Source organism: Mytilus trossulus, chromosome 14, assembly GCF_036588685.1.
Source record: "Mytilus trossulus isolate FHL-02 chromosome 14, PNRI_Mtr1.1.1.hap1, whole genome shotgun sequence".
In the NCBI taxonomy this organism is placed as follows: Eukaryota; Metazoa; Mollusca; class Bivalvia; order Mytilida; family Mytilidae; genus Mytilus; species Mytilus trossulus.
The window spans coordinates 9252442-9324530 of NC_086386.1; the positions used below are offsets into that span (position 1 = coordinate 9252442).

General features: G+C 32.3%; 1 protein-coding gene across 1 annotated transcript; it reads right to left on the reverse strand.

The window, feature by feature from the left end:
* Positions 1-15871: 15871 nt before the first annotated feature.
* LOC134697458 (MAM and LDL-receptor class A domain-containing protein 1-like) lies at positions 15872-46867 on the reverse strand. The gene is made up of 19 exons (XM_063559737.1): positions 46792-46867; positions 44893-45013; positions 43716-43788; positions 42712-42903; positions 38920-39046; positions 38266-38382; positions 37597-37706; positions 36991-37109; positions 36515-36660; positions 30252-30365; positions 27731-27822; positions 26578-26728; positions 25345-25529; positions 23860-23941; positions 21397-22302; positions 20892-20977; positions 19045-19174; positions 18012-18196; positions 15872-16147 (listed from the first exon to the last, which is right to left on the reverse strand). The coding sequence occupies exons 4-19, from the start codon at positions 42889-42891 to the stop codon at positions 16061-16063; spliced, it is 2817 nt and encodes a 938-aa protein (XP_063415807.1). The 5' UTR covers positions 42892-42903; positions 43716-43788; positions 44893-45013; positions 46792-46867; the 3' UTR covers positions 15872-16060.
* Between the last annotated feature and the right edge of the window lie 25222 nt (positions 46868-72089).

The window sequence follows — 72089 nt, forward strand, 5'->3', positions numbered from 1 at the left end:
TGAATTTCATATTACGTTTCCCTCAGTTTTAGTTTTTTACCCCGATTTTGTTTTTTGTCCATAGATTTACGAGTTTTTAACAGCGGTATACTACTGTTGCCTTTATTCATTTACTGGGATGAAAAAGTTTATGAAATATTTCTTTACATTTTCATGAAATTACATTATTATTTCTTGTGGATTCATTATTATTCGTTAAATACCAGTTTTCATGGATTTAATCGGTACAGGTAAACCACGAAATTAAATATTCAAATGAATGACAAGTTTTCTAAAGGCTTATGTGCACACTTCGGAAAAAAATACCAACTTAAATATCCTCGAACATACCAGTTATCCTCTATCAACGAAAATTGGTATCCACGAAAATAAATGAATTTACAGTACTTGTAACTATGTTTTTGTTTTGTGTTATTTTTGATATGTATAGTATTGAATAAACATGACACAGCAAATAGGCACCTGTATTTACATAAGCGTGATATGGTTAGTAGTTATACTATCAAGAAACAATCTTAATTAATAAACAGATTGCAACATATTCAGATGAATGCGACGAGGGCTAAAGATACTGATGATTAAGACTAAAGTGATAAGGTGCCATCTTTAACCTGATGTATTATTTTGAAGGCCGAACGGTTTAAGTACATGGTTTTTAAAGCTTTTACTTGGAACTGGGATCTTTCGTCATTCAAATCAAAACACAAAATGCCCAATCCAAGCAATACCTGTTACTGTTGATTTGATCTATAATTTTAGGAAATTGACAAAATCCTCGGTCGGTCAAATCGTTACATGTTTACTTTTTGGTCCCTAACGATAAATTGTCTCATTGGCAATCATTCAAATGTTTAGTTCATCCTTGAAATCACTAGCAATCGGAGAACAGAAGCAAAAAAGCAGAATATTTGATGAATTAGGATTAATTCCACTATATTATTGTCTGATATACAATCAAACTGTATTTCTTCTATTCGTGAAGCAAATGAAAAGTAAATTCAAATGAGGGCAGCGGTATCAAATCTCACAACTAAAAAAACTAGACAAATCAAGCAATGTATGTATTACCTGCTCACACTGAGTCAACTTGTTACAGTTTTCTGATAATATCTCAAAAATGCTTTCACAAAGCAAGGAATTTTGGTGAACTGTTATACCTATTAATATGAGGTCACTTTTAATTTTTATAAATTTAAAATTTTACGTTTTCGAGTTAATGGGGTTTATTAATTAAAAAGGGGGGATTTTCCAGTTTTGAGACATTAATACAAATATGTTTTCGGCAGTTCGCATGAAACTTTGCTGAAATGTTTATATCTATTGTTGTAAACTCCCTTGATTTTTATTAATTTTAGATTTTATGTTATTGAGTTAAGGGATTTAATCATTAGAAAAAGGTGATGTTTTCTAGTTTTCAAAAATAACTCAAAAATGCTTTCAGCAGTTCTCATGAAACGTTGGTGTAGTTTTTATATATATTGACTGAAGCGCCCTTTGTTGCTAATAAAAAAAATGACATAAAGAGTTTCAATATTCTGACTTTTTATAAATGACCATTTAATGAGGTGTGAACTTTTCTTAATAAGACTATCAGGCAAAGTGGTATATACGGTAGAAAAATCAAAAGCACCAATTATAAGCATGCAATTTATCAAGTACTTCGAACGAATTTTGACACTCTAAAAGCAATTTATTTCACTATTTTCAAAGGCCTTATTTGAACAGTTTTTGATTGTACCAAGTGTACTAGTAAGTAGAATACATAGTTTAGTAGGGAAACAATGGCTTGAAACAAAATAAATATTTGTTTGTAATGAGTTATGTGCCGCTTTGGACCCAAGTACATGGTTGGAACTTTCATTGTACAATGCATTTGGTTCTGCTTTGAAAAGAATCACAGAGCTGAGTCTATGTACCATATTATATAAAAGGTTAAGTGGTTGTTAGGACCTAATCATTGAGATCCTTGTCAGATATTCCTGGCCATATGTTTTCCTTTTTCTCATTTTAAGAATTGTTTTAATTCAATATGTTCGAACGGGAAACAAGGAACATTGTTCTCATACAAAAAATTAAGATAGTTCCAAATACACATTCACAAAAATAAAAATAGAATTTATTACAAAGGATAATCATAAGATATACTTGAATTGTCCTGGACCTCATTTCTGTGATGGATATATCGTTAATGAAATCATTCTCTGAATACGAGACAAACATATAAGTAGTGGTAGACCCTAATGTCCAATGATCTTCAATTTATACCGAATATTGACTGTCCAAAAAAAAAATGCTAGCATTCCAATTTTCAAGTACAGTTAACAGCAAATACATTATCACAATAACAGATAACAAAAAAAACTTAAAGACCAATAACAGCTAACAAAGAATAAGACAATTAAGAAATAATTCATGGGGGGCTTGAATATATCGTGATTTTACCACGGGTTGGCCCTTTATGACAAATATTTTACCCTGAGCGATAGCGAGGGTTAAATATCGGCATACAGGGACAATCCGTGGTAAAATATAGATATATTCAAGCCCCCATGAATTATTTCGATTCTAATAGGACAAAAACGGCAATTCTTTTGGATCAAAGCGCTCTAGGTGGAGGCTGATATTTGCCGTTCCCATAAATAAACGCACCATTCAATTCGCGTAAATGAATGGAACAAACTGAATAAGTGACATGCTTAAACTGTTTACAATAATATATTTAGATAGTTTTGGATGAATTTAATGATAATTTACCATGTTTACTCAAATGTCTTATATGTTTAAAAAAAATTGGCTTATATCACATTTTAGAATCGTTTGTTTACGTTTTCTTCTTGTGATGAATTTCGGTTTCACAAGCGTGTATATATTTTCCCGTAAAATGCTTATATTCTGACGTCGTTGTTCTATGACGTCGGGTAGCTCATTCGTTAAAATACATATGACGTGGGAGTACAATAGGAACAGCCAATGCAATATATTCATATTTTACCACGGGTGTGTACTCAAAGCGTTCGAAGGACGTCGTGTTAGAATAACAGCTAACAGCAAATATATTTTCAAAATAACAGATAACAAACAATTAAATTGCCCCATAACAACATAACAGTTAAACCCCTTGCCCCCCTCGTACATATCTCAAATACCTTTACAAAATATAATATTCTAAAAATACATACAAAAACAACAGAGTTAATGTTCCTTAAATTTCTTTTCTCAATTAAACGGTATTGCTTAAAGCGGAACACTCTTTATATGTTTATAATCTTATACAAGTTTAACAATGATAGTCTCCATCAATATTCTACTCATCAAAGTGATATACAGAATGTCAAGTCAACGAGTCAATTAAAACAAGACAAATTGCATACCACAGAAACTAAGAGCAGTACAATATGTTAGCTATATATTTACGTTTGAATACTCAAACTGTGTCAGGTCCGAACTGATGGGTTACCCTATCCCTTATAGACCATCATGCCACATGACCGACGCATCTTTTTACTTTTAAGACTTTATATATTTTCTTTGTTTCTTTCCATATGTATACTGTGTGACAAATTGAATATTAAATTTTAAATTTGTTTTTCGTAAATATAAAAAAGCTTATTGCAACTTTGAAAAAAGTTACTTATATTGATTTCCGACAAAAATGAGATAATTCCTCTGTAATTTTTCCATTTGAAAAACACTCTTATTTAATGTCAAAACCTAGAACAAATTCTTGATTGGATATTATTCTCTGGTAAGACTGTATCTATTTAAAAGTTAACACACTTGATCTATTTGGATATTTGAAGAGATTCTTTTAACATTATCATTGATTATGAAGTTCAGAAATCGGGCAAAAATCTTTTGTTTTCTATTTTCTCTTTTGACAAATTGCTGGTAAAAATATTTCTTATCAAGTTTACCCCCAGCCTGGCTGCCACAAGAGTTTTAACATTAAAAAGTAAACTCTTGTTGTATCCTATGTGTTTTTATCTCTCACTGAGAGTTCTGTACAGAGTTGTGGTTCTTGAATTTTTAAGATCCAACTTATAGGTTTCTTTTGATACATAGTACTTAAGTCATATATATTTACTACACAACAGGATTTAATATTGATTTATGAACTATCAGCACAGTTTTACACTATAATATCACATAATAATGATATACTTACAATGAGAAAAAATAATAACAACACTATAGGAAGTAAAACGTATACCAGTTGTTTACTATATAAACAGATTAGTAAACTACCATGTTGGTTAGGTCCGGAGTGATGGGTTACCCAATCAAATTCTTAATAGACCATCACACAATTAGACCGGCTAATGTTTTTGAGGATTTCAAGACAACCAATCTTAAAGACCATTCAAAGAGCATTTAAAATCTCAATAAACACAGCATGATACATATATGGCTTTTTTTGCAAATTTTAAAATAAATAGAGAATATTTAGCCTGAATCAAATATAACCAAGTTTGTTTGGATTGAATTTTGATTAATCATTAATATAAATGATTACAATTGTCTGTAAACTATTTATCAAATTAATGATCTTGTGTCTGTTTCAATAAAGATTGATTGTAATTCATGAACAATTCAGCATACTTACGATAAATCTTAGATGAGTCCTATTTTAACCATTTTCCGTCATTCCTAATAATTTAGTCATAAAAAGGGAAGAAACAGAGGAGTCATTGCAATTTCAAAACAATTAGCTGCATGTCAAAATTGATAAGAGGTGAAAATGACCATTGACATTGATATCAGTAATGCGAATTCCTTTTACCAGAATCGCTACAAATTTGACAATCTATCCCCCAATTTCATGTAAACTCCATCCTACTTGAATCATAAGGAATATCAATATATATCCCACAATGCAATGTTATATCTATCCTATCTGCATCACAAGATATACCAATGTCTAATCCACAGCTTCAATACCCATAAAAAAAACCATCTTTAATTAACATGTTCCCAATCCTCCAATCATTATATATTAACAAGAAACCAACTTCCTGTCTGAAATGAAATGCTCGGCTTAATGCAGTTTATTTTTGCACCTATTCAAATGGAAAATGTTAACATTATCTAATTTCTTAACCACTTTTCTTGAGCCTATATTTTTGACTACAAAAGGCAACCTATTGTGTACACAATATCAAGGATTTTAGGTCTGGATTAGGTGGTACATAATTTGTCATTACCATTAGCTAAGGAAGATACTCCTACTCTATGGTTCCAATTGCCACAACTCAAGTCAATGAACAGTTAACTGCTTTAAATAAACAAAAAATATATTAATTACAAAATATAAAAACAGCATTTCAATATCAATAAGTTGGTCAATAGGACATACACGTGACCTACGGTTTTTATACTTTACAGCAACACAGTAGATAAACTCATCATAGATACCAGGACTAAATTTAATATATACGCCAGACGCGCGTTGCGTCTACTAAAGACTCATCAGTGACGCTCGAATCCAAAAAAAAAGTTAGAAATGCCAAATAGAGTACGAAGTTGAAGAGCATTGAGAACCAAAATTCCGAAAAGTTTTGCCAAATACACCTAAGTTAATCTATGCCTGAGGAAGAAAAGCCTTAGTATTTCAAAAAAATCAAAAATTTGTAAACAGTAAATTTATAAATATAACCATATCAATGACAATTCATGTCAGCACAAAAGGTGCTGACTACTGGGTTTGTGATACCCTCGGGGAAATAAATCTCCACCAGCATGTTGTACTAGAATCCCGAAATCCTGTAATTAGATTGATTGATTTTTAAGTCTGATCACAAAAACAATACTCAGTTTTTGATGACCCATGACTAAAGACCATATCCAGCTGTTGAACAAAAGGTACTGTCATGCTTCACATTAGTGTTTTTCCTGCTTATCAGTTTCAGCTTGGAATTTAGATTGATATATATTTTTCATTTTATGTTACTTGTAGTTTTCTTAATAGTTTACATCAAGATTTCAGGAAAAACATTAAATTGTTTTATTATTCTTCTGCAGAAAAAAAGATATATAGATTGTTTGGTGTCCATGGCGAGCAGAACATACTTGCATGTTTTGAATTATGTGTCTATTGATTGTCAATATTTAGAATTTTAGGTGACTGTCAACAAACTGAGAGGTTAAGCTAGCTATAAAACCAGATTTAACCCGCTATTAAGACAATGTCTGTACCAAATGCAAGCCAAACATTTGAAATTGGAAATGTGTCAAAGAGACAACAACCCGACCATAGAACAGACAACAGCTCAAGGTCACCAACACAACTTTTGTTTTGAATTCTTTTATGTAAAAAATTTATTTTTATGCTGTTTTACCATGGAAAACGTGCGACTTTTTGCGAATATCCCTGGTCAATGGCCTTTGTTTAAATGCAGCCTCATGTTTTTGTTTTTAATTTTACATTATATTCCAGAGCTGTCTATGTCATTTCATACGGTGTAATTGTAATTAGTTCATTATTAAAGGACGTACGGCGACATTTTTTTTTCAGACCTTCCTCATTCGTCGATGTTTAGGCAGTTATATACCATAATATCTTTATCATCCTATTTTATAATTGACAACAGCTGGTATATCTATTTTTTCTTGTAACCATGCTTGACCTTGATTTCCCGATCGGGTAAACAATAACGTTTCCTCACCGGTACTGTCTGTCATGTTAATTTGTAGTGTTCCTATATCTTTTAAATAATAACTGCTCATATGATACCAGAAAGTCAAACATCGCTCGACCTCTATCGTGCAAAAAAGTAAAAAAAAATTCATTGAGAGTTGTATTGATTCAAATGAATAAAAAATAAATTATATCCTATCTGTTTAATTCTTAAGATTCTTCGAAATATAAAACATAAACACACAGATATTTGTTGAATTTCATTTTATTAGAATAATTATAGCAATCGTATAAAGAGTCGTCAATATTTATCTTAATAAATAGATAACAGGATTGAAATTTTAAACCACAGACGCGCGATTTGTCTTTAAACGACTCATCATTGAAACTCCATCTAATAAAAGTTATGAAGGTAACATGAGTACAAAGTTGAAGAGCATTTAGAATAGAAGTAACACTATTCATTCTCTTTTTGATAACATAACCACCATTACAAAAGACAATGTTTAAATTCCTTGTCAGTTTTTGAATTGCAACGAGAATTATCTGAATACCTGAAGTCTGTCCAAACTTATCCTTCTAAATATTTTGTTATTTCAAATGAGGATAATTTCACCACAACTTTTAGGTGCTCTATGGAAGAAGAAAAAAACATTTAACTTACTTTAAGACAGATACAAATGCAACACTGTCTATAAAAAGATCACCAGAGAAATTTTTGCTCTGATTTTAGATTTTAGATGATTTGATTTAAAACTTTTAAACATTGTCCATAACAAATTTTTAGAGGTTTTCACATGCCTTAGTTTATTTTAGATTTTGCTCTTTGAATGTCATTTTAATCATATAGCCCTGGTCTTCAATTGTTTTGTTTCTTATTTATTTGCTTTCATAAAATTCATGAAATTAATGATGTTTCGTTTTCATTTTAGTTAATACCATCTATTTGATTTTTTTTTCGTTTTTCCTTGACTCAGGTATTTAACAAGTATTATTACTGTAAACTAATAATCAAATAAAAGAAAAAGAAATCAAAGTATTAACCCTTGTCGTGCGGGGGCCGTAATATTACGGCCGTACCCAGAATACCGTTATTTTGGCATCAATGGCGCTCCATACATTTTGAGGTCATCGTAATACCATTTATTTCGTAGTGTATGCACGTTTCCTCAATCTGAAACTATTCATGTCATGTTTTTCACTTTAAATATTCATTTTGAGCTCAAATACGAACTTCAAAATTTGATATCGGACAAAATTGGTTTTTTTGGAGGGGTGGGCTTACCTTCAAGGTCTGAATCACGGAGTTCAGAGGACTGAAACCTTGACAAATACCGTTAAGCTAAAGGGCACATAACGACTGGTCGTGTCTATTATCAAAATACGCCGAGGAAACGACTACTTCCGGTTGCAAGTCCAATTAAAGTTCAAAATTGGAAAAATTCCGAAATTTGGTGAATTTTGGTGCAAATGACCTTCTTTACACTGATGAACCCAGATCAGTTTCACTCCGACCTAATAACTGTTGTGATAAAAGTGTTCACTGGTGTCCACGCTACATGTAAACTACAGATGGATGCATCTATTAGCATCTCTCGGACTTACAGGTCGAGAAAAAGAACGAAAAAAGGTTAAAATTGACGCCTTTTGTACCTGAGGACCAACTTTGGGGCAAATTCCCGCCAAACAAATTATTCCACTAGTATCATAACGCCTAGATCGGCCCTGGAGAAAAGTGGATTATTTAAAGATGTAGATAACATCATTTTCAACGTATACGTAGTGAATTCGAACTCCGCGTATCACTAAAGTACTCGAAATGCATAAACAGCAAGAAAGATAATTCTAGAAAACAGAAAAAACATTTACAGAGTGAGCGAATTAAAAATTGTCAATATTAGTTATCAAAGGTACCAGGATTATAATTAAGTACGTCAGACGCGCGTTTCTTCTACATAAGACTCATCAGTGACGCCTATATCAAAATATTTATAAACAATGCAACCGGCTACAACATGGACAATAGCTAAGATTTTGACTGTATAAATCATCATCGATATTTTCTCAATATTGGTGATAGATTGCATGATATTTAATAGGACGGAGCTTCGTATTGATATCTGTATAGTATAAAGATACAGCATAGCAATATCTGTAGGGCTGTATCTGTATAGTGAGACATTCAATTGCCGGATAAATATATTTTTGTGCCGCTTTATAAAGAATATTACCATAAACTATTGGATGTGAAATACCTGAATTCACATTTACGAATAATATCCTTGTAACGATGATAATAGTTATCAAAGGTACCAGGATTATAATCTAATACGCCAGACGCGCGTTTCGTCTACATAAGACTTATCAGTGACGCTCAGATCAAAATACATATAAAGCCAAAGTTCTAGAGCATTAATTAGGACCCAAAATTCGAAAAAGCTGTGCAAAATACGGCTAAGGTAATCTATTCCTGGGATAAGAAAATCCTTAGTTTTTCAAAAATTTCAAAGTTTTGTTATCAGAAATGACCATGTTATTGATATTCATGTCAACACCAAAGTGCTGACTACTGGGCTGGTGATGCCCTCGGGGACGAAACGTCCACCATCAGTGGCATCGACCAAGTGGTAAAAATAGGTATCAAAGGTAATAGGATTATAATTTAATACGCCAGTGGCGTTTCATCTACATAAGACGCATCTAGATTAGTTATTGTTTTCACCAGTTTGCGATATCGAAAACCCTGGTGTATTAATTTTTTCCTACTCCTCAGTTTTAGACTCATACATCGAATTTGACATAAGGCGGTCAAATCAGTACCAGAATCTATGACAAACGAGACGATTTTAATTTTGTAATTTGACCCACCTGCATATTGGATATACCTTTCCCAACTTATTCGATATTCAAGAGTGCGGCTACTACACGGACTTTATAAACGTCACCACTGTATTAGCAGAAATATGAACCAGGGTTATGTAAAATAAATCTTGTCGTTAATCTAAAAAAAGTTCAACATAAGATATCAAGACCTTGTTGATAAATATTCCGTATAAACTTCACGGTCTTCAATTAGATTATACTGGTGTTGTTTATCATCTGAATTACATGTTATGGTGTTTCTTTGTATTCATGTTTTTTTCAATTATTTAATTAACACCTTTGAACAGCGGTATACTACTGTTGCCTTTATTTGCTCGAAGTTTGGTATATTTGTTATTTTTACGTTTTTGCTCGGGAAAGTTGAAACCTTAGTTCATAAATTCTAAATGCACAAAAGGCACTCTGCGAAAAGTGTATTATAAATCATGTAATTATCGAGGTACTGCTTATAAAGCCGATGATACCTTCGGAAAATAATAGTAAACCAGCAACGGTACAAACCTAGTGCTGCTTAAATGAGAATAACACGTAATTTCATGATTGGCTTTACTGAGTACCTCTGACCACAGCCCCTAGTGACATTTTGTCTCAACCATTGTTTTTTTTTAAAAAGAATACGATTATTAATGTAAGATCAGCTTTTTATAATAGTTGGATAAAGAATAAAATAATTTTCATAAATGATCTCATTAAGGAAAATGGATAATATAACGCTTTTAATGAATTTATTAGAAACTTTGATATAAAAACAACGTTCCTTGAGTTCAATTGACTAATCTTTTCACCTTCATAGGACATGTAGGAATGGACAAATGATTAATTCACAAGTAGTTTTCAAACTAACTACTGTCGGTCACAAAATAGTAACCGCCATAAAAACAGCGGATAAAGTATCAAAACATTTTTTCTAGATAACAGAAAGGAAATCCCATCTCGTATACAAGAGAAATAGAAAATAAAACTTGGAATACATGTCGTTGCCGAAGAATGGAGTTTCTCATTTAGCCATCTTTTACTTATAACCGAAGATTCCACTCTACCGACATTTCAAAACAGATTACTACATTTCGTTGAACAAATATTTCATTTGTAGATGTGTATATGTAGTGAAACAGAATAGTGCACTGTTTGTACAGAAATTAAAAAAAATATATATTCATCACTTTTTCGAATGTAGATATGTACAAACATTCTAGATCTAACTGATTAATTTTTCAAAAGTTGGAAGAGGTATATAAAATAAGTTGTCACCCAACCTTATCAAGTATAATCTTGGGTGTAAAATATCATTGACTTATAGATATTCTTCATACATGTATTCTCATATTGAAGTGCCATTTTTACTGACGAAGAGTTAAATTTACAGTCTGGTCTGTTGTGAAGCAATTAAATGGCTCAGATATTACTATAGAATTGACATGGTATCTTTGAGTTTGTACTCGACAAATGAAGCAATAAAAATAAAAGTGAAATGGTAAAAAAAAGGCAACAGTAGTATAAAGTTTAATACTGAACTCAGAGGAAAATCAAATCGGAAAGTCCCTAATCACATGGCAAAATCAAAGACAAAACACATCAAAAACGAATGGACAACAACTGTCATATTTCTGACTTGGTACAGGCATTTTCAGATGTAGGAAATTGTGGATTAAACCTGGTTTTATGGCGCTAAACCTCTCACTTTGTACGACAGTCTCATCAAATTCCGTTATACCGCTGTTCGAAAATATGTATAATATTATTGAGAAATAGAGCTCAATGAAAATGCACTCTGTAATGTATTAATGATTTAGTATTTTATAGTTGATTCATTTGTAGATGAGACTTGAGAATGATTGAAAATGATAGAAAAACACATTACAAAAGAAAACAACCACTAAATAAATACCATGCTTTCGAAGCACTTTTCTGGTAATCTTCATCGGATGTTTAAACAGTTTAATAGTTAAATGACCAAGACAGTCTTAAAATAATAGCCTGTCATTTGTGTTGAATGCCTCACTGTTGAGTTGCATTATGTTTAGTAAAGTGTAAGTAGAGAGATGTTTTGTCTTGAAAAAATCTACTAATTCTTTCTTTTAATGAAGTTTACATATGGAAATAAGAAATAAGAGAAGTGTATAACTAGACGTGACGAAGTGTGTAAGCTGGGCTTTATAGTAAGGCTATCACTATATCAGTGTCAGTGGTAAGCTGGGCTTTATAGTAAGGCTATCACTATATCAGTGTCAGTGGTAAGCTGGGCTTTATAGTAAGGCTATCACTATATCAGTGTCAGTGGTAAGCTGGGCTTTATAGTAAGGCTATCACTATATCAGTGTCAGTGGTAAGCTGGGCTTTATAGTAAGGCTATCACTTTATCAGTGTCAGTTTATAGTAAGGCTATCACTATATCAGTGTCAGTGGTAAGCTGGGCTTTATAGTAAGGCTATCACTATATCAGTGTCAGTGGTAAGCTGGGCTTTATAGTAAGGCTATCACTATATCAGTGTCAGTGGTAATCTGGGCTTTATAGTAAGGCTATCACTATATCAGTGTCAGTGGTAAGCTGGGCTTTATAGTAAGGCTATCACTATATCAGTGTCAGTTTATAGTAAGGCTATCACTATATCAGTGTCAGTGGTAAGCTGGGCTTTATAGTAAGGCTATCACTATATCAGTGTCAGTGGTAAGCTGTGCTTTATAGTAAGGCTATCACTATATCAGTGTCAGTGGTAATCTGGGCTTTATAGTAAGGCTATCACTATATCAGTGTCAGTGGTAAGCTGGGCTTTATAGTAAGGCTATCACTATATCAGTGTCAGTTTATAGTAAGGCTATCACTATATCAGTGTCAGTGGTAAGCTGGGCTTTATAGTAAGGCTATCACTATATCAGTGTCAGTGGTAAGCTGGGCTTTATAGTAAGGCTATCACTATATCAGTGTCAGTGGTAAGCTGGGCTTTATAGTAAGGCTATCACTATATCAGTGTCAGTGGTAAGCTGGGCTTTATAGTAAGGCTATCACTATATCAGTGTCAGTGGTAAGCTGGGCTTTATAGTAAGGCCATCACTATATCAGTGTCAGTGGTAAGCTGGGCTTTATAGTAAGGCTATCACTATATCAGTGTCAGTGGTAATCTGGGCTTTATAGTAAGGCTATCACTATATCAGTGTCAGTGGTAAGCTGGGTTTTATAGTAAGGCTATCACTATATCAGTGTCAGTTTATAGTAAGGCTATCACTATATCAGTGTCAGTGGTAAGCTGGGCTTTATAGTAAGGCTATCACTATATCAGTGTCAGTGGTAAGCTGTGCTTTATAGTAAGGCTATCACTATATCAGTGTCAGTGGTAAGCTGGGCTTTATAGTAAGGCTATCACTATATCAGTGTCAGTGGTAAGCTGTGCTTTATAGTAAGGCTGTCACTATATCAGTGTCAGTGGTAAGCTGGGCTTTATAGTAAGGCTATCACTATAACAGTGTCAGTGGTAAGCTTGCTTTATAGTAAGGCTGTCACTATATCAGTGTCAGTGGTAAGCTGGGCTTTATAGTAAGGCTATCACTATAGCAGTGTCAGTGGTAAGCTGGGCTTTTATAGTAAGGCTGTCACTATAACAGTGTCAGTGGTAAGCTGGGCTTTATAGTAAGGCTGTCACTATATCAGTGTCAGTGGTAAGCTGTGCTTTATAGTAAGGCTGTCACTATATCAGTGTCAGTGGTAAGCTGGGCTTTATAGTAAGGCTATCACTATATCAGTGTCAGTGGTAAGCTGTACTTTATAGTAAGGCTATCACTATATCAGTGTCAGTGGTAAGCTGGGCTTTATAGTAAGGCTATCACTATATCAGTGTCAGTGGTAAGCTGGGCTTTATAGTAAGGCTATCACTATATCAGTGTCAGTGGTAAGCTGTGCTTTATAGTAAGGCTATCACTATATCAGTGTCAGTGGTAAGCTGGGCTTTATAGTAAGGGTATCACTATATCAGTGTCAGTGGTAAGCTGGGCTTTATAGTAAGGCTGTCACTATATCAGTGTCAGTGGTAAGCTGTGCTTTATAGTAAGGCTATCACTATATCAGTGTCAGTGGTAAGCTGGGCTTTATAGTAAGGCCATCACTATATCAGTGTCAGTGGTAAGCTGGGCTTTATAGTAAGGCTGTCACTATATCAGTGTCAGTGGTAAGCTGTGCTTTATAGTAAGGCTATCACTATATCAGTGTCAGTGGTAAGCTGGGCTTTATAGTAAGGCTGTCACTATAACAGTGTCAGTGGTAAGCTGTGCTTTATAGTAAGGCTGTCACTATATCAGTGCCAGTGGTAAGCTGGGCTTTATAGTAAGGCTATCACTATATCAGTGTCAGTGGTAAGCTGGGCTTTATAGTAAGGCTGTCACTATAACAGTGTCAGTGGTAAGCTGTGCTTTATAGTAAGGCTGTCACTATATCAGTGTCAGTGGTAAGCTGGGCTTCATAGTAAGGCTATCACTATATCAGTGTCAGTGGTAAGCTGGGCTTTATAGTAAGGCTATCACTATATCAGTGTCAGTGGTAAGCTGGGCTTTATAGTAAGGCTATCACTATATCAGTGTCAGTGGTAACCTGGGCTTTATAGTAAGGCTATCACTATATCAGTGTCAGTGGTAAGCTGGGCTTTATAGTAAGGCTATCACTATATCAGTGTCAGTGGTAAGCGATATTGGTGGTCCCTCAAATCTCGTGTTATAACTATGGATTCATGCGTCAAATTGTTATCTTCAATGTTATAGCTGTTATTGTTTGATTATTTATCAGCTTGTTGAAAAAAACGTAAGACAATTTAGGGCTGTTGTTTCTTTGCCCAAAGGCAAATGCAAACTATTAAATCATATACAATCTGCCATGTCGAACTAAAACTGTATCGTCTTTTTAATTAAATGATATAGTTGTTTTTGTCAAAATATAGTCATAATTGTTTCCGTTTTTAAATAGAACGTTGTGTTGATGAATCATGTGTCGGTTATTTGCTGCATTATTATTAGAGATTGAAGAAAAGGCAAACAATTATTATCTGTAGAATTCCCATGTAATTTAAATTAAACATAATTCTTAAAGTATGAAAACCGTAGCATATATACTTTAAATAAATGTTATAGAAAGTTGTTCCTATTAAACTTAATCTAATCAGTGTTACTTATACTGCTTGTATCAACAAAATCGTCCCGACCTTAATTTTAGTTGCCAGCTTATTAATGGCAATTTCCTCTGATACCATACGATTACTGGAGAAGTTTGTTTTATTCCGTTTGACAATTTATCTTCAGTTAAAATTGGAGTTTTTAAATTGATAAATAATGCAAACAACTTTGATTATTTGATATTTAAAACATCATAATGACATCTAAGTGTTGTTTTTCTGTTTGTCTTTTTCTTTTTTAGCCATGGCGTTGTCAGTTTGTTTTAGATTTACGAGTTTGACTGTCCCTTTGGTATCTTTCGTCCCTCTTCTAAATAAGCTTTTATTAAACACATTGATGGTCAAAGATAATTTTCAACTGTGTGCTAATTATTAATAGGGCGTTTTGAATATATTATCTCTACCCGGGATGCATCACATAACATTTTGCCATTGATTGTTGTTGCTATTAATAGCAATCTCGTTCAAATCCCGTTTCAATCACAGGTAAAAGTTGGTAAGAAACATGATAACTTTACTATATATTGGGTTACATACTTGCCTAGTAATGGACTTCTGGAAATAACAAGCGTTAGCCTTTCAAAAAGGCATATAGTCGACTCTTAGCTGATGAAAATGGAAAGAGCTGTCGCTTTGTAGATTAATTCATTTACTAGAATAGCCACGTGCATCAATCAACAAATTTTACCACACACGTGAGGTCACACGTTATGAAGTAGTATATCGTTAAACGTTGTTGTTTACTCCAGAAGATTTGACTATTTATAGATAAAAGTTACCTGTGTAAAATCTAATTGCTAAAATTAAAAAGGACATATCCGATACTTTACGGGATTGAAGGACATTTACTAGGTTTAGATTGTCCTAAGCAATCAATAAACTTTGATAATTCACGTCTCGTAAAATCTTCCAATCAGGTAGCAAGAAAAATTCACGCACTAACTGCCCATCGTTCAATTCTTAATATCGACTCCTAGAATATCGACTCCTAGGAGTCGATAACAACTACGCGACTAAATTACCCACATAAGATACCAGATTTAGACAGTTAACGTCTTTAATGATGTTTAACGTCGATGTGCACATTGTTGTATTGTACAATAAGATTATTCTACACAAAGAAAACATTTGTTGAATGCAAATTGATTCTTTATTAGTTTTTAATACACTTGATGTTCGTCTCTAAAAATAGATGCACGAAGAAAAATTTCATTAAATACTAAAAACACTGTTTGTTGTGCCTAATGGTTTTAAGTATACATAATCCGATATAAAAAAAAAATAATTCAAGAAGAATTTCGGACAATTTAGACTGGACTATCAGGTACATTTCTAGAACAGATAAAAAAGGGATAAAGTCAGTTCACACAATATGGAGAAGTGTAACAAGCTAACAGGAACCGGTACACAATGTTATATCATCAATTGAAATATCACCGTTATCACCACCTTTTCCTTTCGAAGCCTCGATATCAATCTGAAGAAAAAAAATATCAATATAGAAAAAAACTGTCGCGAGAATTTTGATCAGGTTTACAAGTATTTAAAAAAAAATGCCAATCACACTTTATGTTCTGTTGAATAAGTTGAAATACATTTTATGTTATCTTGTTTTATGTCTCGCACAAAAAAGTCATTTACGTGTTTTTAATGTTTCAGTTAGTAGTTAAATGAAATTATTGATATCTTACATTCTGGTTAGTTTGAAATGTATTTGCTTACTTTATTTGGGAAAGGATAGAATTATGACAAATTCACAATTTAACCTTGTTTTAATTAACACAAATTTAACATTGAAGAGTTAAATTGTATGTATCATGCGATAAAATATTTTAGAAATGTTTGTTCCACTACATAGCAACATCAAGAGAGTAACCATATTTTACCAAGTAAAGAATATAATAGTAACTCTTAAGGTGGTATCCAACACTTTCACTAAAATTAATTTGACTCGTTTAATTTTCATAAAATGTTTAACAAAAACATAAAAATTTCTAAAATTTTGAACCAACCGTTTTGTCAGAAAAACTACACTGGTTACATAGCAGTTTGACAAACACCAAAGTTGATCATTGAGAAGCTTAATATTCCTTTTACAACTCAACGTAATTAAAACGTTTAGCTTACTTTACCGAGTTATCTCCCTGTAGTGTTAGGTACCACCTTAAGTTCGTTTGATGAGTTACTGTTTGAGCTTTTGAAAAGAGAGTTTCCGTTTTAATGTTTCCTTGGAGTTTTGTATTTTTGTTATTTTATCTCTTAATGTCTTGATATGCATACAATTAATTGTGTTGCATGCGTCAATGATAAATCGTGTTACACAAAATGTGTTCGTAGATATTAGATGTTTTTGTGTTCTGTTAAATTGTTCCTTTTGAAATTGTTATACGATGATGACTGATGTACCCATATTATGACTATTTTATTTATTGTGTCTGTTTATTTAACGATTCAATATACATATAACAGAAATTGATGAGATGGTCATTAAAGTGAGAGGGTTAGCGCGATAGAACCAGGTTTAATCCACCATTTTCTACCTTTGAAAAAGCCTGTACCAATGCAAGTCAGGAATATGACAGTTCTTGTCCATTCGTTTTTGATGCGTTTTATTATTTGATTTTGCCATGTGATTATGGACTTTCAAAATTGATTTTTCTCTAATTTCAGTATTTTCGTGATTTTACTTGTTCATACATTCACTCTATAATAAAGGGCAAACGTGTCATTAACGAACGTATATATAGACAGTTTATATTCATTAGTGTCACTATTGAACTTTTAAGGGCCATAATTCTCCTTAACAACTGAAGTAAAAATCGTCAAACACCGTTAATGAACTGCACTTTCTTGCCATCTACAACATAACCAATCCACAGAGCATTGGTGTGATAACTCCGATTTTATTTCATGAAAATTGCAGTGTTCTAATCAATCAAAAACCAAATAATACTAATTCTGACAAACAAAAGTGGAAATCATCGACATAGAACTTGACATTCATCGTAGAATTTGAAACAACATATAACAGCGCATTTAAGAACAATGTGTGAACGGTTAGAAAGTTATCACATGAAAAACTTGCAGCTGCTTGTCCGTTCGTTCAGCAAATGTATTCCCTACTTAGAACCCAAATCTTCGGTCAGGAGGTTTTTCTATGTATAAATTTCAAGTCCAAACTGATTTTAAATAATTCCATTGACGAGTTTTATGTTTGAGCTCAATGCATATTATAATAAGTTCACGCAATCTCAGTGAAACTTTACAAACAGACAAAGGAATGTGTATTTAAAGTTTACTCTGGTAGGAAAAATGTGAAGATATTCTGATTATATACTTACAACAATGCCTGACCCTGTATTACCAGTAATATCCACACTAGCTTGGATCCATTGATTTCCTTGATTTCCAGACCTAGTCCAAGGTTTGGACCACCAGCCCGAGTTGCGATATTGCGAGTAAACTGCTAGATACCCGATATGTTGACCATACATGTGATAACTAAATCTGAGGCAATATGAAGAGGCTGAAATAATCACCACTATTATTCGACAAGTGAGCTATGTAAATTATGGTTATTGGAACACAAACTGTAATGTTTATATATATGTACTTGATTATCAAAACAATTGAAATATGAAGTTTATGCAAATGAACAGGGAAATTATAGAACTTTTGTGAGCAACTCACATTACAAACTGATTTTTATAAGGATACACCACAGACATTAATTTCATTTACGATATAGCTTTTACTTACTTATAAAGAATTTTTCACTAGTAAAAATTTTTTTGGTCATCTGAATTACGTGCTTATATGTAGCATTGGTATGAGAGAAACTATTGTGAATGCTAAAATTTGTAAAAGTAAACCATTATAGGTCAAAGAACGGTCTTTAACACAGAGCCTTGGTTCACACCGAACAGAAAGCTATAAAGGGGCTCAACATGACAAGTTTAAACTCAAAGAGCAGATGATAACCATCCTGTTACAATTGACAAGCAACATGAGGGTCAAAGGGAAAAAACCGAAAAAAATCAACTGCATCGGAAATAAAGAGATAGAGTATCTGTTGATTTTAGATCGACGACCGTATATAAATAATATAATCAATGGGTCGTCGACACAGTAAAATTCTTCTCGCTCCGACACGGACCATTATCTTGCATAGTTTAAAAGCATAAACCTGAAGCACGAGGATGCACTCTACTGTCTTCACGCGGCAATAAAGACAACACGAAAGATACTAGTAGTTACAAGAAAAAAAAACAGTGCAGTTAGATACTGAAATAATAAAAAAAATACTAATGAAAGACCTGTTAAACAATTAAAGGTGAAATCATAACAAATATAAATAAATGTTTTAATACTTACAGAACAGGTTAGTATTCTTTGAGCTCAAAAATGCGTAGGAGTCCTGGCCTTGACCATTTACCTCAATATAGGCATATTGGTTACCACTGTGTGCAGCCGAAGGACCAGTGTTTGGGGTAGATGTTGATCCCTGTATTGCAATGACATTTATAGTATAAAAAATAAAATTGTATTTGTTTGTTGTCATGTTTTTTTTACAGTTCCCTCTTTGGTGTGTCGTTACACGATTATTTGTTCAACACAAGAATACATTTCAGCGACTGATACTTTGTTCGACATAAGAAATCATTTCATTGATTGCTATAACACAATACTTTGTTCGAAAAGAACATATTTCAGTGATTATTATACCACAATAATTTAATTTTGGATGTAACGCGTCCTCTGATTGGCTGAAGTTGTTATGTATATCAGCTCAAAGACATAATTTTGTCATTTGATCGTGACGTCGTCAACGTTTTTTTTATGATTTACGCAGGTTAAAATGGAATTTCGAATTCAATTATTAGAAATAACTGTAATATTTTTTCTGTCTATTCAAAGTAACAAACAAAATGTGGTGCACACTTATTAATAATCCACTACGCTCGTTATTTAGTGTGCCCCACACTTTTGATGTTATTTCTTCATAGACAGAAAAAAAATTACAGTCATTCCTATAGTACGTACGTTGTTCGACACAAGGGAATATTTTAGTGATTGCTATAACACAATACTTTGTTCGTCATTAGAAAATATTTCAGAAATTACTGTAATAAAATATTTTGTTTCGACAAGAAAAAAAATTATTGATTACTATAACACAATATTTTGATCGACAATAACATATTTCAGTAATTGCTTTAACACAATACTTTGTTCATCATTAGAAAATATTTCAGCAATTACTTTAACAAAATACTTTGTTCGACAAGAACAAAATTGAGTGATTGCTATAACAAAATACTTTCTACGACAAGAAAACATTTCATTGATAACTATAACACAATATTTTGATCGACAATAAAACATTTCAGTAATTGCTATAACACAATACTTTGTTCGACACAAAATAGCAATACTTTCTGTATTATCTGATTTCGATACCAAGTTGTTAGCACTTACGACTCATATTGAGAAGTTAGTTGTATTTTCAATGTATGCCATTAGCTGTACAAGACAATAAGTTGTGTTATAATGTAATATTAGTAAGCGAAAGCTGGTAATGAGTTTGAGACCGAGAGTACGTGAATAAGAAAAAAATGATTACTAATTTTTTAAATATGATTTTGAACTTGCTGAAAAATATTTGAACGATTTCTTTCTTTAACATTATAATCCAGATTACCATCATGGGTCAGGAATAACTATTATTACTCTAATATCAACTCAAATTGACACATTTAGACATTGTAGTTCATATGTACAATTCTATTTGTTTGTTGTTTCGTTGGATTGTTACCTCATCGAAATGATAAACACCGTATATTTCCGACTATTCGTATTAACCGTATTCTGAGAAAGGACGTTATTTCTTTTAAAAGAAAAATGAAAAAAAAGAAAATAAACCCGAAAGCGGGATTATCATTTTTACCAGCAAACTAAATAAATTGAAACTCTTTTATGTAAGAATATTATTACTTTTATATCATATTGGACAAGAATATCATAAACCGATAATGTTATTGTATTGCAATAAAAAAATCCATGCATTTATATTTTCAAAGGATGGTCAAGTTCATTAAAAGTTAGCAGTTGTTTTACATGAATGACACAACGACGACCACAAATCTAATCAAAATAGCAGAACTATGTGATATAAATGTATGTGAATATTCATTATTAATTTGCTACTAAATAAAACTTACTGATTTATATAAAATCCAGTCGAAGTCATCGCCATTAGTGTTTTCGAATGCACATGTTTCTCCTTGTTCAAATCCACATTCAATAACTAAAGAGAAAAAAGGCAGACATGACGTCTATATTTTATTTTCATACAACCAACCCCAGTACTCGATCAAGCAACTGTTTGACACCGAATCATTAAATTATATCTTGACCCTCGCCTTCATCATTTCTTTCATTTCAATAAGTAAAAAAAATGAGTTCAGATTAAACTACTATGAAAGTTGAACTTCTCGTTGCTACATTTAAAACAAAAACTGACCATAGTCTTCTTTCAACGATTCACGTCTTTTAATTAAAACATCGAATACTCCGAAAAGATAAAAAAAAATATATGCTGCATACACTTTATGTGAACAATAATATCGAATGTCTCATAAAACGATTTAGAAGGAGTAGATACAAATGGCATAAGATGTTAAGAAAAATAATATTACACTGCATCTAGTTTTCACTTCTTTATACCTTTGTAACATGTAGGAGCAGTTGTCGTTGTGGTTTGAGTAGTTGTTGTGGTCGGAGAAGTTGTTGTGGTTGGAGTAGTTGTTGTGGTCGGAGTAATTGTTGTGGTCGGAGTAGTTGTTGTGGTCGGAGTAGTTGTTGTGGTCGGAGTGGTTGTTGTGGTCGGAGTAGTTGTTGTGGTTGGAGTAGTTGTTGTGGTCGGAGTTGTTGTTGTAGTCGAAGTAGTTGTTGTAGTCGGAGTAGTTGTTGTCGTCGGAGTAGTTGTTGTAGTCGGAGTAGTTGTTGTGGTCGGAGTTGTTGTTGTGGTCGGAGTAGTTGTTGTGGTCGGAGTGGTCGTTTTGGTCGGAGTAGTTGTTGTGGTCGAAGTAGTTGTTGTGGTCGGAGTAGTTGTTGTAGTCGGAGTAGTTGTTGTGATCCGAGTAGTTGTTGTAGTCGGAGTAGTTGTTGTGGTTGGAGTAGTTGTTGTGGTCGGAGTTGTTGTTGTGGTCGGAGTAGTTGTTGTGGTCGGAGTGGTTGTTGTGGTCGGAGTAGTTGTTGTGGTTGGAGTAGTTGTTGTGGTTGTTATGGTCGGAGTACTTGTTGTGATTGAAGTAGTTGTTGTAGTCGGAGTAGTTGTTGTGGTCGGAGTAGTTGTTGTGGTCGGAGTGGTTGTTGTGGTCGGAGTAGTTGTTGTGGTCGCAGTAGTTGTTGTGGTCGGAGTAGTTGTTGTAGTCGGAGTAGTTGTTGTGATTGAAGTAGTTGTTGTAGTCGGAGTAGTTGTTGTGGTCGGAGTAGTTGTTGTAGTCGGAGTAGTTGTTGTGATTGAAGTAGTTGTTGTAGTCGGAGTGGTTGTAGTAGTCGGAGTAGTTGTTGTGGTCGGAGTAGTTGTAGTAGATCGTTTAGTTGGAGCGGGTGTTGACAGAGGACTCTCTGTAAATTCACATACAGTGAAGTGTGATTAAAAACGTTATTTTTTCATAATAAATTCGATTCGATGAATTAAAAGAAAATCCAAAAAAAAACAAAATGAAAGAATTGTTTTTTCTTAAAGTTTCTTTTATTCTATTTTAGGAAAATTTCTATTACATACTATAACTTCAGTAAGAAGTCGACTTACAATTTCGGTCATTCTAATTTATTGGTAGATTTTGTCCTGCTGGTCTTTTTTTCTATTTGAAATATATATTTATATATTATATATTTAAAAAACTAGAGGCTCCAAAGAGCCTGTGTCGTTCACCTTGGTCTATGTGAATATCAAACAAAGGAGACTGGTGGATTTATGACAAAATTGTGTTTTGGTGATGGGGATGTGTTTGCTCTAAATGCTTTGGTTTTTGAGTTATAAGCCAAAACTGCATTTTACCCCTATGTTCTAATTTGAGCCATGGCGGCCATCTTAGTTGGTATGTCGGGTCACCGGACACAATTTTTAAACTAGATACCCCAATGATGATTGTGGCTACGTTTGGTTAAATTTGGCCAAGTAGTTTCAGAGGAGAAGATTTTTCTAAAAGTTTACGGACGCCGCACGACGACGGACGACGGACGCCAAGTGAAGAGAATAGCTTTGATTTATTTGTGGATCTTGTCTTGCCCTCTTTTAATTTTCAAAGCTTATCCATTCTGTTATAATTTTTGTTATCACAAAACAAAAATCTCAGTCATTCTGGTTCACTTTTACAAATAGTCGTCTGAATGTTGATCTCATCTTTGTGAACAGTTTATTTTCTCTCTGTAGCGGTTTTCACGTTTTGAAAGACAAACCTTGCATTTTTATCCTTATGTGTAGCCATGTTTCGATGCTTGTTTGCAAGCGTGGTCATAACACACATTTTTCAAATCTAAAAACCAAATGATGGTTGTGGTAAGATTTGGTTAAATGGTTCAATAGTTTTAGAGGAGATGATCTTTATCAAAATTAACGGAAGACCAACGATGATTTAGAAAAAGTGATGACAAAAGTTTGCGCTGGACCGTTTAAGGACCACAAAGTCTGTAGATCAATCAGAAACAAACGTTTTGTGTTGTTTATTCTATGTTGTGTCATGTGTACTATTGTTTGTCTATTTGTCCTTTTCATTTTTAGACATGGTGTTATCAGTCTATTTTCGATTTATGAGTTTGACTGTCCCTGTGGTATCTTTCGTCCCTCTTTTTGAACAAATATTCAATTTGTATATTGAAGCTTTTCATAGCAAATATGGAAGCATATATTATATCTCGAAAAAATAATCTAAGTCACAAACATACGAGTACACTTACATGATAATGGCATTCAAGCCAGCCTTTGTTTTGTCATTTGCAAATCTTAACTATTTATTTACCTCTAAGTACAATAAACCTAAGTTATAACAAATGAGGTTTAATCTAAATTCGATTATTGTGTACTCCCTCTAGCTTTGTTTGATGTATGCCACTTTTCTCTTAATTTATATACTTCAGATGAGCTTTAAAATGATTTTCTATCAACGAAGTCATACTAACCACAGGTACCAGGAACCAAGAATATACCATCTAGAGCCATTTCTGACATATAACTACGTCCTTGGAATCCGGTAATTGTAATCTGTAAAGAATAATAATCCTGTCATATAATTTTACTATCGAGTCTTCAAGCAAAACATCTAAACGCATCCAGAAATTAGGGATTTCAAGGAGCTTAAATCGCTCATTCAGCAAGCAATATGCAGCATTAAATTCCCAAACAGCATTTGCATATTGTGATCGGTAAGAGATTGTTACAAGGTATGGTCCTCTCTGATCTCATTTATAAATTTTTGAAACACACAGCTTTGATGATTCAATAGACACTACGAGGACATATTGATCATTTGCACATATGGTCGTTAAGATAATTTTTTGCTGTTTAAAGTCAATTGTTTCGTTTGAAATAATTAAGTCTTTCGAAAGTGGATACACTCGTCTTTTAATGAAGGGGTCAATTGGTAACCTTGTTCATATAACTTGTTAGTGTAAACCTTGCCTTGCTTATCATATAGGTAGTCGGATGATGCCAAACATGTATTATTGCTGCTACGTATGCAGACAGTCAGAATTAACCGTTTACTTAATCGACGAATGATCGAACAGACGGACGAACGGACGCACAGACCAGAAAACATAATGTCTATAAATGGGGCATGAAAAAGACAATTAAAAAAAGCTTAATAATTTTATATAAATATTGCGAAAATCAATTGCATATAGATATAGAAAGATGTGGTGTGAGTGCCAATGAGACAACTCTCCATCCAAATAACAATTTAAAAAGAAAACCATTATAGGTTAAAGTACGGCCGTTTATTGCACATTCATTATTTATAATTTAGTGTGACAGTCTTGTTCATCAGAAAAAGAAGAAGCCTCACGAATATCTGATGACCATGGGTATGCTGTTTCATTCTGTTTACTTTATACTGGAATTTGATTTGACAATAAACATAAACTTCATTTCCAGGTTAAGTTTATTGTTTAATTAAATCACACTATATATTAATCAGACTGAAAATCCGCTAACTAGTATCGATTGTTTTCAAATATCCAAGCAAACATAGCCAGAAAGACGATTCAGAATTGAAATTGAAAATGTGTCAAAGAGACAACAACCCGACCATAGAGCAATCAACAGCTCAAGGTCACCAACACAACTTTTGTTTTGCATGCTTTTATGTAAAAGCTTTATTTCTATGCTGTTTTACCATGGAAAACGTGCGTCTTTTTTTCGAATAGTCCCGGTCAATGGCCTTTGTTTAAATGCGGCCTCATGTTTTTGTTTTTAATTTTACATTGTATTCCAGGGCTGTCTATGTCATTTCATACAGTGTAATTGAAGTTAGTTCATTATTAAGGGACGTACGGCGACATTTGCTTTTTTCAGACCTTCCTCATTCGTCGATGTTTAGGCAGTAATATACCATAATATCTTTATCATCCTATTTATAAATGAACGGGAAGAAACATTTTACGTACCTTCAAATCATCAACAGCTGGTATATCTAATTTTTCTTGTAACCATGCTGATCCTTGATTTCCTGATCGGGTAAACAATAAAGTTTCTTCTCCAGTACTATCTGTCATATTAATTTGTAATGTCCCCATATGTGATGGATAATAACTGCTCATATGATACCAGAAAGTCAAACATCGCTCGACCTCTATCGTGCAAAAAAGTCAAAATAATCACTGAGAGTTGTATTGATTCAAATGAATAAAAAATAAATTATATCCTATCTGTTTAATTCTTGACCAACATCGCTCGACCTCTATCGTGCAAAAAAAACCCCAAAAAATCATTGAGAGTTGTATTGATTCAAATGAATAAAAAATAAATTATATCCTATCTGTTTAATTCTTATGATTCTTCGAAATATGAAACATAAACACACAGATATTTGTTGAATTTTATTTTATTAGACAAATAATAGCAATCGTATTAATATTCATCAATTTCTATCTTAATAAATAGATAACAGGATTGAAATTTTAAACCACAGACGCGCGATTTGTCTTTAAACGACTCATCATTGAAACTCCATCTAATAAAAGTTATGAAGGTAACATGAGTCCAAAGTTGAAGAACATTTAGAATAGAAGTAACAATATTCATTCTCTTTTTGATTACATAACCACCATTACAAAATTTTAAATTCCTTGTCAGTTTTTCGAATTGCAACGAGAATTATCTGAATACCTGAAGTCTGTCCAAACTTATCCTTACAAATATTTTGTTATTTCAAATGAGAATAATTTCAACTTTTAGGTGCTCTATGGAAGACGAAAAAACACTTAATCTTAATTTAAGACAGATACAAATGTAACACTGTCTATAAAAAGATCACCAGAGAAGTTTCTGCTCTGATTTTAGATATATATATTATTATTATAGTTGATTTATTTTAAAACTTTTTAACATTGTCCATTACAAATTTTTAGAGGTTTTCACCGGCCTAAGTTTATTTTAGATTTGTTTTAGATCTTTGAATGTCATTTTAATCATATAGCCCTGGTCTTCAACTGTTTTGTTTCTTATTCATTGGCTTTCGTAAATTTCATGAAATTAATGATGTTTCGTTTTCATTTTAGTTAATACCATCTTTTTGATTTTTTTTCGTTTTTCCTTGACTCAGGTATTTTACAAGTATTCTAACTGTCAACTAATAATCAAATAAAAGAAAAAGAAATCAAAGTATTAAGAGCTCTCACTTGGAAAAGATATTTCAGTAGACATAACTGCATTATCACCCGTTTTCCTGTTTCCTAATTCTGTAGTATATAGATATACAAATCCTTCTTTTGCACCACCAGGACCAGTTACTCTCGATATTCCACTAGTATCATAACGCCTAGATCGACCCTGGAGAAAAGTGGACTATTTAAAGACTAGACTCTTAAAAGCCATGAGTTGTACTAGCTCAGTCTATATCGACCTTTGATATGACCTTAGTTAGAAATATATTACTCATGAACTCATAATATTGAGTGTGTGAAATGTCACATGAAAAAGATAACATAGGTATCAGTAAGGTTAAGACGTGCAAAACCTCGTTCCTATACCACTAGTTACACGAAGGAATAAATTCTTTTAAATGATATAAAATTTGCCAAATAATAGGAAAAATAGCATAGCCATGAACATTGATTCCATGAACGTCGATTTTTATCGGGATCTTTATCTGATATCGCAGATGCATGTTCAACGTCTTTATGATTTCATGTCGATTGTTAATTAGATAGTGTACAATCCAAAATTCGCAGGAATTGTTGATATCAACCTAGGACTGTTTATCGTTTTCTCTGAAACTCTTGTAAACTTTTTAAGAATGGTAAAATTTAAAGTTGAATGTGAATTAAATTTGTTTAACGTGTATTCTGCGGCTTATACCGCTACACTTTAAACATCTAAATAGTCTCCGAGTTCAGGTTTAAATCATATGGATGCAAGAAAATGGTACACAAACTGATGAAGTAAGTGGTAATTGATTTTTTATCTGATCTGTGCAAGTCTTATTCAATGCTTTTCCGTTTATTACGTATGTCTGGTCTAAGTTAGGAAATATAGGTCTGGTTTTAACCGCTAAACAGTTTTTGACTGTACAAAGTCATGGTCTTTAAACCACGTGCTGTTCGTTGTTCTTTGTTTTCTTTTTCTGCCTATTTCCACCGAGGATGCCGAGTTGTAGGTGTGTTCTGTTGTAACTGCTGCTAGTTTTACAATGTTCTGCTATAATACGATAAACGTATTGCCTATCTTTTTGGAGAGAATTATTGATATAGTTTTTTTGATTTTTCAAACAACAAAGGCTTTAATTCGCATAAATGAACAACAATTATAAACAGTATTGATATTTTTACTCACTGATCGTGTGCCCCAGTTAAATTTATCATCAGTTGATTGAACAAACATACAGTAACGGTCAATCTCTGCAGTACATTCGAATATTGAATACACTGTAACACAAAATAAAAGCATTAATCTGATTCGAAAGAGTATGACATAATTGTGTATTATTTTAAAACCATGCAGCTATAACATCGTATATAAATCTAACCTGTAAAATCCGTCTCATTTTGAAATAAAAGAAATACACTAATATAAAGGTCAGACATGCTAAATAGTATATCCAATATGGCATGATATACAATAGACAAGCATGGGAGTTGGAATGAACGGACTAACATAAACCTGAAACTGAGTAATGTCTTGAATATTGAATTTAAAAAAAACAACCATCTGCATTGTAAGCAAAACTGGTCATCAGCACTGGTTTCTGGAATTCATACTTAGTTGAGATGTCACCTCCACTACAAAACCGGAAGAATTTTCCTACGCACCATTGACAGAATTGGACGTAATGACTCGTGGATCTACAACAAAGCTTCTACATCTTCTTCCCGTTTACTAGTCGAACTCTACAATGGAGTGTAACTGACTCGAGCGCATCCCAAACAGACAGGTGGCCACTCTTCTGGCCAAAAGCAAAAGTCATGGGAAACTGGATGGTATTTATAATAAAATTATAAACTAATTATAAACACTGGTTGTCCTATGGTATTCTGTTGTGTTTTCTTCATTGTTCTGCATTTAGTATTTTGTTATTTTATTTGTTTGTGCTGTTCTCTGTGATGAATATTCTTGCGTGTGTTAGTGTTGTTTTATTGTAACGCAGTATTGTCATTTCAACTACATAGCGGACGGTTTGGCTAGCCATTAGACAACGTTCAATCCACCAGTTTTCTCTAAAATGGCCTGTACCAAACCAGGTGTTTGGTAGTTGTTATCAAAACGTAAGTTTCTATGTATGATGGCGTTTGTGTTTGTTGCGCTGTGGTGTTCTTATTGTTCCTTTATTTTCATCTAATAGCTATACGTTTCCCTCGATCATGGTTTGTAACCATATTTTTTTGTTTACCGATTTATGACTTTTCAACACCGGTATACTAATGTTGTCTTTACGTATATTGCTGTCTATTCACTATGTGGTTGGGGCTTTATAGCCACCTTTTAACAGAGTGAGATGTTCGTCTTTTTACATGATCTATGTCGTGTATGATTGGTCAGAATCCCATACCGGGGAAACATATTCCAGTGTTGGCCTTACTAAGATGAAGAAAGCTTTTGTTGTTGGAGTACATTACACAGGTTTCTCTGTAAAAAAGCAACGTGTTTTGAAGACTTTCTTGTTGATGTGGTGCAACCAGATGAGGTCTTTGCTGATGGTAAACCCAAGATATTTCCCAATTCCTTTATTCAAGCTGCGATTTTGACAACACCGAAAGAGACTTTGATATACGTACCATGAGCAACATAAATTGTACCACGCGATTAACAGGATGTTCTTAGTCTTCCACAAAAATCAAGTTTTGGGGATTTCGTGTTGCTGAGTTTTCTATGTTGTGTCTAGTGTAATTGTCCGTCTTCACTTGTCTTTCGTTTTAATTTGCCCTATTATTGTCATTTTCTTGTCTTAAGAGTCTTCAATATAGTATAAGTATCTTCTGTATTTTTGTGCATATACCTCATAAAGTTGAAGGTTAATCCATAAAGCATTTCGGACACACGAAATTATTTGGATTTATATTTCCGCCTTTTTTGTGTTTAACTAATGTTTGGGGAGATATATAATACACATTTTCTAATAGTAGTAATCCTGTTCCCTTTTCATAAATGTGACCTACCGAATTAGACCATTCCCCGGCTTTGTAATAATATGAACACCACGACGTGTGCAACATGTGAAGCAGGATCTGCTGACTTTTCCGGCGAACCTGAAATCAACCCAAGTTTTTGGTGGGGTTTGTGTCATTGTTGTACTCCTATTTGTGACACTTTGATTATGCATCTTAGTCAATAAAATAAAATTTGACGCAACTGTCGTACAACTGAGAGGTTCAGTACTACTAAATCAGATCCAAGCCACCATTTTCTACATTTGAGAATGCCTGTACTAAGTCAGGAATATGACAAATGTCCATTCGTTTGAAGTGTTTTATCATTTGATTTTGCCATTTGATTAGGAATTTTCCGTTTGAAATTTTCCTCGGAGTTCAATTTTGTTGTTATTTTACTTTAAATGTGATTATATCCTCCATTGATAAACAATAAAAGAATATTAAAGCAATTAACATATCAATAACTAAATAGAAAAAAAATAGCATAATAACAATCTTATTTCTTCATTTTAAAATAAGTGATCTCATGCAATAATATAACGTTTTTCGTTTTACTTCGCAGAAATAGATGGTTCGTATAAGATATAAACGCTTTCAAGAAAAAAAATCATATTTATCTGGAAATTAAAATAAATCAGTGCAATAATACGATATTATATTTATAAAGAATTAGCATAGAATACAGTTGTATGGGTTTTTTTACATACCCGAGGGTACGTCGCAGTTGGTTCCAAAAAATCCCTGGTTGCATGTACAGGTATAGTTGTCTGAATTCATTGGACTGTAACATGAGCCATGAAGACACGGATTATTCTCACATCCTATGAATAATAATAACATTTATAAATATTTGTGTAACGAGTGTTAAAAAACATGACTGCTAGATATTTATATTCAAAAATTGGACTATGTTAGATTATTGTGTATTGACAATTATATCACAAACATTTATCGTGTTGTTTATTCTTTAGTTTTCTATGTTGTGTCATGTGTATTATTGTTTTTCTGTTTGTCTTTTTCATTTTTAGCCATGGCGTTGTCAGTTTGTTTTAGATTTATGAGTTTGACTGTCCCTTTGGTATCTTTCGTCCCTCTTTTATTACCACTGGGTCGATGTCTCTGCTGGTGGACATTTTGTCCCCGAGGACATCATCCGCCCAGTAGCAAAACTACAATTGCATGAACTTACGAAGAACTAACAGGAAACTGGCTCGGACGTCGCCAAGTATAAAAAGGTGTCGTCTGATACGGCAAGTGTCCCCTCATCACCAGACATGACAAATATCCCAAACACGACTCATTCAGATCATCGTCCTAGTGACAGCAGCAACATTACACATATACAGCCATGTTCAGTTCTCCTTAAAGACATTTTGGTTTTTGATGACACAGTACAACACTGTCGCATTTCAAAATGTGAGACCAAAGGCTGCAAAACTTGTGCTATTTTAATTAAAGATGCTGAATTCACTAGCAATTTGACCAAGAAGTCATATTTTACCAGAAGTTACGATGATCTGAATTGTAAATCGATAAATGTCGTCTACGGATTAGAGTGCAACCTTTGTGGATTGGTATTCGTCGGTGAAACGAAAGGAAGGCTAAACAAACGGATGTGCGGTCATAGATCAGACATTAACCTCAATGCTAACGACATTCTTAAAGATTGGACTAAAACTTTATTATGTAATTTTACACAATCAAAGCACTGTTAGTACAGTTTTGCATTTTGGTTACAATTTTCAGTATGTTGATATTTATATGAAATATTGGAAAATGTTTTGTTTCTAAATACCTTTTACTTATGATTGTATTTTTCATGTTGTAGTTTTGTACCCTCTCCGGGGGTTTGAATAGCAATAAAGCATAGAACATTGCACAGTCCTTACAAACAGCGGTATATTGCTGGGTCTTCCAAGTGCTCCACAAAACCTCTTTCTAAATTATTAACATCCATTTTATCAGCAATCAAAGACGGGCTTCAAAGTTATTGTAAAACTGCCTATTCTAGAGGTGGCGTGAATCAGATGTGGATACTTAAAAATTCCAAAGATCTTTTAGAGTACATACAATCTAACTCTCTTTCATCTTGTAACAGTATTAAAACATTTGACTTCTCTACTCTTTACACAAGTATTCCACATTCCAAACTTAAAGACAAATTAAAAGAGTTGGTATTACTTTGCTTCATAAAAAAGAATGGCCAACGTAGATACAAGTATCTTGTCTTAGGGAGGGATAAATCCTACTTTGTAAAGAATCACTCTGATTCAAACAAAAAATTCTCTGAAACCGATATTATCAAGATGCTTGATTTCTTGATTGACAACATATTTGTTACGTTCGGAGGACGTGTTTTTCAAAAGACTGTCGGCATCCCAGTGGGAACAAACTGTGCCCCTCTACTTGCTGACTTGTTTCTTTATTATTATGAGGCTGACTTCATGCAGGAACTTCTTAGGAAGAAAGATAAGAAGTTAGCAATATCCTTTAACTCTACTTTCCGCTATATAGATATCGTTCTTTCATTAAACAATTCAAAATTTGGTGACTATGTGGAACGCATCTATCCCATCGAATTGGAGATACAGGATACTACAGATACAGTTAAGTCAGCTTCATATATTGACTTACATCTAGAAATTGACAATGAGGGTCGGTTGAAGACAAAACTTTACGACAAAAGAGATGATTTCAGCTTTCCAATTGTGAACTTTCCATTTCTAAGTAGCAACATTCCAGCAGCACCTGCATACGGGGTATATATCTCTCAATTGATACGATATTCCCGTGCTTGCATTTCCTATTATGATTTTCTTGATAGAGGGTTACTGCTCACTAGGAAGCTATTAAATCAAGAGTTCCAAATGGTGAAGTTGAAATCATCCCTTCGTAAATTTTACGGACGCCATCACGAGTTGGTTGACCGTTATGGAATAACCATTTCACAAATGATATCGGATATGCTCCTTACGTCGTAACTACAATCCCCTTCCCTTTCATGAATTTGACCTACAGAATTAGACTATTTACCGGATTTGTAATCACATAAGCAACACGACGGGTGCCGCATGTGGAGCAGGATCTGCTTACCCTTCCGGAGCACCTGAGATCACACCTAGTTTTTGGTGGGGTTCGTGTTGTTTATTCTTTAGTTTTCTATGTTGTGTCATGTGTATTATTGTTTTTTCTGTTTGTCTTTTTCATTTTTAGCCATTGCGTTGTCAGTTTGTTTTAGATTTATGAGTTGGACTGTCCCTTTGGTATCTTTCGTCCCTCTTTTATCATTGTCTTTCGTATTGATTATCCACACCGACTGTAAAAATATATACATATACATACAAATTAATTTTAACATACACTGGACTATTTGCACGGAATGTAATAGTGTTAAATTTCACTTACATGTATAATCTAATTTAACACGTGTCAACCAAATTTAAACGAAATATCTTTAATTAGTTTACTTAAAGAATACTAGATAGATAATACTTATAGAAAGCTACTAATAAAGCTAACATGAGACTTGTCAAAGGGTATCTGACATTTGCAAGAGTTAACTGATGCTGATATTTGAAATGTATTGATATAATCAGATTTGTATACATGTACTTCATAACTAAGCATCAACTTTGATCAATGTATTTTACTCAATTATGGACTTTTTTAAAACTTTTTTTGCATATTCAATTGGTTTGAAGTAAACACAAATAAATTCAGAAGCATAAAATGGTCATATTTACTAAAGAATGACATTTTTTAAATTGAAAATATCATGAAATCATGGTTACCAAACTGCCAAACTTAAGAACAAACTAACTCGATTTAATGACACCTTACAATTTAGCTACAGCCAGGCCAAGGGATATCAAATATAGCTTTTAGATCTTAACTCAATAAAGGGGGATATTATATCTGCTGCAGGAAAATTGAAGTCTATGTTAAGATACTAAGGTTTCAAATCCCTAGGGCAAAGTTGGCTTTAGATGAATTTGGCTATTTATTTTAGGTATTTTTGACATTCAGCTCTTCAACGGTTTCGGTACTTATACATCTTCGGATTTCAAATATTTGGCTTTGAGCGTTCCTGATGAAGGTTAATCCAGAAAAGCGCTTCGGACGCAAGAAATTAATAACGAGTTGTTTTCAATATTTTAAGACTTTCAGAATAACATCAAGGTGTGTCTGAAGATATCAATCATACATTAAAAGAAGAACAACTACTTCATTCTGCCACCAGCGCTCTTATGAGCTATGTTCAATGTTTCAATATACCAAAGGCGAGAGAGGTCCTGTTCTTGTTCCGACTTTTTTTTTAATTTGACCGGAAGGAAAAAAATGGATAAACCCCAACAGGGGAAAATGTCATCAGATTACTAACAAGATTAACCTTGTTCATGCAGAGTTAAATCTTTGTGCTCAAAATCTGCATTTGTTTTGAACAAACTCTGTCCTCCGCCGCACTTGTTCAAATCAAAAAAAGGACAAGTGTGTTGTCATGCTAATATGAGTACTGAACATTTGATGACGAAGAGATTGGTTCATATAAAAAAGAAGATGTGGTATGATTGCCAATGAGACAACTATCCACCAAAGACCAAAATGACACAAACATCAACAATTATAGGTCACCGTACGGCCTTCAACAATGAGCAAAGCCCATACCGCATAGTCAGCTATAAAAGGCCCCGATAAGACAATGTAAAACATTTCAAACGAGAAACTAACGGCCTTATTTATGTAAAAAAAATGAACGAAAAACAAATATGTAACACATAAACAAACAACAACCACTAAATTACAGGCTCCTGACTTGGGACAGGCACATACATAAATAATCCCACTAAGACAAGATTCATGAACCAAACTGACTTTGTTTTACACTTAACCAAACGCTAAATCAATGCAAGTTACACTTATTTTGATTTAAACCTCGCATCCGCTTCGGTTTACTATGGAATTTTTTGTGTTATAACTGATCTGTTTAAACTTTGCGAATGTACAATTTGTATTCATTTATATCTAGTTATCAAAGGTGCCAGAATTATAATTTAGTACGCCGGACGCGTTTCGTCACTAATAGATACTAATTTTCACAAAATACAAAATTCTTAACACTATTTCAGTGCTTGAATTTTTTAATTATTTTTTTTCAAAGATAGGAAAAATATTGAAATAATTTAATAAACTGGTGTTTGATAGTTTAGAAAATAATTATGTAGTATATTGTAGTGAAAAAAAGTATTGGCAATATGAAAGTCTATGAAAGTGAAAAGTTCAAGGCCACCTCTTCTTTTGCTATGTCATAAATTAAAAAAAATCAGAAGCTTCCAGATCAACGCAAATGTGTAATGGTAGCTCTTCATATACTAGTAACTAGTCAAATTTATCGTTTTGACATCGTTTATAGTATATGCTTATGATTGAACAGTTTTTGTAGCATTCTATTGAATTAATATCAGAAAATTTCTCCTTTTTGTCCTTGTTGCTGAAATATTGATAGTTTTAAGTCTGACATTTTGACCTTAATTTGAAAAAATGTAACCCCTTTCCATCGATATATACTTTAGTAATATGTTCTCCCGGAACATTAGTGTTTAAAAAAAATGAACTCTGGTTGCAGTAATGCAATGCCGAATTCCGAGGGTGATTAAAATTTGGGAAGTAAGAAAAACCTGACAAAACCAAACGATTATATCAACAAACAGAACGAAAAAAAATTACCGATCATATTTCTTACGTGGTACAGACATTTTTCTGAAGAAAATAGTTAGTTAAACCTGGTTCATAATTTCACATATTGGTTGGATTAGATGTGTTTAAAAAGAGATACACTTACCGTAAAAATGATAAATAACATTACGGATGCAAATTTGAAGCGTAAAATTTATAAAAAACACAAATGCATTTAAAGCTTATTAAATCTTTGGATTATGTCTGTTAAGATAACATTAATAACTTACATTATATTTTTTTTTATCAAATGAATACATTTCAAATATTATTTCATAGAAATTTATGTGAATGTATCATTTCATATGTTCTGCGCGTTATAGATCATTTTAACCCGTTTGAAAATTCAGCAAATTTCTTTTAGTATATATATATATATATATATAAGTATAGCTTCGCTAGATCGGGGTGTTTTTTCAAACATGGCTTTAACTTTTCAGATTTCAAAATTGTTGCTTAATAAGATTTGTTTTAGAAATAAATCAGTACCGATTTGGCGCTTCTCGAAATGAAATATACCCCTTTTACTTTATTCCCCCTTTTTATGTCTCATATTTGAGTTGGTAAAAAGACAAACTAAACATTTAATCACACTAACAACTTATAATGTCGATGTTATTAAAATGAGCTTTAACTTAACAAGTATTTATTTCTAAAAAACCTCTTTACTAATCCTATACCGTTAGACATACCGGATAGAACACCATAAATATTCTCAGAAATTTTATTCTTAATTTATTTGTAGTCTGGTACAACCCAACAAATGAGGAGTTACTTATCTTGATTTATTAAGAAGTTACCAGCATATGAAAACTTCAAAACAAATTGACTGTTTGCAAAGCTACTTACTTTAAAAAATATACAGTTTTTAGGAGAAGTAATTCTATTTTTTCTAAAGTGCCAATTTAAGTAAAAAGACCCATTTGATGTTAGTTGTGTTTGTATAGTGCTATCAAATGATTACTCAAATGAGGGATTGTTTATCATTTGGGAATAGTTCCTTCTTTGGCAGGTTTTCCCCTACCAGTTTGGGTCATCCCCTTACACAATACTTAAATTATACCTAATGAATACTGGCTGTGGCTTTTAGATAATGTTATTATACTATGGTACATATATACATAAAAAAAAAATTTAAACAATATCATATATAAGGAAACGAATTGCCTTCTTTGAAATAGTAAACAACTTGACGACAGTTTCGAAAAAGCGATACTTATATATACTTTTTACTGACCTGTTCCAATTGATTCTAATGTAATATTAAAACCCCGGCTAGCAGCCTTATCACTCGCTACAAAGCTGTTAAATCTGATGATCATTGTATTTATTTCTCCGTCGGACGATGTATCCCAGACTTCATGGTCCGTAGTACCGCATCGCCTAAAAATAAATCTCATTTTACCAGCATAATAAGTTTAGAAAATTGTAGAATCATCTGTTAAACAATTCGTTTTAAATATGTCAGGCAATTAACAGCAATAGTTTAAATAACTGCAATGATTATGAAAGTTTGAAGGTTACTATATAAATTTTGCACGTGTATAGCATTCTAAGCGATAAGTATTTGACTGCGACTGTGTTCTGCCTCTTTGTAAGATTCTCTTTGAATATTTGTAAGTTTGAATACCTTAATATTTTTTTTGTTAATTTAAGTTAAGAAGCAATTTTCTTATATGACTTTGTTCCATACATATAGATTACATAACGTACTCTGGACCTCTGTTTGCAAGGAGGTAATAAACCATTTCTATCCAGTGATAGCACGTATTTTTTTTATGGCTTATATCCATATCGGTAACAGTTGCTCGTATATGGTTGCCAGGATCTCCCTGTAAAATGATTAAGATTTTAAATAACTCATTTAAGAAATTATTTGGATTATAATTTGCTTAACGTAATGTGTATTTTGGATACATAAGTATACGTATATAAAAAGCAGTGATATGAGTGCCAATAAGACAATTATCCATCCAAGTCACACGTATAATACATCGAAATAAAATATGGGTCAAAGAACGGCCTTCAACATGGAGCCTTGGACAAAACACCGAACAGCCGAAAACATAATATTATTCATATTTTACATGAAACAGTTGATATATCTTTTAACAAAATACGAACCTCTGATACCAACTTTAACAGTAGATCAAATTCATTAATCAAATGTAATAATCAAAGGATAAACATATCGCTCTTGAATTATCACAAATGCCTCTGTTAACATGTATTCAATACTATATCCAAATATAAAAACAAAATTTACCACTGCCTTTCAAATATATCATTATGTGAATTTAGTGCTTTTACAATACCTACCTTTATGAACCATACACACTTCAAACCGGTGTCATAATTCGATGGGTAATTTGGTGACGTCAGGAAATATGTTTCACCGCCTGCTAAATTAATAGTACCTCCACAATTGGCTGAAATCAGCATCAGTTCATTCATTATTACTTTTCAATTATTCAAAATTACCTTAAATGTATGCGTCAATTCAATGAATCTTTACTTTTTCAAGTTTCATATTTTACCGTTCATTCATACTTGAAAAATGATATCTCAATGTTATCAAAACTTTTCAATTAACTTATTAACTGGGTTCATACCACAACTGCTAGACTGTTCGTTCTCGGGTGTTTCATCAGCTCCCTTGTCAGTGTCTGGTTACTGATATGATATAGAATATATGTTTTTGCTAAACCCCCACTTTGATACATTACGATTTACTAAGAAAATAATAATTCCAAATTCATCAGGCAGTACTGACTTAAATTTACTGTGCTTTTCTTTTTATTTCCCTTTTTTCAGATTCCCTGCATGCAAATATTTGTTTTTTAATGTTCCAGATGATGATAAATGGAGAAAAGTACTTCTGAAACAGGAATTATTTGATGTCTACTAGTACACATGTTAAAATGAAAAAGAAAATGTTCAGTGCATCACACTACGATTGAAGACACTATATACTCAGAATATACTTACAACTGCTTTGATCAAGTTGTTGACACACAGTGCCAGTTAAATCTGGAGGACAAGCACATGCACAAGTTTGATCAATAAATCCTCCGTGCTGACAGGTAGGTGGTGAGACACACGAATCTAAAATAGTAGTAAAGATAACATGTTATTGGAATAAATTTGAAAAATAGGCCAAGAAACATCATGGTCCTTATTTTTCTAAATTATAAAATAACCAATTTTAAAAATGCGAAATTAAGATCAATCACATAATATCGTTTGAAATTTTAACATAAAAAATAGTATCTTTTATGAAGCTATGCCATTAATAAATCTCAAACATTTTTATCATATATAAACACATAAACAATAACGAATATGTTCGCAAATTTTATTTTTCATTTAAGATACATATATTTTATTGTTTGTATGGATGTTTTTTGTTGTTTTGTTGTTTTCCTCTCATAGTAGATGTAGGTTTTTTCGGTTTTAGTTTAATTTTGAAACATTAAAATACTTCACTATAAAAATGAATCTGATTACTTTTTTTATCATGTATCATGTACTTCGTCAGAGACTTTATATATTTTAAAACCACTCATACAGAACACGTAATAAACACTGACATAGGTTCTATCTTTCAACAATAAAACAGTATTATTGACTATTTTCTCGTACCAGTACATCCATAAGCTGCAGTTACATCAGCAATATCATAGAAACTTAGAGTTTTACCAGTTCCAGCAAGAAACTCTTGTCTCCAGTCATGGAAGAATTCTGTTTTATCTCCATTTTTTGTAAATGCCTGAAAACAACAAGAAGTACGCTGCCTTTAAAGAAATAAATCACAGTCTATTCATTTCATTACATAAAATATTGATGTATCTAACACAAAATAAAATTATAAAGGCATTAGAAATTAATGATACAATTATCAAATCAGCCCTTTTGTTTTATGAATAAGAAAGCAACACAAATATCTTAGATATCTTACCCTTCATGACATTAGTAACCTTACAACATATGCTCTAAATGCCAAACAATGTACTTAGTCTATTGTGAGGCGCGTACCTACGTTTACGTCAAAACGCCCGGGAGTACACTTGAATTTGGTTAAAAAATATTTTAATCTAAGAAAATAAAAATAACTTGTTAGAAGCACATCAGCTTTATAATTTTTTCTTCGTTGGCTTGTAATTGCGGATCCAATTGACGAAATTTACTTTCAGTCATATGGTATCATATTATCTATTTATTTACTTTCTATCACGTCTGAAGCTACTGTGAGTTTTATACTCCCTTCCCTTTTGTTTTAAAGTAATCTTTCAAAGTAATCCCTTCGTAAATTTTACGGACGCCATCACGAGTTGGTTGACCGTTATGGAATAACCGTTTCACAAATGATATCGGATATGTTCCTTACGTCGTAACTACAATCCCCTTCCCTTTCATGAATTTGACCTACCGAAATAGACTTTTTACCGGATTTGTAATCACACAAGTAACACGACGGGTGCCGCATGTGGAGCAGGATCTGCTTACCCTTCAGGAGCACCTGAGATCACCCCTAGTTTTTGGTGGGGTTCGTGTTGTTTATTCTTTGGTTTTCTATGTTGTATCAGGTGTACTATTGTTTTTCTATTTGTCTTTTTCATTTTAAGCCATGGCGTTGTCAGTTTGTTTAAGATTTATGAGTTTGACTGTCCCTTTGGTATCTTTCGTTCCTCCTTTAGCTCAATTGAAAAAGAGTCTTGTGTATACAATATTTTAAGCCAACAGTAGTCTATCAATCTTCATATCTCGGAAATCCACGAAGAAGACAATGCAGCGCTAAAGCTATAACCAAATGGAATCTTATAAACTCTAAAAGGGGCAAAACTTGATAGGGCGACACTACATTCGTTCCCTTCAATGAATGCAGTATCTGCGATCCGCCACAACCAGTCAAAATGTCATGTTAAATTACATATTAAACTATTGTTTTGTTTTCTAAAGACTTAAGTTCTTTGTCTCAATAAACAATCATGCACAATATACGAGCACCATATACATAATATAATAAGCTTTGTAGCAGTTTACTGCTGAGTAGTGGCATGTTTTTTGGAAAATTGATATTATAACGTTTGTCATAGGTTCTAGTTTGATGTTGTCCATCTGTGTCAAGAAAGGAGGCAAACTGTCTGTTTTCGTTAGTCGTTTGAATCTTAAATTTGAATTAATATATGATATGCCAACACTGACTAGAACGCGAGTTATAAATCAAAGTTTTAATATTACAGCCAAAATATAGGCGGCTCTGACTTTAAAATTGATAATTTAACTATCTCGATTGGATAAATCCAATAATCCACTGGTATCAATGTAAGAATCTATATATATAAGGATTTATCAAATACTCATTATGTTTGAATATTACAATGTTAATGTAGATTTTGTTTTATGTTCAGTTTCAAACCATTAAGTTTTGCAAATTTAACATAATATTCAATGTCGAAAGTGGATAAATGCGGACTTTACATCAATTCTGATAAAAAAAATCACGAAAAGCCTACATCAGCCCCCGTATCAACCAGATAGTGTAATTAAAAGATAACTGTATTGTATTTGAATCTTTAAGGACGTTCATCGGAAGTTTAATTGTCGCAAATTTAGCTTACCTGGCGACGCGTAGCGGAAACAGGTAAACGGGTATTTGCGACAGTAAAACTACCGATAGACGTCCGCAAATCTTCTAATACCATACAGTTATTTCTTTTCTAATGCAAAACAAAGTTCATAATTAAATTTTGATCATTATTTTAGTGTAAAATCGTCATTAAAGAAACTTCCACGAAAAGATGTTTTCTTCTTTGGTCCCTACACTAGGTGACGTCATATGTATGCTCCCGGCGTTAAACATAAACACCTGTCGTCGTCTGACTCCTGTGCCGCTTCAGAATGTAATAGAATTTGATAAAAAGAAGATTGTAAGGTGCAACATGTGAGATTGTTGGCTTATTATTGTAGAAAATTACATGTCAATACATTCAGAATGTCGGCTACCTTAGTTACAGACAAGGATATAGTGAATTTTACGCTAACTGTCATCCAATCAGAACCAATGATACAAAATAATTGCATTAGAATTAAGGTTAAATAATGCAATATCGGCAACACAAACACAAAGCTATCACAATCATATGTGATAAGTTACTAACCGAATTGTCCGTATATAGCTAACCCAAACCAATAACATATTCGTGTTTTTGAAATCGTAACAAACGATTTGCTGCTCTTAAAAATATATTACAAAATGTAAAGCTGAATACTTGTATATACATCTGATAATGCATTTCAGGCGGAAACCCAGTTGAAATAGAACAAAAGAATCGAAGCCCTTTGTTAAAGAAGGCGATACATGCTCACTGTTATGTTTACTAAAGGAACAAAATTTTCAAAAGTTTTAAAAAGAAACAAATAAAATGACAGTTTTCGGATAAATTACGATGTACTTTTTTCAGAAAAACACAACTTGAATAATTTTTCGATGTATCTATTACATAGTTCAACAGAACAATTATATATCAAGTCGGCGACATAAGTGTCTACTCAGTTGGAAATAAAAATATCACGGACGGAAAATATATCTGATTCAATCGATTTCTTCCTCGATTTTCGTTTCTTACTTCCATTATTTGATTCAATATCTTTTTACCAAAAATAGGTTACACTTGCATCGTAAAGAGAAAATCGAGTTCATCTTTATATGTTAGAGCGTGTTTGTGTTGAGTGTTTTGTCTTGAAAACGTATAATGCAAGAGTATTGATACATCATTTCACTTCAGATTCTATCATATTTATATATCAAGGCTACAGGTTGACTTATAACATCAACTATTCACAGTACTAAAAAATGAAATATATGAGTTAAGTGAAATACCTTTATAATGAATCTCAAACAAAGAGTTGGTGCGTTCGAATAACAAATTTTTACTATAAATAGTGACGATAATTTGGGTTTTAAAATGCATATTTTAGAGAAACAAACTGTACTAGTATGTGAGAATTCGGGGTTATAGTCTTCGACCACTGAATTTTTTAATCTGCCCTTCCACAGATGATTTAATTAGATTTCTTTTAAAATGTTTATGAAAACCGATTAGACATAAGTTTCCACGTTGGCTGAATGCAGACAAGTATATTATTTGATGCTCATTAGCTAGTAGACATATTGTCTTTTAGAATACAACTGGCATATACGGATCGTGATTGTGCTATGCGGGTAAATTTATTGGTTTTCAAGAGTTAAATTGGCAGTGCGTCATCCCTACAATGGTTTCAATTTTTACGATTGAAAAATTAACTTTCGTAATAGGGATATAACTTTGACGAAGTGGAATTTTTAATGATTTATGATGGGATGTTTTTCTCAGAAACAATGAAACAGACACTCGAAAATAAACAGAAATGCTGATTGTAAATAAGACTTACATATACACCATACATTACATCGGATGCTGGATCAAATGGAGTAATGTCACTTGTTTGTCTTACAAAGAAGTTAGATCCTTTTCCTTTAACAACATTATCCATATCAACAGTCATATAGTTGCTTCGGTCCTTTCGAGCCATTTCATGCCAAGAACCAATGGCATGTAACATTTCATGCATAATTGTTCCTGACTGTAAAAGTAACACTATAACTTGAAATATCATAGGAAATAGGAACATTATATTATTCATAGTGTCAGGGACTATTTATTAAATTGTATTTATAGACTTAAATGCAATCAGTTATCTTAATAAAGACAGTTATCGTTTTACCATGGAAAACCAGGTAACACAGACTTCTGCCGACTAGTACTAACAGATCTGCTTTAACTCAAGTAATTTCCATATTAGATATACGAAAACACCTTGTGCTTTGATTGTTATCTTTTGATTGGAGTTATGTTCTAAATTTTCATTTTTTTTTCACCGTAAATCAATTTAATAAGCTGAACTCATCCATGCGTCGACGTAAATTTTTAAAAGACTTTTGTTCAGTTAAGGTTAAATTTTGATTAAAATCAATAACTGCAGGGATATCCCAAAAACAAATGAACACAGACCTTAAAAAATCCGAATTGAAGTTTTGCTTTTTCTCTTCGTGGAATTCAATAAAATCTAAATTCTTTAAAGGTAATATTACCCTTTTTCTATAAAACCTATTCATACCTTAGCTTCTTCTTTCTTGTTTTTTTTTTAGAAATATTGAGTATCATTTCAATTATTAAAAAGATTTTCATTTGAACTGAAATTGTTAAGTATATATAATGCTTTAAAGAGGACATATTGTTATATTTGAATATCCCTTTGCATCTTCTGCCTTTCACTTATATAAAGATAAGTGTATTTGTTGATGTAAAGTATATTATTTTAAATGAGGATAACAATGAAAATATTTATTATGGTAATTGTCAAAGAAACAAAAAACATAAATATCCAATACATACGTTCACACAGTCGCTTGTCAACCCTATTATTTGTGGACTTTTCGAAACTTTACCAACAAACGAAATGCAGAAACTACAAGTAGTAAGAAATCAAATGATTAAAAGTATGGATGTGAATAAAAATCTTTATATAAAGCTATAACAGGCAATTAATAACGAGCTATACTAGTGTAAACATTTAAGGTATCACAATTAAATCATGGTTAACCCTGGTATAGTGCAGTGTCCTTGTAGTCCATCCTCGTGTAGGGCTATTTTCAACGATGATGTACGATGAAAAAAAAATAGCGACAACTATTCGTAGATACTTATGAGAACTAACTAGAAATCCAATGTTTGAATCTATTTTATCATGGTTTACCTGTAGAAAAAACTTTTCGTCTTTCATCCCAAATCAATTTGGGATAATATCATGAAATTTTACAAGTGAGAGGTTTAGCTTATTTTTAAACGAGATTCAAACCACCATTTTCTACTTTGAGATATGGCAGTTGTTGTTCATTCGTTTGATGTGTTTGAGTTTCTGATTTTGCAATTTGATTATAGACTTTCTGTTTGGAATTTTCCGGAATTCACTATTTTTATATTTTTTCTTTTTGGTAGAATTTTCCTATTTAGAATTTTGTTGATAGGTTCAATTTTTGAAAAATTTTACGATTTGGTCACCGTGACAGCATGAATATATTACTATCAAGAATACTTGGCTTTATCGAATTCATAAATTCTTAGAATTGATATAAGTTAGAAACAAACAATTAAAAGACTGGAAAATTTGCAGATTTAACGTATTTAGCTTCCTGAAGTAACGAACCCAATGTGGTCCTCTATACAAAATTATGTTACTTTTTTTATTCCTTGTTCAAGCTAGCGGTCGTCACATTCATAGCCTTACTGTGAAAAGTTTTTATTATGTGCTTAAAGTAAACAAATCAAGACAAAGTGAAAGGTTTTGACGCATGTACAACTAGTTCAACCAAACCACAGGTTGTTCCTGTACAACATCAGACTTTCTGGCATCTGCTTTCCTTTGAGTAAGAGTTACAGGAGTCGGGCAGTGATGTTTGATGTAGTCTGTCTGTTATAATGTCTGGTATTGGTTTTTGATTTTTGTTATCATTTATAGTAATAAGTCATTAGTATTTTTGACACATTGAATGATGTTCCTATATAAACTTACGCATGAGTAACGAACTCAACGTAGTGAATATAAGTATTGTTGTCATATGGTATCCACTTTACACATGTTTTTGTATTAAACTCTGCTATTGCATCAATAATCCGTATTCTTTGTTGAGCATCTGTAAATACAAACTTGTCTTCATAATTAAATGTTTTAGCTGGTTTTGCCAGAAGGAGAAAGAATAATGATACTAAATGGGTTTAGCTTCATCTTTAAGGCTAATATGTCAAAGATGTTTTCTGAAATGATTTAGTAAACAGTATTTATTTGTGGAAAAAGCCAAAACAAATATACATCGGCAAATAAATGAAACTAATGATGTATTAAAAAGGACAATGAATAAGATAAACTAAATATATAACTATATTCATTGATAAAGGTGTTCTAGAAAACTGAGAGGCTTTATTCTATTTCCGAATATTGGAATAATCATACATGATGAAAGTAACAATAAGATATATCAGAATATTGTGTTTAAAATACTATCAAATGAAGGGAAAACAAATAGATAAAGAAATTGAAAGAATAAAAATAATAGATAGCCGAACAAACAAAACTAATTTGATATAAAGAATAATTATACATTAAATCAACTATAACCTGAACTATATGATTTGATAAAGATGTCCTAGAGATAGAACTGTAAGGGTCTGTTCGATTGTCGAATGATCAAATTATTAGTTGTTTTTAAGACTATAAGTGTTGGGTGAAGGTTAATTTATGTTGCAAACATGCGCAGTGAAAATCAATCATCAAAAACATCGGCACTCATTCAATTTCATTTGAAACCTTAAATTTACATTTACATGCTTCATAGTGACAAATTTGCAGAATATCAATAATTTTCCAACGTTTAAAAACTGATATTTGAAATACAAACCAAGCATACCGGAAGGATTCGAATAAAATCAAAATTAAACGGTACTGATTTCATCTGAATGTCACTTTTGTGTCATCGCTTATGAGTGCATTACAAGTCATGCTCAAGTCAAAAGCGTTACACTAGGGTATTTGATACAATCAATGAATTTACAAATTAAACCCTGAACATGAAATTGTGATGTCTAAGACACATCGATAAACTGACATTGACAGCCCGTTACATGAATATGGAACCGTAAGTTCTACATCTTGGTTAACACGGCCTTGGTATTGCGTGTTTGTCGTCCAATTACAGTTTTTATTGTCCCTAAATATCTTCTTGCATTGTCACAATAAAAAATATTTCGACGGTAATTCGACGGAGTTTCAAATGCAAATCTGTGGCGGGTCAAAGACTTGTTATTTTGTAAATCCGATTTTAATACAAACCATTTATAGATTTAAAAGGGGCGAAGACCCCTTTAACGGTAGAAAAATCAAAAACAAAAAAAAATAAAAAAATAATAAAAATATAATTTTTAATTAACTAATGAACTCAAAATCATTGACTTTTTTTTCTAATTTTTCATTTTCCCGATTTTTCGCAGAAATCTATTTCTTTCTCGTTTCTGGTCTCTTTTGTAAGGAGATTTTGAGTGACATAGAACCAACATCGGAAACGTTGCGCTATTTCCGTTTCTTTTTGAACATTGAAATACATTGTATGTAATATTTAAAAAAAAAATATGTAATTGATACGGACTTCGTAACCTGTCACAGGTAATGCCTGCCTCATATTAAATCATTTAACTGATAATCATGTTTACACTATGTATTAAACAGTGGACATGTTAGTTGAATGTTTGAAAACGAGACTTCTTGACTGAATTTGGTAGGAGACCAAAAGCTATTCAAAATGTTATCTTTTTATCTATTTGTTTCATTTGGTTACTAATAATACATGTATGTACATGTATGTATATGATTAATTGTAATAAAGTGTACCGTTAAAGTCTTAAATTAAAATCAACTTACTAAACGCTGAATTAATTTCATAAGGAACAATTCCGTCCGGCCAAAAATTAAAAGTCCGTGCAAAATTTCTCTTGGATGAAGCCTAAATAGAAACAAATATATACCAACATTACGAACTATGAGGACAGAAAGCTAACATGTTACCGGTTCCCTTAAAGTCATATGATAATTTCATTTACACTCATTACGGGATAAAGAAGTAATGGCGAGATAAAAAAAACTTCAATCCTGGTATCTTTAATGAGTTTATGCATATCTTTATTGCATAACATTTGGTTACTTAATGTATTTGCAATTTTTATCTTTTTCGTTGTTGACATATCTGTTTTTAATAGCATTTTAGATCATTACAAAATGTTGATTGTTATACCCCTAATTTTACATTTTTACCTATTATATCTGTTTGTTTGATTCACATATTGTTGTAATTATATCTGTTTGTTTGATTCACATATTGTTGTAATTATATCTGTTTGTTTGATTCACACATTGTTGTAATTATATCTGTTTGTTTGATTCACATATTGTTGTAATTATATCTGTTTGTTTGATTCACATATTGTTGTAATTATATCTGTTTGTTTGATTCACACATTGTTGTAATTATATCTGTTTGTTTGATTCACATATTGTTGTAATTATATCTGTTTGTTTGATTCACATATTGTTGTAATTATATCTGTTTGTTTGATTCACATATTGTTGTAATTATATCTGTTTGTTTGATTCACACATTGTTGTAATTATATCTGTTTGTTTGATTCACATATTGTTGTAATTATATCTGTTTGTTTGATTCACATATTGTTGTAATTATATCTGTTTGTTTGATTCACACATTGTTGTAATTATATCTGTTTGTTTGATTCACATATTGTTGTAATTATATCTGTTTGTTTGATTCACATATTGTTGTAATTATATCTGTTTGTTTGATTCACACATTGTTGTAAGTATATCTGAATTTGATCGTCTAGCACAAAGGTGAGAGGTTTGACTCGCTATAAAGCAGAATATGCATTGTCTAAACAATTTCCAAAAGCAATTATTTTTTTATACTCTCGGTATGTTCGATCAGCCTTTTTTCGGAAATAGACGACAATGATTAATTTTTTATTTCATATTGTTATAAACTTTTGTCATTGGCGGTTTGTAATGCTGACAACAATTGCAATATGTTTCGCCTACTCACATGAACAAACTATACACTGACGGGTCATATACCTTATAATACGACAAGGTGTTCTGACTACATGGCGGCAATGAAAATCGTTTTGTCGGAATTGCTTATTTTAGTTCTGTTTTAACAAATCAAGTTGACCTGAGATTTATTTAATATTTCTGTTTTAACAAATCAAGTTGACCTGAGATTTATTTAATATTTCTGTTTTAACAATTCAAGTTGACCTTCGTTTCGTTAAATGTGTTCGATGTATATATGTATACTAGATAACAAAAAACATGTACAAGACAATGCATGTTCCATATTTTAACGAAATTGTATATAATACAACGAGGTAAATAATTTCCCAATCGGTGTTATTTTCTCATCAAACCGATTAACTAAGGCAAAAACAAGGTTTTTTTTAGAAAGTTTTTGTTATTTCAAAATTCGTTTTCCACCCTAAAATTCAAAAATTGATATCTTTACTTAACACATTAAACATTGTCTGCTTGAATTTTGAATGTCTGTGCAGATATTTGAATACTTAATTGTCTTCTTCGAAATCAAGTTCCAATTCTTATCATCATTTTCTTCAATACCTTGGTATTTTATAAAATTCTTTTAAACATATGCATTTGCTGTGTAAATGAATGTTTTTCATTGGATAAAAAAACCAGTTTTTTTATATTTATTATATGTCATGATAAATCATAGTTTTAACTTGTGTATTGTTTCGTTTGTTGACTAGGATATTGACATTTACGAAATCAAATTGGAAAGGAAGGCGAGGGTTCGATTCTTTTTGACCCATTATGAAACGGTCTCTTCGTGTTATAAAATTCTTGAACATCTCTTTGAGGTAGCATAATACAAAGCTGATAATCTATCCTTATCGTTCATATGGACTTTTCCAGATTCAGCCCAAAGGTTTTTATGTCATCATATATTAAACATTGTTCCTTTAAATTCATATCACTAGACATTACTTTTATATTTGTTATCAAGACTGATGTATTTGATTGGCATTAAGATATTGTCATAAGCTCAAAATCTTTAAAGAAAACCACTCACAGAAGGAGGGGCTAGATGGTAATCTAAGTTGTCTGCAATGGCTCTCGTTTTATCTGTGATATGACGTCCAATGGGCTAAAACAGAAAACAAATTATTAATATGGTCATGGTATTAAAGTAAAAACGCAGAAATGCACAAATATCATTATGTGATTACTGTGCTATTGTATCACTTAAGTCATTGTTATTCTTTTATAGCAAAACTATTTTGAAGGTGACCTCTATAATTACGTCTAAAACAACTACAAATCTGTCATATCAATTTTAAAATTACATGTGATTCTGCCAAAGAGAATGTATATCATCTGAATATGTACAAAAAGGAATATTTCATCGATGCAATAATCAATGTAAATATTTCGTATATATTGCGTCCGAAGTGGGGAACGCTAAAACCCCAAAACTTGAAATCCTAAGAATTTTAAGTAAATATAAGAAAATGAATTTAAAATCGACAACAGATTGGGTCGATTTACACATTTGACACCAACTCAACTTCCAGGTGTTTAAGTAATAACTTTCTTCTGGTACGTGAACGAACAAATGTTTAAATGATAAAAAAACGTTAATGAGCATCATAACTCAGAATATGTACAATACATAAATGTCAAGTCATCATAATCAAACAATTTTAAAAACATTTAAAGTATATTCACAAATTTTATAATTTACTAATGATACCCCACTATCACAATTGAATCTAACAACCTCTTTTAAAGAAGATACGCAAAAGACCAAGAAGGCATTCAAAATCAATAATTAAAAAAACAATTTAAATTTAAAATAAAAATACTTTTACATTATATTATTTAGGTTACTGTTAAAGATTACGAGGACTTTTTTGCTATTTTTGGCGATATATTGGCATTTCTTCGTGGAAGTTTTTCAACAATTTAAATTAAAAAAAAATAATCTATATAATAGAGAGACGAAAGATACCAAAGCGAAAGTCAAACTCATAAATCTAAAGATAAAAGAGGGACGAAAGAACCCAGGGGGAGAGTCAAACTGATAGATAAAAAATAAACTGACAACGCCATGGCTGAAAATAATAAGACAAACAGACAAAATCAGTACAGAAGACACAACATAGAAATAGCTATCTTAATATAATAAAATAAAGTATTGGCTTTGCTCATTGTTGAAGGTTGTACGGTCAACTATAGTTGTTAAATCAGCAGAACGTTTTAATGACGTTGTGTTCATAAGGGAATATTAAGCTTTTCAATGATCAAAATGAGTGTTTATCAAACTGCTATATAACCAGTGTAATTTTTCTGATAAAACGGTTGGTTCAAATGTTTGGAAATTTTTATATTTTTGGCAAAGTGTCAAAGTAAATTTTAAGAAAATTAAACGAGCCAAATTAATTTTAGTTAAAGTGTTAGGTACCACCTTAAAACTGAATGCATATATTATCTATGAATTGTACCTGGTATACATCTCCGTGGTCATCAATACTCATTCCATTGAATAAAAACGACAAATCCGAATCAGGGTCAAGATCCTGTGAAAAAATAAGAATAAAATCAATGTTTTAAGGATGTACTTAGGTGAGGCTAGGTTAAAATTAAGAAATTAAAATTGATATTAAAAGCTGGTAGAGCTTCAATTAAGGATGAAGATAAGCTAAAAATATTGATAGGTCATGGACCTCCTATAGAGATATTTGAGATTTAAAATATGGAACATTTGACACAAATCCCAAAACCACACCTTAGTATATTCTTATGACATTGCATGCGACTATCATACAATTGAAAGCGCGAGTTATCTATAAATCAAGGTTTAATCCACGCATTTCTACATAGGATATATCGGTAATAAAACAGAAATATGCTTTATTTTCGTTTGATGTGTTTGAACTTTTTTTTGAAATTTTGCAATTCGTTTAGTTACTTTCCGATTTTTATTTATTTCTTGAAGTTCGGTATGTTTGTTATTTCACTTTTGATAAGATGCGCTGTAAAGTTGTTTGAAACAAATGACTTCACCACTAATCGGATGTATACTTTTAGGCGTTCTTTTTCATCGTGTTGACAAACATCGGTTTTTGATATAATTATACAGATTGACATGTTTATTTAATCATATTGCTAGTTTCTCTTTTTACTTTGATATTTAAGAATCTATTTAAGGTTCTTCATTTCGCTTCGTAGAGGCTTAAAACTAAATAGGTAAATGCCATAAGAATATTATGGACATCTTATATTCCGATATTGATTTCATTACTTAAATCATCGTTTTATTATTAGATTTGCCTAGAAGGAGCGAAATCGTTCAGATCATGACTGTATGTAAGTTAATGTTAAGTGTTGAAAGATAAGTTTTGTTAAAGAATATAATGAAAGGTATCAAAAGTCATAGGTACTTGGGGACAGGACAATTGTTCTTCTACCCTCCCCCTTTTTTCCAAAAATCCCTTTTTTTCTATTCAGGAAAGGTATCAAAAGTCATAGGTACTTGCGAAAAGAACAATTGTTTTTAACCCTCCTCATTTCCCCCCAAATTTTCCATTTTTTTTAGTTTTCTATGAATTTCAATATGTGAACATACATTTAGAATATTATGAACATTCATTACTACAAAGGGAGTGTGTTTGCTTTTTACTATCAATTCTAAGTTTACTAATAAATCCACGGTGGTCTTTGATATATTATATAGACCCTCTGTAAATAAACTTTGTGACCCGATGTAAAAAAAATTATGACTTGAGATTTCAGAAAAGGTATCAAAAGTTTTAGGAAGTTTGGTACAGGACAATTGTTTTTAAGCCCAATCCTCTTTTTTCCCCAATTTTTTTCTATTAATTTCAATAATGTTAGCGTTTACATCTGTATATATTATGAACATTCATTACTATAAATAAAGTGTATTTGCATTTTACTTCAATTCTCAGTTTATTAATATCGATCCACTGCGGTCATTGACATATTACATAGACCCTCTCTATTTAACAAAACCTGTGAAGGTCGTGGATAGTAAACATGAAAACGATAGCAGGTAGCAAAAAAATACACTTAGTCATATATAAAACGAATGTCTATTCTGACTCAAAATTACGTTCAATATCCGGACGTCTTTTTTTCCGTTTTTCTCCCAAAATCACCCAAACTGAATAATCATAAGAATGGATGACAATGCGACTATGCATGGTACCTATAGGACACAGAGGCATGATGAATAATTCATTGTGGAAAAAAGAGAAGCGACACACAAAATGAGGTCTTCTCGTTTAAAAGCATAGGTTTAATGAGGTTCTGTTATTTACAAATGAAAAATGTTAATATACTTATATTAGCCAATCATCAACAGACGATTCTTTCTATCAACTCTACTAGAAATAAGTCAATAGTTGTCAAAGGTACCAGGATTATAATTTAGTACGCCAGACGCGCGTTATGTCTACATAAGACTCATCAGTGACGCTAAAATCTAAATATTTGTATAGCCAAACAAGTACAAAGTTGACGAGCTTTGAGGATCCAAAATTCCAAAAAGTAGTGCCAAATACGGCTAAGGTAATCTATACCTGGGATAAGAAAATCCTTAGTTTTTCGAAAATTCAAAGTTTGGTAAACAGGAAATTTATAAAAAATGACCATATTATTGATATTCATGTCAACACAGAAGTGTTGACTACTGGCTGGTGATACCCTCGGGAAAGAAACGTCCACCAGCAGTGGCATCGACCCAGTGGTGTAAAAGCTATCAAAATGTACCAGGATTATAATTAAGTACGCCAGACGCGCGTTTCGTCTATATAAGACTCATCAGTGACGCTCAAAAGTAAATATTGGTATAGCCAAACAAGTAATAAGTTGAAGAGCATTGCTGATCCAAAATTCCAAAATGTTGTGCCAAATACGGCTAAGGTAATCTATACCTTGGATAAGAAAATCCTTAGTTTTTCGAAAATTCAAAGTTTTGTAAACAGTAAATTTATAAAAAAAAAAATGACCACATTACCGATATTCATAACTACTGGGCTGGTGATATCCTCGGGGACAACTCTTTCTAAATAACATAGTATATATTATATTTTAGAAATATGAACGTATGAAGATATAAGAACCTTTCAATTTCAAAACCATTGATAGAATTCAGTTCAATCTCCTCTTTTAGATTAATTTGAGGTTTACTACTAAATTTACTTCCCGCTATATAGATGATGTTTTCTAACTTTCATTTTTAGCCATGGCGTTGTCAGTTTTTTTTTTCGATATATGAGTTTGACTGTTCTTTTGATATCTTTCGCCCTCTTTTACTACTTATTTAATTTCCAAGAATACTAGATTAAAGAACATACCTCTGGTTTATCAAACTTGTACCCCTCTTCGAGTCCCTTTTCCTCCATGTTTTGTTCCTGGTCAAGTGTCCGTAAGTTTTCCGTAAGATGTGGGTTGTCTTCAAAGACATTATCATTGCTGATATAGCTTTCGTCTTTATCCTGTAATTGCCTCTGTTGATTTATCTGAAATATTCGTATTATACAATGCAATGTCATATATTTAATCTAGGTCAAATTTATCAAACTATAATTATATAAGTTCAATTAAAAATTAAAAAAAAGAACTTTATAGACAGAAACAAAAAGCAAAGTACTATACGATGAACGGGTTTTTCTTCTATTCCTCAAAACATCTGTAAGACAATTTTGTATTAAGTATACCGCAAATATATTAGCAATAATTTGAATTAAGACATGAGTAAAATTAGTTGTATTCATTGACGTAAACAGGATTCCACGGATTTTGATGGTAAATCATAATGCTTGTCTAATTTAACGTCTTTTTCGTAATATTAAGATAATGACAACTTCCCATGAATAACCTATGAACAACGAAGTACGTTTAGTTCAGGTCTTATATATACTATCGTATCATACGTTTCTATCAGTCACTGTAGCCTTTGGGCATTTAATACTTTAAAGAATGCATCAAATTAAAGAGATAACGAAAATAGAATAAATCTATAAAATAAGGTATAATTACCTTTTTTTTTAATTCAGTAATGAACATAGTTGATATACGCATTCAACATTTTAAAGAACATTTTACTCTTAACAATAACCACAATAAACCTTTTTCGCGTATCAAACATAAACTAATAGAACTAGCCAAGGAATTTGTTTTCGTTCCAGCCGATAAAGCTGCTAATAATATTATAATTGTTTGACGTAAATTTTACATTGAGGTTCTACGAAAAAGGAATCATCAATTCACCACCTGACTCCATTTTCAGAAAACGACATCTGAAACAAACATAAACTTGTAGCTACCGTTTTACAAGCAGAACCAAAAACAATGAAAGTCTCAGCTATGTATTGGCTTCCGAAGCTATACAAAACACCTTACAAATACAGATTTATTTCGTCTTCAAGCCATCATTGTTGAACTACTACATTATCTATTCTTCTTACCAAAACACTTGGTACAATCAAAAACCTGATAATAAATTGTTCAAATAAAGCCATCCAAAATAGTGGAATTAATTACCACTGTAGTGCCAAACACTCGTTGGAAGTACTTGATAAATTGCATGCTTTCATTGATGATTTTGAATCTGTTCAAAGTTTTGATTTGTCTACCCTATATATAACATTGTCTCACATTCTTACTAGATCACATTTTTATTCGCTTTTGAAATTCCGTATTCCAGATTATTGGAAGTACAATGGGGACAAACTGTGCACCACTTATTGTGGGCCTGTTTATGAATTGCTATGAGTAACAATTTATGACTGAAATCAGCAAAGACCCATCGAAACAACATCTGATACACAAATTTAATAATACTTTTAGATATTTGGACGATAGTTGGCTCTCAATAATGACGACTTCAGTATGTATACTAAAGAAAGTTATCCTGTTAAACTTACTTTAAATAAAGCTAATACTAACAATGACCACTGCCCTTTCCTCGATCTTGATGTCTATATCATTAACAGAAAGCTTAATACTATAATGTATGATAAAAGAGATGATTTCTCATTTCCTATCGTTTATTATCCATTTTAAGATGATGAAGCACCCTTTTCACCATTTTACGGTGTTTATATATCTCAACTTTTACGATTCGCTCGTGTATGTAACAATGTTTTAGATTTTAACGAGAGAAGTTTATGTATTATTGAACAATTATTACACCAGGGTTTTCGATATCACAAACTACATGTAGTCAAAATATTTACTAAATTTTATCATCGGTATAAGGACATCAATCGTAAATATAACTCAACATGCAGACTTCTTATACGTTCAGGTATTTCACATCAAATACTTTAGGGAAATATTCTTAATAAAGCACAGAAATGTCAGTATTTACCTCACAAGCTAACAAAACCTTTGAATAGACTTATTAAGAAGGGATATAGTTACGATACTGTTGTCAGGTCATTAAAGATTGCATATTTTGGCTTTTATATTGATTCACTTATATGGTCTTTGCATTGGAACTAAACTCATTTATTTAAAAACCAGTTGTTGGCATGATACGGGTTATGTTCTTCTCATATTTGTTATGATTGCATGATACTGAACCCCTCAAGGAAAGGATAGTTCTTGATATTCATTTAATGAAGACATAATCTTTCAATCAGTATAATTGAAGTCTGGAGCTGGCATGTCAGTTAACTGCTAGTTGGCTGATGTAATGTATGTATTATTGTCATTTTGTTAATTTTCTTTGGTAACATCTTTTGACATCAGACTCGTACTTCTCTTGAACTGAATTCGAATGTGCGTATTGTTATGCGTTTACTTTTCTGCATTGATAAGGGGTATCGGGGGAGGGTTGAGATCTCATAAACATGTTTAACCCCGACGCATTTTTGCGCCTGTCCTAAGTTAGGAGCCTCTGGCCTTTGTTAGTCTTGTATAAGTTTTAACTTTGGTTTCTTGTGTACAATTTGGAGTTTAGTATGGCGTTCATTATCACTGAACTAGTATATATATTTGTTTAGGGACCATCTGACCAACGCCTCCGGGTGCGGGAATTACTCGCTGCATTGAAGACCTGTTGGTGACCTTCTGCTGTTGTCTACTCTATGGTCGGGTTGTTGTCTCTTTGACACATTACCCATTTCCATTCTCAATCTTATGTATGACTTTAACACGCTAATATATTTCATAGATTAGCACAATATTTCACGAGAAAAACTAGCTTCTTCAGGCGCGTCTATAAGCTGCAACATTCTCGTATCAGTCACCAATTCTACCTATAAGATACAAATGATGAAGCTTGTTCCGGATTGGATCCAGGATTATTGATAGGGCCATATGAATGAATAAGTACCACAGAGTGTAGCTATACTTTACCAATTTTGGAAGAATAAAATCTCAAAATGATATTGCTTTCGATTAATGGGAGACATTCACCCCCTTTTCCCACCTGAACCCTCAACTGAGCTAGTTTATCTATGGAGCTATAGACTATAACAGCTAATCTTTAAAACAAATAAGCATGTGAAATGTACACTCTTAGGCAAATTATAATCTAATTTGGTAAATGCGTCAGTTAATTTTAAACCTGATCACGATAGTTTGAATGTTAATCGTTGTTATTTTTAGACCCTCATTATTGTTATCTTGTTTAAGATTTTTTACAAACTTACCTCGCGTAACTGTCTTCCATCAATGTTATCCAGTTCATTAACGTTGTTTGCTGCTTCTTCTATATGCAAATAAAGAAAATGAACGCATATCCTAAATAAGGTTTTTCAATTCATAAAAACTAAATTTTTTTTTTGGTAGAACTACGCGGAAAAATTAATTTTAAACAAATAAAAACCGATTCTTCTTCTTCCCCAAACAATTTACTAGATACACAACAAGATGTAAAAATAATGATTAAAACGAAAATATATAATAAACATCCCAAAACAAAAATGAACAAGAGCAATCTAAATATACAAAAGTCGTTCAAACTTTTAAATTATCAATAAGTTGTTGAACAGTGTATCAAGGAGAAGTGAAACTTGTCATTTAAAAAAAAATAAACAAACTAAAACAAACCAAACAGTCTTGAAATTGTATCTTCTCAGGCAGGAATAAGCCAAAATTTCATGTCATGTAATGACTCTTGATTGTACATAGGACAAATTGCGACATATGTTTAACATATGTTTTTCGTATGTTTGAAAACGTATGTAAACATATGTTTAGGCCCGACATGAAAACATACATTTTGGATCATTTGAAAAACATATGTCAAACATATAAAAACATACGTTTATAAAATCATATGAAAAACAGGTTTTTCATACATATAAACATATGAAAAACAAATGATTTTCATATGTGTTTTATATGTTTTGAAAACATATGATGAACATATGTTGCAAATCTTCTTGTGTAAAGAGCCAGGAGCCTCTGGCCTTTGTTAGTCTTGTATTATTTTAATTTTAGTTTCTTGTGTACAATTTGGACATTAGTATGGCGTTCATTATCACTGAACTAGTATATATTTGTTTGGGGCCAGCTGAAGGACGCCTCCGGGTGCGGGAATTTCTCGCTACATTGAAGACCTATTGGTGACCTTCTGCTGTTGTTTTTTTTTATTTGGTCGGGTTGTTGTCTCTTTGACACATTCCCCATTTCCATTCTCAATTTTATTGTTTAATAGTAACAATTGGACAAGAGTTTTAAAATTAGTTTAAAATATAAAACGGGAACATACCTCGGACAAAATTATGCAATATGAGCTAAGTGGTTTTATTTTTCCTTTAAAATATATCTTCCTGAAGCAGAGCTCTTATTTCTAATAAGTGTTCGCGAATGTAGCAGTATTTGCCGATACTTCAATCAGGTTTTCATCTTTAGTATTGAATTTTGAATATTTATATATGTTTTCACCTATAGCATAAGTGCAGTCCAACCTTTATGACTGGCATGCAAATACAGAAATTAGATTTATAAAGTGTTCAGTGATAAATATAGGAAATCTTCACCTTAAGAAATGTAAAAGCATAAAGTGATTTATTGTCTAGATTTGTCTACACTTTTGAACTGTTTCGATTAATGTAGAGAAGGGTTTTTATTCGCGGGTTTGAAATTTCGCGATTTACCTTATTTTGGAGGATACAAACATTTACATGTACAATTTGAAATTGGCGGAATTTTTTGGCGATTTTGTTCTATTCGCGAAAAAAACGTAAATTTACACCTCGCAAAAATAACCACTATACGGTATATCAGCTCTTTATCGTAAGTACAAGGTACACATTTTGGATATAGTTTTACTTCAATCATCATTAAATACAACTTGTGTACGAAAATGCAAACATGATGCTAACATTGGTACAGCTGAATGTTATAATTTGTTTATTGCAAATCAGTGTTAGAAATGTAAACTATAGACTCCTGATTGAATCATTTTTTTCAAAAATTGAATTTTAAGGATAAATATCTTATATTGTCGAAAAGCTGATATTTTACAATAGTTCATACATGTATTTGGGAAATCTTTAAATGTATGTAAAATGCACTACACTTGGTTATACAATAGCTTTTTTTAATTTGAAAATCTAAATGAAAGAAGGCTTGATAAATTAGTAAAATCCGAGATTTGTATTTTATGATGAGACCAGGAAAGGTCATTAAAGACTCGAGTGGATATAACAGTGGGCATGAAAAAATACCTTTAAAGTGTAAATGATTGAAGTCAGTAAAAATTATATGTACAATGTAACATGTTAACCAATTCAAACAAAAAACCAACGGCCAAATTCGTGATAAAACACAGCTTAAAACTATAGCAGACAACAATAAACGACAACCACTTCAAACTACAGGCTAGTTGATATTGAAGATTCCTTCGAGAATGTATTTCAGTAGGTAAAAAAATGTAATTAAAATATCTATTTATATTCAATGTACATATCTTGGTGATCGCTTACCTTTTTTTATATGAATTGCTCCACTAAAAACTGCAAAATGAACCAGAAAAATAGCGTGACAGATATACATTTTTAGTCAAGCTAGTTGTTTCACCGACAAAAAAAATAGTTATAACTTTTTAATGGGCTTAAACTATTTAAATACTTGGGTCTCAATGAAAGTTGCTCAACATGAAACATCTTTTAATTGGTCCTCATAATTTAATGTGGAAAGATTGGATATTATTGGGTTCGAACTATTCACCAAAAAAACAGATGAAGGAGGATCTTCAATGCATGAATTTATTTTCGTCGATTTTACGTTTCAGTGATAATACAATGAATCCTGGGTAAACCGAACCCTGATAAACCCAAATTTCAGTTTAAACCGTAAAATTGTCAATGTCCCACAAAATCCCCATCAATTAACGTTAATCTAACCGGGAAAAAAATCCCTGTCAACACCGAATTCCAAACGTTTTTTGAAAGCTCGTTAGTAAATATGTATCTAAAAATTATTTTGCATGATTTAATTAAACAAACACATGATGACTGAGTATATCCGAGTATATTTGAGGTAACATTAACTGTTGAGTTGTTATTACATGCCAGCTCCTTTGTTCTAACAGGGGTGATCTGAGCCGGATCACCCCTACCAGATCACCCCAGTTTGAGTTTCTTCGTTATGCATGTTATCCTTTGTTCTGTAATATTTTGACGGGAATGTCAAATCCACTATACAACTTAATTAATTTTACAGAAAAGACTATATATCAAAATTCACGTAGACAAAATCAAGACCTTTAGCATATCAAGCTACGAAACATACTAATACACCAGGACGACTGGATACGAACTAACCGTTATTCAACATACTTAAGGATGTATTCCTCTGACTTTTCAGTCTTGTTCAGTCTCATTGAAATCTCGTTCTTGAATTATTTCCAAAACATGTGATACAAGTGGAAAATATCAATGAATTTAAAAATATTATAATCAAACATAACTCTGTGAAAAAAATTGTGTATTTACAATGAACGGTATTTAAGTAATCCAGTTTTCAAATTTTATGACCAATCAAGTCAGTATTTTAGCCAAATTTTGAGAAAATGGGTGAGGGATACAAAAAATGATTTTTACAAGAATCAAGTTCATCCCATATTATTTTGGTCTTTTCAAATTTCTTAGATATGTATTTTTTCAATCATATATAACAAAAACGTTGAAATAATATGCAATTTGTTCTTAAAACTGATGAAAATCACAAAAATAGAAAATTGACAGCATGGTAAAATTTACACAAAAAAGCATCAAAACATGATAAAACTTTCGTTTATCAACACCTCCCTACAGTTTTTATAAGTAAAATTTATTTAGATTAGTCCACTTCATCTGTATGGAAAGTATGAAAAAAAATTTAATTGGAGAATTATGAATTTTTTCACGATAATAGCCCAAAAATAGGTAAAATCGATGAAAAATGGGAAAATCATCAAATTCGGCCATTATCAAAAAAAGGAGTGCACTACCATATGACTTTTTCTTCACCGATTCTTTTGTTATAGTCTTATGAACCCAAAAATCAGGTTAAGAAAAATTCTAGAAATTTTTGGCTCCATAGAGGTGTACATCCTTAAAGGAAGCAAGATTTTTTTTTATAATATAGCGATTTGGCAGACCTTTATTCATTGGGGTTTAAACCTTTTTCGTTGATAAGTGAGTTAATAGACTGATTGTTTAATTTGATTTTTACTCCTATTTAAAAGTGGGGGAGTCGGTAAACAAGAGTCGGGCGATTTTTTTGTAAAGTGGCGATATAGTATGGGCCGATTGGCAAGTGGGGCGAGTTGATATTGTTTGATTTCTATTCATTGTGTTCAGGGATCATAAAGGGTATACATCATATAGTAATATATAAAGTATATCTCAATGGTGGTTGGCGTTCTAAACTAGATTTTATGAATTGTAAATGGTTTTTTCGTCTCATCTTAAACAGCTGGGATGTTAAATAGTTATCCCACTCGGACTTGGTGTGTCAGTGTTAGATCACCCCGATGGCCAGAGATGAACGCACGACTGGCGTCAAGATACCGAACTGATATGCCTATAATCTTTGATGATTTTTCATATATACTGTGTTGATGCCGCTGCCTACATAACATATAATATGGTCCTGGGACAAAAGCTATTGTCGTTTGATTTTCGTTGTCTACAAATTGGATCCTTACTGTGAACAGTGCACCAATAGCACTTGTTTTAGATATACTTCATTTGGCCTTTTAATCATTTTTTGGTTCGAGCGTCACTGATAAGTCTTTTGTGGACGAAACGCGCGTTTGTCGTATATATAAAAACTGTGTCATGGTATCTATGATGAGTTTACTTATACACTTATAAAATAATTCTTCATACTTTATGCATAAAATTGTAAGGAAGGGGGATGACATTCAATGTAAATAATATGTTTCAAACGTCATTGTGAATTTTATTTTTAGGAACAAACATGTGCGATTCTTCTTATTTTCGGGGTTTTTTTTCACTGTTAAACAAATTTGGCATTTTTGACCACTCACCCCCAACAAAGGAAAGTATCCTGGTATATATTTGAAAAAAAACTATCAAATACTTAAAATGGCTGAACGTTTTCTTTCAGAACTTTCATTTACTGATCGACTTTATATTACCAGACATAGAACAAGATAATTCAATATGTACCGATTATCAGGTTATCTGCATGTTGATATCGTAAAATATTAGCTGCGAGACATAATATGAAGCTTTTTGTCGAGTGAGCGTAGCGAACGAGATCAAAAAGCCTTCATATTATGTCAAGCAACTAATATTTTACAATATTAATATGCAGATAATCTGATAATCGATTTATCGGGCTATATTTGTGTGTTTGAGAAGTGTTTTCTTTGTTTCATCAGCACACAAAAGATGACTTGATAAGTTTGGGTCAAAGTTATTAACGTCGGTTCAAACATTATGACGTCGCTGATATGTCCGGGTCAAAGTTATTAAGGCCGGGTCAACGTGTTTGACGTCACAAAGACATGATACGGAATAATATTAAGAGCTGAAGTGAGTGATATAGACAGTGGGACGACCGATAAATAGAGTTATCTATTGAAAACATGTGAATATACAGCTGAATTTTAGGGGAATGTAGAGAATTTGAAGTAATATTTTTAAATCAAAAATACAAACGACAAACGTTACGGACAACCATTGCATTTCATTTTCTTTTGATACTTATCTTTTATTCAAACCAGCCCAGGCAATTAATGTTTAGAATTAACCGACCCACCGCACACCACACCCAGAAAAATCAAATACTCATCACTCACAATTAAAACAATTACACTATTTAGAAATATTTACAGGAAAACATTTCTGTGTCTTCGAGTTGTGATAACTATTAAATGTAAACACATACTATTAGGAATTCTTTTAAGTCTCATTGTATTCTAAGCTAAGGTGTGATATTAACTATCACAATACTTACTAGTTAATATTGTTATGTATATCTCTTGTGCTTAGTTATTAGGAAAGTCAAACTTGTCATTTTTAATTACGCAATTTATATGGGTACCGTAAATATGATTACTCTGCCAAAAATTTCAAAATCACTTCTGATCGATTAGCAGATATTAACGTATAATTCTTATATGATTTGCATATCTATAAATACTTAAATTGGGTTAGTCAATTATAATTTTTCTCTAAGTTTACACTTCGATTAATCCTGTTTCCGAAACTTTTTTTGTTATCTATATTCATGCGCGATACGCAAGCCTGCAGTGATCCCAGAGTTCTACTCGAAATCCCCATATTATCGAAAATTTCTGTATATATTTCAGGTTTAATTCCAGATCCGATGGCATTTTATTATAAAACCGGATGTGGGTACGCGTAACCTAAGAATGTCAAGTTGACTATTCGTACAGGTGGCACGGTAGTATTTCCTGGCCATAAGGGATAATGATAGCCTTTATAGAATTTTCACCACTTTCTAACACTGCAAAAAATTCTACATTCACAGTTAACTGAAGTACTTTCATTTTACCATTCAGAAATGAATTTGGATATGTACCATGACCGTTTACTTTTTTTGCTATTTTTAAAATCCTAAGGCCACTAGTACTTTTAGGTCTTTTATGGTGCAGTGAATGCAAAATTTAAAAAAATTCTCAAAAATTCATTTTCATCTGTATATAAAATTATTTCATATTTTTCTACACCTGATTCATCACTCAGTTTGGGAAAGTATGTTCAGTTGATACTGTATTTTTTTTCCAATCACACTGTTTAGATACATTTACCTAAGTAGGGTACACAAAAGAGCAACCTAAATTCTGGAAAGCAAATACTACCGTGCCACCTTAACCAAGACATAACAAACTTGAAACCAGTCATGACAACTATGATGCATAGACTTCTTATTTTGGAACATATTACAATAAAGAATACTAGTCTGCACTCATTTCTTACCCAAAAAAAATGAAACATTACATCCCTACCCCATCTGGCAGATTTTCACTTTTTTTTCATCTTACCATTTTTACTTAAGGAGTGAACAAAACCCAAATATATGATGTTTCAAATCAACACAGAAGTCAAACATGATGATTCAGGAGGAATTAGTGGATTGCCAACTCTGTTTATGGTTAATCTGACTGAAAGAAACAGTTTTAGCACCAAATCATGAAAACTGGTATTAAAGTCCATTCCACATTTTACAGCATGCCTTATATTACTTTAAACATTTTTCGATTATGAGAATAATACAACAAGAGTCTTTAGATTGCAGTTAACTATTATTCCAAAATCTGTTTGACAATACATGTACTAGAACACATCTCTAAGTAGACTGTTTGTCTATTTCTCATGTATGCATTAAGTTAAATTATGTCCCCTTACATAATCAATTTGCCTTCATTGTGCTTTTCACTGTCAGAAAATCTTAAAAACTAATGGTATTTGCATGGAAAATGAATAAACCATTTAATCTTGCTGATATAACATCATAAATACATTCTTTGTCAAAAATAAGGTCTATTTAATGTAAAGAAACCCCTATTTCTATCTCTATTTCAGACCAGTATGAGAGCTTAATGAATAAGTAAGGACCCCTTAACCACTTACTAGTTCTCAAAAAGCTCCAACTGGTGTCATGTTACATCACAACTACAAATTAAACTTCAAGAAAACTAGTATAGCTGTATTTGTGTTGAAAAAAATAAGAAATTATGCAATTTATTTATTTCGGTGAAAATAATAGGATGTACATGCAACCGAAGAATGTCGCGTCTCAAATTTCAGTGGTTGCACATGTGTCAGACACTGCGAAAAGTCAAAGCGAGCATTTATAATTAAAAATGTAGTGCAAGTTACATAAAAATAATGAATTTCTACTTTCTAGGTAAATTTTTACATTATTACCTACAGATCAAGCAAAATTTGCTGAATCAGCAATTTTTACTCTCAGGGGTGGAATTTAAGGCTTGTTTTTATCATAGTTGACCTTAATCAACATTGTATTGATAAACTTACAAATTGCATACGTAAAAAAAGTTCCTTTATTGATTTAGTGTAAAAATATATATCCCCCTTAAGGTGGCACGGTAGTATTTCCTGGCCATAAGGGATAATGATAGCCTTTTTAGAATTTTCACCACTTTCTAACACTGCAAAAAATTCTACATTCACAGTTAACTGAAGTACTTTCATTTTACCATTCAGAAATGAATTTGGATATGTACCATGACCGTTTACTTTTTTTGCTATTTTTAAAATCCTAAGGCCACTAGTACTTTTAGGTCTTTTATGGTGCAGTGAATGCAAAATTTAAAAAAATTCTCAAAAATTCATTTTCATCTGTATATAAAATTATTTCATATTTTTCTACACCTGATTCATCACTCAGTTTGGGAAAGTATGTTCAGTTGATACTGTATTTTTTTTCCAATCACACTGTTTAGATACATTTACCTAAGTAGGGTACACAAAAGAGCAACCTAAATTCTGGAAAGCAAATACTACCGTGCCACCTACACGCATGAGGGTACGCACAGACACTGACTTTAAGGCAAATTGAGATTGAAAAACAATTGCATAACTGTTGTGACTATTCTAGTGCATATATATATATATATATATAAAAAGAAAAAAATTTAATGCACTAAAGCTTCGAAAAATGTACAAAAATAAAATTTAATAAAATTCCGCGACATTTCATGAAGGATTTGGCGAATTTACGTCATGGCAAAACACGACGTCATACGAATAGAAATTTTCAAGGGAAAGATTAATTCGTTACGTGTACTCTTCAAACTCGGATAACATTTAATTAAAATGAAGTTTTTGAGGTAGATGCTATTTCATTTAAGATTATGTTGTATTTATCGGACATTTATGGTTTTAAGAAAGTCAAGATGGCGGCGTACTCTTTAGTTACGACTTTCAATTGTACTTTTTTTCTGGTTAATACATATATAGTAGCCATCAACATAATAAATATTTATTAAATATAAAAAAAAATTGGCTGAAGAATTATGAGGATTAAACACATTTTTTCTAGAGGTTATTGATGTGTAAACCGGGGCTCTTACTCACAAACTCAACATAAAAGTCCTTTGGACTTTAATTCAGTTTGTGAGTTAATCGCCCCGGTTAACAGATCAATAACCTCTAGAAAAAATGTGTTTAATCCTATTAAAAATTAGACATGTATGATAAGTATATATACAGATGATAATATATGATATTCAACCAAAATGTCAATCCTATCAATTGTATACATAGATTGAAACCTATTATATAACTATTGCTAAAACAGTTTGACTATCGAGATTATCCTCATTAATATTTCATAGATAAAGTTTTTCTAATTTATGTTATAAAAGTTTAAGAACAGTAAATCATTGCACATTTAAAACTCATTCATACAGTAACATCAGGTCGTAATCCGCCCAGAAGAGATTTTAGTATGTCTGATGTTTTAAGTCAAATTATTTACAATTCAAATACAAGGAAGTTCACTTGTATCTGATCTTTATACGCATACATAATTAAACGAAATAAACGCTTTGTAAATTTCGTGATTTCAAACAGCTTTTCTGGATATATATACATGGGAAAATAACAGGACAACAGTAATTCGTGGGACCAGACTAGAACATAAAACCATTACATTTTGATGACATTGATAACACAAGTGATATATTTTCTAACTAGCTAGCTGTGTCATTGTAGATTGATTGTATATAACTATCATCAAATATTAAAGTTTCATCCATTAAGAAAAGCGTTACATATCTAGTATGATGATGTTATAAAAAAATCTGTTTTAGATGTGCCAATTTCTTGGATTAACACGGGAAGGGATAATTTCGATATTTATTAATCACATATGTTCATATCTTTGTCCTTTTTCGTTTTGATAAACGTGCGCTGCCAATAAGTACGTAGGTGTGTTATTTATCGGTCAATTGTCGGTTAATATTTTACCAACACTTGCCATTTATTTACTTACTCTTTTATCTCATTTACATACATTCTAAGACTCTTTTATCTGGCAATAATATTAAGACAATAACAATAGAAACCAAGGAGTAAACAAGGACTCGCAAAACCAAAGGACATTTACATCAACAGTTATAAATAATAAATAAGAATCAACACGAACTCCACTAAAAACCGGGAGTGAAATCAGGTGCTCGAGAAGGGTAACATTTCCTGCACCGTATACGGCACCCGTCGAGTTATTTCTTTGTTCGGTTCGGTAATGATGGAAGGTTATTATGACTGGGGAAGGATATCAGATATGATTTCTGACACACTTTTGTCATAATGGCCAATCAGCTCATGATTACGAATGTTTCTTGAGTGATGACCTTAAATTGATTGATTCATAGCCCTGTCTTAGCAACTTTTGAAAAAGCAGTATTCCTCGTTCAATAAAATCAACGTACTTTAAGCTAGCTCTAGAGTACCGTATCTATTGAGACACATACACTCCATATGCTGGTGCAGCTGGGATGTTGCTACACAGAAATTGAAAGTTGACTAAAGGAAAATCAAAATCATCGCGTTTGTCATAAATTGTGGTATTCAATCTACCACCATTACATTTCGATTGACATTTGATTTTCTACACTGTACACAAGTATTTTGGAAAACAATCTAAAAGACAAATTGAATGACATGGTATTGCTTTGTCTAATCAAAAGAATGACCAACTTAGATATAGGTATCTTGTCAGAAGGAGAGATAAATCCTACTTTGTAAAAATCACTCTGATTCAAACAAACGTAATTGAAGTTAAAACTGACATTATTAACATGCCTGATTACCTGATTGACATCGAATTTGTTATGTTTAGAGAACGTGTTTTTCAAAAAACTATCAGCATTCCCTTGAGAACCGACTATGTCCCTGTTCTTTCTGATTTCTTCCTTTTTTATGAGGCTGACATCATACAGGCACTTTGTGTGAAGAAAAAAAGTCAGCAGTGTTCCGCAACTGTACTTTCACCTTTAAAGATGATGTTCTCTCACTAAATTATTAAAAATTTGGTGACCCCGTTTAACGCATCTATCAATTTGAACGAAAGATAAAGGATGCAACAGACACAATTAAGTTTTTCTCATTTCTTGACTTTTATCTAGAAAAAGACAATGAGGGTCGGTTAAAAACAAAACATTACGACAAAAGAAATGATTTCATCTTCCAACTGTATATTTTACATTTCTATGTAGCTAAATTCCAGCAGCAATTGCAACGCTAATGCAGGGTATGTTTTTCATATCATGATTTCCTTGATAGAGGATTGCTGCTTACAAGGACGCTAATCAACAAGTATTTCAAATGGTGAAATTGAAATCATCCCTGCGTAAATTTTACAGACGCCATCATGGTTGTTTGACCGTTGTGGAATAGCCATTCAACATATATGATAACAGATATGTTCCTTATGTCATATAAACAGTTATGTTCACCTTTCACGAATTTGTAATAACATGAGAAACACGACGGGTGCCACATTTGGCGCAGTATCCACATTCCCTACCGGAGCCCCTGATATCACCTAGTTTTTTAAGAGGTTCGTCTTGTGTTTTGTGTTCTATTATATGTCTGTTTGTCTTTTGTTTTATATGATTATGAGTTCAAATGTATGGCATCTTTTGACCATTATTCCATAACCAATGAAATTATCATTATATCAAAAACATGGTAAAAGTAATACGATTTGAATCTCACTGCTAATTTAACTGTCTTTCTACATTAGAAAAAGAAGAGACAATGATATCTTCAACAATAGAAACATGACTATATCATTATTTAGGGAAATTTGGAATAATGTAGACACTAGTTTCAAACATGAGTAAAGAAACGTGAAAGTTTCCAGTAACGATATGTTCCTTCTTTTGTAACATCAATACCCTATTCCTTTTCACGAATGTTACCTACCGAATTTGTAATAACATAAGCAACACGACGTGTGCGATATGTGGAGCAGGATCTGCTTACCCTTTCAGAGCACCTGAAATCACCCCAAATTTTTGGTAGGGTTCGTGTTGCTTTGTCTTTAGTTTTCTATGTTGGGTCTGTTTGTCTTTTTGTTATTAGCCATGGCGTTGTCAGTTTTTTTCTATCTATAAGTTTGACTCTCCCTCTGATATCTTTCGTCCCTCTTTATAATATAAATTTTAAAATGGTACACTTGCGAATAATACAACAATCTTAAGCCTCGGTCACACCTTACCGGATAGCTCGAACGGACGTCTTACGGATAACTTTTTCAATCCGTTCATATCCGTTAGACGTGCGTTCATATCCGTTGCATGTCCATTAAGCGTACGTTTTATCCATCGACGTCCGTTCTGTCTGGTGAAAAATTTTAAGCATGTTCAAAACTTTGAACGGACGTCCAACGGATAAGATGTCCGTTGAACGTCTGTTAGGCGTCCGTTTTGTACGATACTCGTCCGTTTAGTTTCCGTGTTGTATCCGTAACGTGTCCGTTATACATCCGTTTTGAGGTCTGGAAGATAAATTCACCAATGGACTTCTACCGGATGTTTAACGGATAAAACAAATGTTGAACGAATGAGAAACGGGCTTATACCGGACATATATAACAGATAAAACGGATGATGAACGGATCTGAAACGGATAAATGCCAATTGAAAATTTCGCGTCAGAAATGCCAATTATTGGTATGTCAGATTTCTTAAGGTTCATCATGAATTCTTATTATTCGAAATCGATCTTACAGAAAAGGCACGTCTTCACGATCAAGCAGCTCTTATTCAGGCCAGACACTGCCCATTGGTGGGATTTTGAAGAACAAGACAATACTAGATACACAGAAACATTTTGAATATTTTTGCGATTTACATGTATTATTATTGTCCGTTTAAATTTTACGTATATAATGTTTATCCATTTTATCCGGTACGCTTCCGTTATGTGTCCGTTTTAAGCGGTACTTGTCCGTTGGGTGTACGTTCGACATCCGTTCTGTCCGGTATGTTTCCAATTGTTGAATATCCGTTGTGTGTCCGTTATGCATTCGCTACACATCCGTTTTATCCGGTCAGTACATCAACGGACTCCCGACGGATAACAATTTTGTCAACGGACAACTTTTATTTTCATCCGTTAGGCGTTCATTCGTGCGTTTCGATAAGGTGTGACCAAGGCTTTACACACATATCTGGCACAAACTTTTGGAATTGTGGGTCCTCAATGTTCTTCGACTTTGTATTTGTTTGGCTTTTTAACTGTTTTGATCTGAGCGTCACTGATGCGTCTTATGTAGACGAAACGCGCGTATGGCGTATTAAATTATTATCCTGATACCTTTGATACCTATTTACAAACGACCTAAGCAATTAAAGGTCACATTATGGCTTTAACATTTACTATAACCCATACCGTAATTGTGAGGTATAAAAGGCCCCAACATGTCTATATGTGAAACTATTTGAAAAAACGACCAACGGCGAGACAATGAAACAAAAAAATACCAGTATCACATACAGTTACAATCAGCAAGTTCTAATTTACAGGCTCCCGATATTGTCGAATATTAAACTTATCCACGCGATTCTGTCCCTGGATCGTATTGTCTCTTTTAACGTATTGTGTATCACATGCCAATCTTATCTCTCGGTATAATTTGTATTATATTGTATATACAATGATTGTCTTAAAAACAAATTGAGGCGTTGTTTCGACTAAACGTATCTAAAAAGTCTTCATAGATACCAGAATTGTTGTACGTCAGACGCACGTCTTCAAAGGGGTCATGCTCCAATCAAAAAGGTAGTGATAAAGATTCCAATTAAAAAAAGTGAAATACTGTTGCATTGAATACATCTCTTTTTATGCCCCACTTACGATAGTAGAGGGGCATTATGTTTTCTGGTCTGTGGCTCCGTGTGTTCGTCCGTCCGTCCGTCCGTCCGTTCAGGTTAAAGTTTTTGGTCAAGGTAGTTTTTAATGAAGCTGAAGTCAAATCAACTTGAAACTTAGTACACTTGTTGCTTGTGATATGATCTTTCTAATTTTAAAGCCAAATTAGACTTTTGACTCCAATTTGATGGTCCACTGAACATAGAAAATGAATATACTAGTATTTATGAGAACTATCCACCAAAATTTTCATTATTTTAATGATTAATATTATCATTATTTATGATCTAAAATATCATTGTTTTTTTTTAAAGGGGGTTGAGGGGGGTGTATTTCAACTCAATCCCCCCCTGACTAAAAAATTTCATTTAAATGTTTTTTCAATGTGAAACTATTACATGAATCACGAGTAAAATTACCTATCTTTTGACAAACAGTCAATTTCTTGTTTCAACAGATTTACTTAGTCTAGCTTTATGTTTATCTCTTGTACATTGTGTATAAAAAAGTTTCTGGTTTTTTGTTGTTGTTTTTTTTTGTTTTGTTTTTTTGAATCAATTAAAATAGAAGGTAATTTTTTGTTAGTGTAAATAACATGCATTTCAAAATTGTAGTATTTAATGCCATAAAAGCTGCAACACATCAAAGAGAACATCTATATGGATGTGGGTTATCTTAACAGTATGAATGTGAGAGAGAATGATTGTGTAAATGATTGTGCAAATGTAGTTTATTTAAGTTTATTTCATTGTATTACATTGTTTTGCTTGCTCTTGTGTATAGACAAAAATATTGTAGATCAAGTCAATATAACATAATGGATAATCATATAAAAATTTTGTCAATGAATGTTAGGGGTCTTTTCTCTAGTGCTAAGAAAAGATCTGATGTCTTTAACTGGGCGAAATCAAAAAATTGTTCGATTGTGTGTTTTCAAGAGACACACAGTACAAAAGATATTGAAACTTTATGGGGGGATGAATGGGGTCATCAGTGTTACTTCAGTCATGGTGATAGTAGAAGTGCTGGAGTTTGTGTCATGTTCAAGGGTGGTTATGATTACGAAGTTCATGAGTCTCTTATAGACCTACATGGACGATACATCATATTAGACTTGACTCTATACGATCAAAGGTTAACTTTGGTATGTTTATATGGGTATAACACAGATAAACCAGATTTTTTCTGTGATATCCTACAGAAAACTATGATATTTTCGAATACAAGTTTCATCTTCTTGGGTGACTGGAATGTAGTGCAGGATAAGAATGATGATACTTATAATGTAATACATGACATAAACCCTAACTCCAGGAGAAAGATTGATGAAATTAAGGACACACTTTTACTGTTAGACCCTTGGAGAACTTGTTATCCTGGTGATAGAAAATTTACATGGCGTCAGAAATCTCCCATTAAACAGAGCCGTCTTGATTATTATCTTGTATCTGAGGACATTTTTACATTGATGGAATCAACAAAAATTATTCCTGGATACAGGACAGATCACTCTGCCATTATATTTACTTTTACAGCATCCTTAGCTAAGCGGGGTAAAGGATACTGGAAATTTAATTCTCAGCTTTTAAGAGATCCTGCATATGGAGATTTAGTTATAAACTGCATCAGAGACACTGTTTCTGAGTATTTCTCTGGGGGTGATTTAGAAGATTTACTTCATGTTCAGTTATCTTGCAGTGATCAGCTATTTTTAGAGGTTCTAAAAGTGAAGATTCGTAGTCTTACTATCACCTGTTGTAT

Coding starts and splice junctions, on each gene's coding strand:
- LOC134697458 (XM_063559737.1), bottom strand. CDS start 42,891: ATGCATGAAATGTTACATGCCATTGGTTCTTGGCATGAAATGGCTCGA. Junction 38,383..38,919: donor TGCAGCTTATGGATGTACTG/GTACGAGAAAAT, acceptor CTACTATTTTAG/ATTCGTGTGTCTCACCACCT. Junction 20,978..21,396: donor TGCTCCTACATGTTACAAAG/GTATAAAGAAGT, acceptor TTTTCTCTTTAG/TTATTGAATGTGGATTTGAA.